This window comes from Erigeron canadensis, chromosome 4 (assembly GCF_010389155.1).
Source record: "Erigeron canadensis isolate Cc75 chromosome 4, C_canadensis_v1, whole genome shotgun sequence".
Lineage (NCBI taxonomy): Eukaryota > Viridiplantae > Streptophyta > Magnoliopsida > Asterales > Asteraceae > Erigeron > Erigeron canadensis.
Genome location: NC_057764.1, coordinates 8253616 through 8325704, shown reverse-complemented (window position 1 = coordinate 8325704; position 72089 = coordinate 8253616). Strand labels below are relative to the sequence as shown.

At 33.7% G+C, this 72089-nt stretch overlaps 4 protein-coding genes across 4 annotated transcripts; 3 read left to right on the top strand and 1 right to left on the bottom strand.

Moving 5' to 3' along the window:
- Positions 1–34720: 34720 nt before the first annotated feature.
- Positions 34721–40381, bottom strand: LOC122596223 (protein SYM1-like). Its single transcript, XM_043768766.1, has 6 exons — positions 39922–40381; positions 39031–39171; positions 38776–38889; positions 37571–37744; positions 35255–35370; positions 34721–35122 (listed from the first exon to the last, which is right to left on the bottom strand). The coding sequence occupies exons 1-6, from the start codon at positions 40300–40302 to the stop codon at positions 35041–35043; spliced, it is 1008 nt and encodes a 335-aa protein (XP_043624701.1). The 5' UTR covers positions 40303–40381; the 3' UTR covers positions 34721–35040.
- A 10817-nt stretch (positions 40382–51198) lies between these two features.
- Positions 51199–52485, top strand: LOC122596934. Its single transcript, XM_043769579.1, has 2 exons — positions 51199–51833; positions 51900–52485. The coding sequence occupies exons 1-2, from the start codon at positions 51199–51201 to the stop codon at positions 52483–52485; spliced, it is 1221 nt and encodes a 406-aa protein (XP_043625514.1).
- Positions 52486–55070: 2585 nt separating this feature from the next.
- Positions 55071–56201, top strand: LOC122596933 (F-box/kelch-repeat protein At1g16250-like). The gene has a single exon (XM_043769578.1). The coding sequence runs from the start codon at positions 55071–55073 to the stop codon at positions 56199–56201; it is 1131 nt and encodes a 376-aa protein (XP_043625513.1).
- Positions 56202–57855: 1654 nt separating this feature from the next.
- LOC122598161 lies at positions 57856–62919 on the top strand. The gene is made up of 2 exons (XM_043770761.1): positions 57856–58409; positions 62633–62919. The coding sequence occupies exons 1-2, from the start codon at positions 58071–58073 to the stop codon at positions 62726–62728; spliced, it is 435 nt and encodes a 144-aa protein (XP_043626696.1). The 5' UTR covers positions 57856–58070; the 3' UTR covers positions 62729–62919.
- The last annotated feature ends 9170 nt before the right edge of the window (positions 62920–72089 follow it).

Genomic DNA, 72089 nt, shown 5'->3' with positions numbered 1-72089 from the left:
AAGGGTATCATTTCTTTTAACCCTTTTCTCACAACATATCACCATAACCTCTCACTTTTCAACTTTACTCCCTCCATCCTATTTGCACAAAACCATCATCACTCAAAATACCCTTATAATCTAAAGAGAGAATTGAATACTCCAGGTTAGAACTTATCGGTGATGATGAAGTTCATGGAGTGAACGAATCGCTCAAGTGCAAACTAAACACCGAACTTCAATTGATGAAAATCATTTGAAAATCATCAAATGTGTGTAAGAAATGATTTGAAAACACATTTGAAGTTTTGAAATTTTTGAAATCACAAACTCCCCTTAATCTATGCAAAGGTATCTTAAAAGTTTTCATAGAAAGGTAGAGCAAAAATTGGTTTTTGTGAAGTCAAAAAGAGTCTAAAAGTGAACAAGATTTTAATGAACACAAATTTTTGCGTCAATAACAATGTTCATAGTAAGACTACTCGGGAGTACACAAAGCGTTCAATCCTTTGCATCTTACATCAACAAGTTGGATGCAAATAAAACATTTAAGCACAAATTTAACTCAATCAATTGTTCAAGATGAGACAACTCGGGAGTACACAAAGGCGTTCAATCCTTTGCTTCTCATATCAACAATTGAGAGTTTTTTGAAACATGAAATTCATTTGAAAAATTTGAAGTTGTTTGCAACAAAATCAAGACTATTGAAGAGAATTGTTTGCAATTTTAAACAAATGAAAAATTGTCATTACACATACATATTCATATAAGACCACTTGGAAGTACACATAGGCGTTCAATTCCGCGTTATCTTATATCAATCTATATGTATAACAACACATTTTATACCAACTTTGAAATATAAATAATTTCAAATAAGAACGGATTATGCACAGAGTATGCAGAAGCCATTTTGAAATAACTAGCTCAATGAAGAACGGGTTGCATACAGAATATATGCAAGCCATTTTGAAATAGAAAAAAATTAAGAAAATCTTTTTGTTATTTTTCAAATTTATATTTTTGTATTTGAGTTTTGTCTTTTCAAATTTTGTATTTTGTTTTTCAAGAATGTATCAAGAACAAAATAAGTTAAGGTTCAAGATTTAACATGCCAAGCTTAGAGATAAGAAAGTTAAACCTTTTCTCATCCAGTGGTTTAGTGAACAAATCTGCAAGCTGATAGTCAGTTCCCAAAGTAGAGCTCGATATCACCTTTCTCAATATGATCTTTGAGAAAATGATATCTCACATCAATATGCTTTGATCGAGAGTGGTTTACTGAGTTGACTGCAATAGCAATGGCACTTTGAGAGTCACAATAGATGGGAATATGATCATATTTCAGACCATAATCAGTAAGTTGAGTCTTCATCCATAACACTTGAGCACAACAACTAGCCGCAGCCACATATTCAGCTTCAGCTGTTGATAGTGACACACAATTTTGTTTCTTGGAAGACCAACTCACAATTTTATCACCCAAAAATTGTAAAGTACCAGAAGTGCTCTTGCGATCAAGCTTACAACCTGCATGATCTGCATCTGAATAGGCAGTTAAATTGAATCCAGTATCCCTTGGATACCAGAGACCTAAATTGGGTATACCCTTTAGATAACGAAATATTTGTTTCACAGCTTGAAAATGTAAATCAGTTGGAGCAGCTTGATACCTAGCACACATACATGTTGCAAACATTATATCTGGGCGAGATGCTGTAAGATACAACAATGAACCAATCATACTTCTATATCTTTTGGTCAAATGGTTTCCCATTTTTATCAGCATTAATACTTGTACGAGCAGCCATTGGAGTTGAAATTGAAGAACAAGTAGTCATATCAAACTTTTTCAACATGTCATGAATATACTTACCTTGTGATATGAAAATACCATTTGGTAGTTGTTTGATTTGAAGACCCAAAAAGTAGTTCATTTCCCCAATCATGCTCATTTCAAAATGATTAACCATTAGAGATGAAAAGTTTTGACAAAATGTTTGACTGGTTGACCCAAAGATAATGTCATCAACATATATTTGGACAAGAAGAACATGCTTACCTTGTTTGCGAATGAATAGGGTAGGGTCAATTGTGCCTTTGGTAAAGCCACCTCTAATCAAGAAAGTAGATAAGGAATCATACCATGCTCGAGGTGCTTGCTTAAGACCGTAGAGAGCCTTGTCTAACCTGTAAACATGGTTTGGTCTTTTGGGATCAACAAAACCTTCTGGTTGTTCAACGTAAACTTCTTCTTTGAGATCACCATTCAAGAAAGCTGTCTTCACATCCATTTGAAACACAGTGAAGTTTCTGAATGCAGCATAAGCTAAGAAGATCCGAATGGCTTCCATTCTTGCAATTGGAGCAAAAGTTTCGTCGAAATCAACACCAGGTTGTTGGCAATAACCCTTTGCGACTAATCTTGCTTTGTTCCTTACTACCACTCCATTCTCATCCTTCTTGTTCTTGAAAATCCACTTTGTACCAATAGGTTCATTTTTCCTTGGTTAGGAACTAATCTCCATACTTTCAGTCTCTCAAACTGAGCGAGTTCGTCTTGCATAGCTTTGACCCATTCTGGAACTCGAAGAGCTTCAAAAACAGTTTTGGGTTCAATGTTGCTAAGAGAAAGTGCAACAAGACACTCATTCATTGAGGTACGAGTAGTTACTCCGGCTTGTGGATCTCCAATAATGTTATCAACAGGATGATCTTTTCGCATACGTGACCATTTGCGATCATGAGGAAGAGGATCTTGTTGATTGACATCAACATCATCATCATTAAAACCAGAGTTTTGCTGAGAGATGGAATCATAGCTTGGTAGAACAGCTTCCTCGTAAGATGGATGATCGAAGTGAAGAGGCACATATACATTTGGAGTGTTTATCGGATTGGTAGTCTGGGTAAATTGGGTAGGTTGTTCTTGAACATTCACTGGAGAAGAATTATCAGGAGAGGATTGAGAAGAAGAATCATTAGAAGAGGATGAAGAACTACTACTTGAAGAAGTAGCAACTTGCTCAGCAGAACTTGATGATGATTCATGAAGGTTGTCAGGAACTGGATCATTGTTTGGAATTTGTTCAATGATGACTTGAGGTTCCTCATCATGAATCGGTTTTGAATTGTAGAATTCTTCAAAAAGAATGTCTAACTCATCACTCGTTGGAGCTGGAAACTTCTTGAATTTGGATGCTAAAGTAGAAGTCCTTGATGAAGTACTTAAATCACTTGGACCATTATTTGTTGATAGCAAACTTTCTTTCTCGAAAATCATGCCCGACATCTCATCAAACCAAACATTCATTGTTTCTTGAATCGTATTTGTTCGACGATTGTAGATTCGATAGGCAATTGATCTCTTGGAATAACCAACAAAGTAACCTTCATCACCTTTCTTCTCGAACTTTCCAAGATTCTCCCGATCATTCAGAGTATAACAAACACACCCAAAGATATGAAAATAGTTGATGTTGGGTTTTCGTTTGTTAACAACCTCATAAGGAGTCTTCTCAAAACGCTGATTAACAATGGACCGATTCTGAGTGTGACAAGCAGTGTCAACAGCTTCAGCCCACATATTGGAAGGTAACTTAGAATAAGCTAGCATGGTTCTTGCAGCTTCCACAAGCGTTCGATTTCTCCTTTCAACGACACCATTTTGTTGTGGGGTACGAACCGCAGAGAATTGGTGAGTAATGCCTTTAGATTTACAAAATTCATCAAACACGGCATTTTTGAACTCAGTTCCGTTATCCGAACGGATGTAACGGACTGGAAGTTGAAGATTTACTTGAGTAGAAGTGATGAAATCGATCAAAGTTTGAATTGTTTCATCTTTGGAGGCAAGAAACTTGACCCAAGTATATCTTGAATAATCATCAACAATAACCAAAATGTATCTCTTCCCATTTCGGCTTTGAACTTTCATTGGTCCAGAAAGATCCATGTGAAGCAAATGAAGAGGTGCTAAAGAATTTGGAGATTTCTTCGGTTTATGAGAAGCTCGTTTTATCTTCCCAACGGCACAAGAAGGACAGACATGCTCACTTTCATACTTATAGTCTGGCAAGCCTTCAACAAGATGCTTATTGACTAAAGTATTGATGGTAGGAAAATTTAAGTGAGAAAGTCTTCTATGCCACAACCAAGAATTCTTTGAAGTAGCCTTTGAAATGAGACAAATATTATCGGTTGGTTGGTTATCATCAAGATTGACGGTAAAGAGGTTATCATCGCGGTCGCCACACAAAATGTCAACTCCATCTAGAGTTTGAACCTTGCAGAGAGATTGTCGAAAAAGAACTTGAAGATTGTTGTCACAGAATTGTCCAACACTGAACAAGTTATGACTTAATCCTTCAACATAGTGAACTTTCTTAATGACAATTCCATTGCGTTCAATGTCGACATAGCCTAAGATAGGAGCGAAATTGTTGTTACCAAACCGAACAGTTCCCATGAATCGTTCGATAAAGTTCTTGAGCAATGCTTTATTGCCAGTCATGTGTTTTGAACACCCGGAGTCGAGTATCCAAACACAGATGGTTATTTCCTGCAATCAAATAGAATTAACTGACTTTAGGTACCCACTTGAAGACGGGTCCTTTGTGGTTAATTAGCACAGGCAGGGTATATAACTTAGGAGATGCATACAAACATGCTTTCGAATCAACATACTTATTAACAAGCACATTATCAACAAGCACATTTGGATCAAACAAATGAATATTAACACACGAATCAAAAGTAACATGTCTACCACCATTCAAACCATACAAATAAAAGCGAGAATTAACATTGTTTACAACATCACAAGGCATTTCCTTGGCATCATTAACATTAGTTTTCAAAGATGACTTAAAAGATAAATTGTTCGAAACATCAGAAACAAACTTCTTCTTACTACCCGTTTTTCTCCTTTGCCTTTTCTTCTTTTTCTCAACTTTAGTGATCTTAGGTACTAATGATTTAGCTACCCATTTAGACTCACTAATCAAGCTCTTTCCACTTGTGGGATTGACACTAAGAAGATTAGAACGAGAATTTTGAAGAACTTTTATCTTTTTAGTCTCTTTTGAGGGTGCGGAAACTTCTTGTTTCTTAGGTTTATCATGAGAAAACCAGCCATATCTATCCCTATATCTAGTTGCACTATTTGTAGCATCCCTAGTTAGCAAAACTGAGCTAGACCTAGACACTTTAGAAATTGAACTAGAATGAGAGCTAAACGAACAAACATTTGAATTGATTTCCAGAAGTTTCACTTTGTTGTATTTGATTTTGGGAATGGTCTCAACTTGTTTGGTTTTAACATGCTTTTCCGGGGTAGGACACTTTGTTTTTAACTTATTGATTCTGGGTTTGGTGACAGTCTTTGGTTCAGTCTTGATGAGTTTGGAAATAACCCGTTTCTTTGAATAGTATGAAGTTGGAGCTTTGGAAAACGATTTTGGAGATTCCTCTTTTGATTCAACTTTGATTTTGCTAGATTCAATCTTTTTCTCAGTTTCAGAATCAAAAACATATTCTCCCTCCATGAATTTATCAAAATCATTTTTGGTGAATGGTGAAACCGAAGAGATTTTTGAAAAATCAGGAATCTTGTTTTCTAACTTCACACTATGGGTAATCTCAGGAATGAAATCAACTTGAACTGACACTTCTTTGGTTTCACAAGAAATTAAAGTAGAAGTATCAACACCTATACTAGCCCTAAGCTTAAGGTGAACAACTAACTCTTCAGGAGACTCACAAGTGAAAAACCTAAAGTAGTACCATATCAAAACTAAACTATGCGCAAGTTCGTCATAAGATAAATCAGATTGCACATAATCATCGGATATAACAGTATCAGCATTTTGACATGAACACTCAAGAGAATCAGTCAAGGTTTGGGTGGAGGAAACAGTAGATGAAACACACGTAGTCAAGGTTTAGGTCAGTTCGAGTAGAAGCATCCATACAAACTTTCTTAGTATCCACAACAACTAATTTATCCTCCGAATTCAAACTTTGAGACTTAAGTTTTTCAATTTCATTTTGTTGAGATTTCACCGTTTGTTGCAAACCTTCTATTTGTTTTTCCAAAATGGTAGATGGAACATACATTTTAGTAGGTTTAGGTGAATTACCAACTGACTCTTGGTTTTAAAAATTTGATGCTATTTCTTCCAATTTGAAAATTGAAGATTCTTTTGAGTTATTTGAAGCATTAATAACATCATAGTTAACCAAAAAATCATTTTGTGGTAATATCTCAACTTCATTAGTCTCAAAATCGTCATCCAGTGGACGAATAAACTGTTGTACCATACCAAGGCGAAGAAATCTTTCATCATACAAGGGTTCGATTTGTTCTTTGGCTTTTTGTAATGGAGAGATATTCTCAAATCCCAACCCATGAAGAAGTTCCGATCTGTCAATCTTGGACTTGTTGAAATAGGCGGTAAAATCCAAAAGAGGGTTTTGTTCGACTTTATATAATCTCTTGATAGAAAAGTATATTCTTTTTAAATTCCTCTTTTTGGTTTTGAAGAGTTTCAATCTCAACGCCTTTCAAAAAACAAGTATGATTTAAATCAGAAATCTTTCGTTCAAGTTCAATATTGTTAGGTTTGGATTCTAAAAGTTTCTTGTTAAGAATATCAACATCCATTTGTCTTGCATTGGCCCGAAGCCACTCATTGGTCTTTTGAATTTCAAGATCTTGATTGGATTTTTCAAGATCATGAATGGTTTTTTCAAGTTTATAACACTTATACAATAACTTAGAATCAGGAGATGCATTTAACTCACACTCTTTAACCAGCATTTGATCTTTGTAGGTTTGAAAATCTTGTTTAATAGTATCATAATCAAAAAGTAATTTCGAATGTTCTTCAAAGAGTTTTGAAAATTTACTTTTAGAAAATGAAATACTATTTATCAACTTCTTATTTTTGTTGGCTAAAGACGTAATATGAGTTGTCAAGTTAGATAAAGCTAAATCAAACGACTCTTTATCTTTAACTAAAGAAAAAGTAGAGTGTAGATTTACCTCATCATCCGGGTATTCATCATCAGTGCTTTCAGCTTCAAATGCTTTGTTCTTGGCCAACCTCGCCATGAAGCACACATTTGCAGAGAGATCTTCATCTTCATCATCTGATAGCAAAAGCCACTTGTCATCTTCAACCAGTAATGCATGACCAGCTTCCACTTGCTTTGCTAAAAGCATCTTCTGCTTGTAGTACTCATAGTTTCTCTTGCGGAGTTGCTTGCAATCAATTGCAAAATGACCAGGAATACCACAGTTGTAGCACTTTTTATCAGAAGCTTTCCCCTTCTCAACAACTTGTTTGTCATAACCTTCAACTTTCTTTTCCACATGTTGGATCCACTTGATTCACCTTGACCATTATTCTTTGAATGATAGTGCTCCTTCTTGGGAAATGCACTTGTGGAAGAAGTGCGGAGATTGTTGTTAGTTGGCCTCGCTTTGTAGTACTTTTTCTTGAAGTGCTTGGTAACTGCGGCAAGAGCTTGATATAATTCGTCAGAAACACCATCTCTTGGAGCCAACATATCATCTCCCTCCTCATCAGACGAAGAAACAACTACCATTTGCCTTTTAAGAGCTTCAGAAACCTTCTTTTCAACAATTAATGCTAAAAGATCAGAAGATACAACTTCTGGCATTTTGTTCGATGAAGCTTTGTTTAGTACTTGATGTTCATTGAGTTTGAAGGATTCATGAAGATTATGGATGGAGAACTTGGCCAGATTTTGATGTTGCTTAATTTGAGTTCCATAATCTTCCCACTTAGGACCAAGAGATTTGATGAATTTGATGTTTAACTCAATCTCCGATTTCTTGACATTGTTCTTCCTAAGTTCATTTATGACATTGCAAAATCTACAGTAGACAGCCTCTAGAGATTCATTTGGCAATTTGCTGAAGTTGTCAAACTCAGTCAACACATTTGTTAATCTAATTGTTGAAGTTAGGTAAGATCCTTCCATTTGTCTTGTCACCTCATCCCATATCTCCTTGGCTTTATCATAAGAATCAACAGAACCATAGATTTCATCTGGCAGTGCTTTGTATAAGCATGATCTAGCTCTGTTATCTGCAGTTGTTCGATCTTTTTGTTCAGCATTCAAAAGATCAAGAGTGAGTATTGCACCAGTGGTGGGATGGCGATGAACTGCAAGTCCATTAAGAATGGAATCTTTAAGAAGGTGACCATTTGGTTGACATTCTACATAATCCATGAATCTTTTCTTCCATAGTCCATAAGAACCACGGTAGAGAACTGGAGGTCTTGTGTCAGAACCTAATGCCAAAGCTTCACGAGAAGCCATTTGAAAGAGATTTGATTTGGAACTTGAATTAGAATGAAAGTTGAAATTTTCAAAAGCTGAAACTATCTTGAGAAGATCGTTTTAGGATATGATCGTCTTGGAAGAGATCGTCCTAGTTGAATGAATTTAAGAACGACTTGAAAAAGATCGTTTTAGGATTAAGAAGAGTAAGACGATTTAGAGAAGATCGTCTTGAATGAACTTTGATGAAATTTGGCTAAGTATGAAATGAAACTGAAATTGAGGAATGATTTTGTGATTTGGAAATGGAAATTGAAAAAGGAATTAAAGGAAATTGAAAAAGAAATTGAAGTATAAAGAACTTTGAAAATGAAACGATCTAAAAAGAGATCGTCTTGGAATTTTGATCAAGGGAATGAAACGGTCTTGATAAGATCGTTTTAGAAGACTTGGAAATTTTTCTAAGTGTTTTTGAGAATTTTTGGACAGATATTTGTTTTGAATTGGAAGGAATTAGATTTGAGCAAAACCAATCAATAATGATCAGTTACCCAGGAAGTGTGTGATTCCTAATCACAACAACTTCAAATGATCAACCTCACCAACACAACAAACAGCAAACACTGAGACGATCTTGGTCAAGATCGTTTTAGTGTCAGGTAACTGAGACGATCTTGGCAAGATTGTCTTAGTTTCTGCCAACTCTTTTTCAAAGTTTAAACACTTTGAATTTTGACCAAACCAATCCAAAATGGATCAGTTAGCCACAAACAACACTTTTCCAACAACCACACTTGCTAGAACGATCTTGTGAGGATCGTCCTACAAGCCACAACACAAAATGTATCAAATATGGAAAAACAACCACTGAGACAATCTTAAGGAGATCGTCCTAGTGAAGATCGTTTTGAGGTCTTCTTCTCCAACAGAACACAAAGTAAAAACTCCATTGATGAATTTTCAAGCTTCAATAACTTTCGATTTACTGAGTGTTAGAATGTGAAATCACTTGCAAAACGTTTGTAATTACATCCGCAACAAATCCTAATACACAATTCAGCTTATAACACAACAAAATCAAAACCCAATTTTTAGCGCCAAAACTAAAAATTTCAATCTAGAGATTTAGATCGAATTGGAACTTGAAACTTGACAGGATTATGTTTAAAACTATCAGGAATCTAATGGTGAACAAAAATTGATGATTTTATGTGATTTTTCTGGTGAAAAATGATGAAACAGTGACGGTATGAAAAATGGTTTTTGAAATGAAATTGAATGAAAATTGAGATCAAAATCAGTTATGGATCGATATCAAAGTGATGTTTTGCTCTGATACCACATGTAATAACACGATTTCTGCAATTGATTCAATCTCAACAATGGCGGTTCAAGTGTGTGTGTTCTTGGTGTGTTTAGTGTGTGTGATTTTCTAGAGAGAGAGAAAGAGACAATCTGTATATGTTGTATGTGTAAAATGGATAAAAAGCTTATGATTTCTAAGGAGTTGAGGGTATTTATAGTCTAAATCTACAATTAAACTAATTGACACTCCTAGTCCCTCAACCTTAGAAATCATTTCACCATGTCTTAACAACAACAACGTCCACTAACTTAAATTACAATTTATCACTATTTTTGGATTTCTAACAGACTGATTGAGTATTTATCCACTTTATTTTAAGACAGGTCATATAATTAACATAGGTTGTGCCCAAAACTGTTCTTGTCAAATAATATTAAAATTATGTCTATGTAATTTAGAATAAATACTCGGTAAAGTTTATTAGGTAAATTAATGCAACTTTTGGAATTCGGGAGGGATGCACTTTTTATTATTGTTTACAACTTCTCTTTTTAATTTTGTCTTGTTTTATTAGTTAAGTCTAGTTAATTAATTTTATCTTTGCTCTAGTTAATTAAAATTACTTTCAGTATTGTCTTTAAAATCCATCAAAAATTGTTAAAACTTGACTATAACCACAGACGCTCCTCGTGGGAACGATACCCACTTACCCTATCTAGTATAAGGTAGTTAGGTTTATTTTTGATTGATACTTCGATGTCGATCAAATTTTGGCGCCGCTGCCGGAGAGCGAGTGCGCTTGTAGTTCAAGTTTTATTTTTCTATATTTATCTTTTCTAGTTAGTTATTTTTCTTTACTCTTAAAATTTGAAAAAAATCAAAAAAATTATAAAACCATAAAAATACAAAAAGATTTTCCTTTTTATTTTAGTTTATTTCCTGCATTTATTATTTCTTCTATTTTACGCGTTTGTTTTTGTTTTTGTTGGTTTCAGTTACTTTTAGTGCATGCATACAAGAAATTCCGGTAGGATTTCACCATTGTTACACGATCCAGAGATTGAGAAAACTGCTAGAGCAAACAGAAAGACGGCAAAAGCATCAAGTAGTGAAACTATTGAAAATTCACTAGATGCAAAGGAGTCACAGTTTGATTTCAAGGATTTAGAAGATTCATCATCTGACGAAGACATGGGAGATCAAGAAGCACGTGGAGTGGATTCATACTATCGTCCAGAAGTATACACGGATGCATTGCCAATTGCTTATCCGGCTGCTACTGCTAACAATGCCAACCGGAGGTTTGAAGCTCGACCTCAATTAATTAGCATTCTACCTACTTTTCGAGGGACTGCGTCGAAGGAACCATATGAGCATCTTACAGAGTTTGTGGAGATTTGTGCTACTAATCAAGTTAATGGCTTCACCGAGGATGAGGTAAGGTTACGTCTTTTTCCTTATTCACTTAAAGATAAAGCAAAAAGATGGTTTTTGTCATTAAGGGTGGGGAGCATTACTACTTGGGCAGAAATGAAAAAACAGTTTCTTGAAGAATCTTATCCAATAAGTAAAACTTCCGATGTTCGAAACTAGATAAAATCTTTTAGACAATTGCCTAATGAACTTTTTCATGAAGTTTTTGAACGTTTTAATGAATTGCTAAGGTCATGTCCTCATCATGAAGTGCCAACATTGGAGCTTGTCAAAAAATTTTATGATGGTCTTGATTCAGCAAATAGACAACTCCTACTCGCTGCCAGTGGTGGCGTATTTTTAACTCGCACTAGTGAAGAGGAATGGACATTTTTTTAGAAACTAAGTAAGGGTTCCAAAACCCAAGCTTCAGTTGATCGACGATCATCTAGTAGTGCCCCTGTACATGCTGTCTCTAATACAGGAAATTTTGATAATAGTATTCTCAATGCACTTAATAAGAAACTTGATCTTGTACTCCGAAATTTCGGGAGTGGTAGTGCTAATGTTGTGCAGGTACAAGATGTGTGTGCATCATGTGGAGACCCGGATCATTTTGCTAATTCATGTCCCATATCGATGCCACCCATTATGGAAGAGCAGGTGAATGAAGTGCAGGGTAGGAGATATGATCCATATTCCAACACTTATAATCCAGGTTGGAGGGATCATCCAAATTTCAGATGGAATGTTGATAATGCAATGAACTCTCAAAATCCCAACCAGACAAATCAACAGTTCAACCACCCACAAAGAACCTTTCAACAAAGGCCTCAACAAAATTTTCAAAATCAGGCTAACTTTCAGAGGCAACCTCAGCAATATGGTCAACAAAAATACCCGAATCAACCACATCCATATCAGAACCAAGGTCAAGGGTCATTCCAAGGGCAAAATCAGAACCAAAACACCAATCAATCATCTAGCTCAGACTCAAGATTGGACATGCTCTTGGAAGCGATGAAAGAGATGAAAGATTCAAACCTAAGTAGTAAACAACAAATTGAGGCAAATTCCAAATCCATTGCTGCTTTAGAAAGACAAATGGGTCAACTTGCTGAGCAATTGGGAAGGAGAGAAGATGAGAGGCTTCCAAGCTACACAGATTTAAATCCAGCACACAAGCCTCAAGGTCAGGGACATGTAAACATGATTAGCTCACTTCGGAATGGTAAGGTGTATGACAACAAGGTTCAAATCCCAGACATGCCTACAAACAGGTATGATCAAGGTAAGTTTTCTTTTACTAGTAATGATGATGATGTTGTGGTAAATGATGACGGGTTTCCATTTAAACATGGGGAGGGTAATGAAAATAATGAAACTTTTGTGAAACCTCCCACTCAGCCTAATGTTGGGGAGGATGATGCGAATGTTAACACCACACCATTCCCAACAGCTTTAAAGACACTGGTCTTCTCTCCCTATGGGAAGAAGGGATCAAAATCTGATGATATGTGGAAATTTTCAAACAAGTTAGAATTAATCTTCCATTAATTGACGCAATTAAGCAAATTCCAGCTTATGCAAAATTTTTGAAAGACTTGTGCACCCAAAAACGGAAACTTAAGTCATCATTGCCCAAAAAGGTGGAATTAACCGAACAAGTTAGTGCTGTTATATCTGGCTCACTTCCACCTAAGTTGAAAGATCCAAGAACGCCTTTTATTTCTGTAACTGTTGGTAACGTTTTTATCAAAAAGGCGTTGACGGATTTTGGTGCAAGCATAAACATACTTCCATCTAGTCTAGTTGATCGGTATGAGTTAGGTACTTTAAAACAAACTGATATTATTATTCAACTCGCCGATCGGTCAACAAGGATTCCAAGAGGTATTTTAGAGGATGTGATTGTGAAAGTAGAGGATTTTTATTATCCTATTGATTTTATCGTGATGGATACTGAGGCATCGTATAGGGATACCCCACCGACGATCATTTTGGGTCGTCCATTCTTGGCTACAATTGATGCACGCATTAATTGTAGAATAAGGGCCATGGATATTTCTTTTGGTAACAAGAAGCTAAGAATCAATATTTTTAATTCATTATCGGCTTCTATTACTAATGATTGTCATACCTCTATACAGAGTTGGATTCACTGGTTTTCCATTAGGATCAGAATCTATTGTTAAAGGTGCAGAAATTGGAGTTGATTTTGAAGGTGAGGAATTCATATCGAATTTTCTTAAAATATCTCTAACATATTTTTCTTGATTAATAAAAATACCATCACTGGTTTGTTTAATCCAAGAAAAAATGTTAATTCACCCATCAAACTCATTTCAAATTTTGAAGACATTATTTTCGAAAAATTCTTGCACAAAGACTTATCAGTAGAACCAAAAATAATATCATCAACATAAACTTGTACCAACAGAATATTACCTCTTTCAAGAAGAATACATAAGGTATTGTCAATTGCACCTCTTTTGAAACCGTTATCAGTTAAGTGTTTAGTCAGAGTGTCATACCAGGCTCTTGGGGCTTGTCTGGGACCATATAACGCCTTGTCCAGACGATATACCCAGTGGGGATGCTTTTCATCAATGAAGCCTGGTGGTTGTTTGACATACACTTCTTTTTCTAATTCTCCATTTAAAAATGCACTCTTTACATCCATCTAGTAGACCTTGAATCTATGATGAGCAGCAAAGGCCAAAAACATTCTGATGGCTTCTAGCCTTGCTACTGGTGCGAAAGATTCTTCAAAGTCAAGGGCTGTCTGGACGTACCCGTGTGCCACTAATCTGGCCTTATTTCTGATTACATGGCCATCTTCATCAACCTTATTCCTGAAGACCCATTTGGTTCCAATTGGTTCTTTCTTACCACCTGGAAAAGGAACCAGATTCCAAACTTTATTTCGTTCGAACTGTTGAAGCTCTTCTTGCATAGCAATCACCCAGCTTGGATCTTCCATTGCCTCGTCAATCTTCTTCGGTTCAATCAGTGATAAGAAGCTGACATATAAACATTGTTCACTGGAGGCACTTCTGGTCTGAACCCCTCTACTGGAGTCACCGATAATCTGGTTGATTGGGTGAGCTTTCGTCCATTTAGAGTATTGACCAGGATTGTTTCTAACAACAATATCAGTGCAAGAATTCAATTGATTTTCTGGAATGGGATCTTGCCAGACAACTTCGACGTCTTCATCAGAATCTGTAAGATCACGATTTGCATCATGAAATTCTTCATTTAAAGGCATTTCTTGAATTACTGGCTCAAAATCAATTGGATCTGATACTGGTGGTGTAGTACGAACATCTGATCCAATAACAAGTTCAAAGGGTAGTTTGAAACTTATTGAAGGATAAAATGAAGTATTACTAGGAGGTTTTTCGATTTGCACTGGTTCCAAGTCAGGATGACTGGAAACATCTTCAGATGAATCTTTATTGTAGTTGATAGGATCAGATTCACCAAAGATAATTGGATGTTCTGGGGGAGAATTAAGGGTTGGCTTTTTATTGATTGCTTCATTTGACTCATCAAATGTGACATGAATTGACTCCTGGACCTTTTCCGGTCTCTTGTTGTAGACTCTGAAGGCTTTGCGAATGGCTGAATATCCTAAGAAATATCCTTCATCAGCTTTGGCATCAAATTTTCCTAACTGACTGGAGTCGTTCAGGATGTATATTGGAAACCCAAAAACGCGAAAATAACCGATATTTGGTTTTCTATTTCTCAATATTTCATAAGATGTCTTCTTGTGACGCTTCACATATACTGAGCGATTCTGAGTATGACAAGCAGTTGCAATTGCTTCAGCCCAGTACATTTTTGGAAGACCAGATTCAGCAAGCATACTCCTGGCAGCTTCAATCAGTGTTCTGTTCTTTCTTTTGACAACTCCATTTGGTTCTGGAGTGCGAGTTGATGAGAAATTCTGGGAGATGCCTGTGTCAGTACAGAATTGTTCCAGAGTTGCATTCTGGAATTCTGTTCCATTGTCACTTCTCAACTGACACACCTTTCGCTTATATTTAAGCTCAATTTGCTTGATAAGAGCGATGACTTCAGCAGCAATTTCATTCTTTGATCTGAGAAATATAACCCAACAATATCTGGAGTATTCATCAACAATAACCAGGGTATATTTCTTACCAGCACGAGTCTGAACATTCACTGGACCAAAGAGATCCATATGAAGCATATGAAGAGGTTCAGATATGCTAAAATTCTGCTTTGTCTTGAAGCTGGTGCGTTTCTGCTTACCCATCTCACATCCTGGACATGGTCTTTCCTTTTTGAAGGAAACAGAAGGAATCCCATCTGCAAGTTATTTTCTGGACAACTTGTTAATATTTTTGAAATTTAAATGGGATAAACTTTTATGCCATAACCAGTTTGTGTCTTCATCAACCTTGGTATAGAAACACAGCTCTGAAGGAGATATTTCCATATCCATTACGTACACATTCCCTTTTCTAGGAGCAATCAGTACTACCTTCTAATCCTTATTAAATATGATACCCTGGGCGATGTTAAACAACACTTGGTAGTCATCATCACACAACTGGCTCACATTTATGAGGTTATATTTCAAACCATTAACATAAGCCACCCGTCTGAATTTGACTTGACCATTGTTCAGGATACCATATCCCTCAGTCTTTCCAGAACCATCATTTCCAAAAGTAATGGAGGGTCCGTCTGAAACCACGAACTCCTCCAGCAGGGTCTTACATCCGGTCATTGTCCTGCCAGCAGCACTGTTAAGATACCAAATATATTTCTTTCGATCTCCCTGCACATCCACCAGATTATTAGTTCATAGGTTTGCGAACCCATCGACTGATGGGTTCTCTGGATCCACAAGGATGGATCCTAGCCGGTATCTGGTTGATTTCACTTTCAAAAATAGTGGGTTTCTCAGTAAACACCACTGGAACTGACAGTTTTGAAACCTTTTTCTTTTTCTTGTCAACAAATGTGCTTGATTTTTTTTTCTTGGAAAAAGGTTTTGTATTTTGTTTAGGGCCAGATGAAGTACCCTCAAAATTGTTAATTCTTGCATTTCAACTTTGAACTTGACGAGCCAGTAGTTGAAACTGACTCTCCAGCCTTAACAAAAGAGTTTCTTCAGATGACACCTGAGCCTTTCCAGATTTTTGTACTTTTGGCTTAAGTGGGGGAATAACATTCTTCTTTTTCTGAACCTGGGGTTCTTTAGAAGATGATTGAGGCAAAGGTTTATTCTGCTTAACCTTCTTTACTGGAGCATTCATCTGGGGAGCTCCAGTCTTAACCTCAGACAATTGAACAGGAGGAATGATACAAGTTTTGGGTGTTGTTGGTTCATCATAAATAGTGCTAGGTTTTAACACTTCAGGCAATCGGTCAACAACAGGTATTAATGCAGCAGCATTTACATCACCACCCAGACATTCACGTTTTTAGGAGGGGTACTGGTTACGTGCAGCATCATAGGGTTCTCTGGTCTCAAGCTATGACTGGATAACATGTTTTTCTTTTGTTAAAATATTTTCCAGTTATTCTTTTTCCTGGACCAGTTGTTCAGTAACCAAAACTTGTGCTTTAAAAGCAAGTTCAATATCTTGAAGATCTTTTAACATTGATTGTATATTTGCCATTTCAGAAAAATCTGTTTGAAAATTATTTGACATTTCTGAACGAACAGTTTCCACAAACATTAAATCAGAGTTTCAAGCTTCAGCAATGTCCAATTTTAATTCAGGACCAGTTTCTTTGTCATAATCTATTACCTTCTTAATGACAATGTCCACCCATCTTCCAGATGTGACATCTTCTTTCACCAGATGCTCTTCATCAGCCAGAGCCATATAACAACAATCTTTTTCCTCTTCATCATCAACTGATGAGTCATCAGAGGGAACCCATTTTTCTTCAGCAACCATGCACTTATTATTATCATTCTCTGTAGACATGAGAGCAATTTGAGCCTTAAGCTTTTTGTATTTGTTTCTGTAGCTATCATCGGGCTTGTTATAAGAAGTTGATGGACCAGATTGAGAGACAAACTGATTTGACTTGCACTCTTTCATGAAATGACCTTTTTTGCGACACTTAAAGCATGTCAGATTGGTCTTGTCAGTGGAAGAACTGGGTGCATTGTGTCCAGTGGGTCTGTTAGCTCTGGCTTTGAAACGGTTAAATGTTTTAGCCATCATAGGCATCAGATCATCACTATCTATTTCATCACAATCTGGAGAGATATTATTCATGGCTCCAGAATCCATTAATTCAGACATCATCTTCTTCATCGAAAATACATTCTCGGAAGACATTAATGTTGCACATGGTGGTTCAGTATGACTAACCACAGGGGAACTACTGGAAGCATGATTAATAGCATCTTTTTATGCCTCAATTCTTTGGGCTTGATTCTTTTCAGTGAATCTGAAGGCTCCATACAATGTTGACAGAGTATGGGAATGCAAGGTTTTACCTTGTCTCAAGACCATGATCATATGAGACCATTTTGAAGGAAGAATATCACAAAATTTTTCAAGAAGTATGTCCTTGTCTTTATTTACACCTAACCCTCTCAACTGGTTTATCATAGACATAAATCTTGTGTAGGTACCAGTTAATGATTCATTGGGTGGGGCAAAAAATGACTCGTACTTCTTATTTAAAGCCACTTTCCTGGTAACAATAGTATCATCACCACCTTCATATTGGTTTACTAGTTCATCCCACATGCTTTTAGCACTGGAATAAAGCACTAGTGTGGGAACAAGAGCTTCAGGAACGGCCCCGAGGATCATGACTTTTCAGATAGTGTCAATATTGACCAGTCTCCTTTCCTCTTCAGACCAGTGTTCTTCCCTCTTTTCCCTGCCAGATCTTGCTCCAGTTGGATCAAGAAGTGGATTAAGAGGACTTCTAGGAATATAGGGTCCTTCATTTAAAATTTTAAGCATATTCCTCTTAATACCAGTAACATGTAATAACATCCTAGCCTTCCACGTTCCAAATTCATCACCATTCCCACTGAATTTGGGAGTGGGAGTGTTTGAATAGTGCACATGCACGTGTGGAGAAACAGGATTAGGAGGTGGTGGTGGGGGATTATTGTTAACAGGGCCAGGAACTTGTTCATTTTCAATAATGGGGGGAGGTCCTGTATGATAGTGACAAGAATAAAGTCGCATTAATTCCTTAAATGCATTGATTAAAGTACAAGAATAAAGTCGCATGATAGTGACTTGTCTTCTAATTAACCAACCACCTTTACATGCGTGTAAGGCTTTTAACAAAGGACAAATGGATTGTCCGGGTAAAGGCATGTAAAGGCATAAAGTCAATTCCTCGTAATCAGTGTTCAGACTTGTAAGGTCTAGAACACTGACAAGGACTCCAGTCAGGAGGAGGTAAGTCTTCCAGTGAGCTCCACTATTTTGTCAGACTTCTTTCTTCAGACTTCAGCCTTCAACTTCAGTGAGAATGTTCTTCAGTGAGATGATCTTTGACTGAAGAGAAGTCCAGTGAACAAATTTGGTGGAATCCAGATTTCTGTACAAGTAAGTTGTTCACTGGTCTTCACATAATTTCTGGACAAATCTTCAGAGGGCTCCAAACTCTTTATCAGGACAAAGTCCAGTAAACATATCTTCGTCTGGAGCGAGTCCAGAATATCTGGACCTAACAAGTTCTCCCCCTCAACGATAAATCTCTCCGAATTAAGCATACTTCGAGTCCCTGCTCGCCTTGCATAACTGGTATGTGATAGAGGAGTTGAATTTCCAACAATCAATCCTGTAATAGTTGACTTCCATGAAAACCAGAAACTTTGAAATTTGAAGCTCAAACTTCAGGAACATGGAACCTATTTCTAAAGCAATTCTTTGTCTCTAAGTCTCAATGTCTTGAAGATACAGAGACATGTAAAAATCATTATGCTTCCTTGTGCTAATATCTGCACATACAAGCTTAAAAACATACATAATAATGTTATTCTTCATTATTTCATTGCTATCTTAGCAATGAGTTCATCTAGAACTACATTTTTCATTTTCTTCTCCTAATTTCGTTCTTCTTTATTATTATAAGTCATATTCATTTATGGCCTTTGTAACAACCGTACTTTTAATATTATATATGTGCTAGTTAGGTTGTTTACGTTCCCGCAAGCCCTAGTTATACTTGAAGCTAGTAGGTAATGCCCCAAATTAGTAATCTAAAGCTAATGATATGTAAAAGAATTTCCTAATGAAAGTACCTCGGAACAAAAATTTTTAGAGGTGATCAATCGATACGATAATAATAACTTAAGGCTCGCAAATTGAGATACCAACCAAAATTCTTATGGATTGCCCAACAAATCAAAAATAAAACCAAATCAAGAGGATATGATCATGATAAATAAAATTTTCAACTAAAAATATAATTGGACGTATTATGTACGTAAAAGCGTCGAAAACTTAATAAGTAAGCATATAAGCTTAAAAATTAATACAAATTTACAACCAATGACCTATGTAACCAACTAAAAATACAAAAATATATCCACACACATAAATATACATGACTTATACACACATATACATATTCCTAACTAAAACAACCAATTACTTATATTTTACTAACAAAACACTTACAAATTAAATCCACACTTAACATATACCTACACTTATACTTATACAACAAATTTTATATAAAAAAAAAAAGTAAAACCCCTCCAAATCCCCCCCCCCATGAGGCCGGCCCCCCCTTCACACACATACATCCCTCCATTTCAAATTTTGCATGCCTTAAGTCTTGGAACTCACCACTCCAACACACACTACACTCCCATTTCACACACACTAATCAATTCTCTCTCAAAAACACTCTTCTTCTCTCCCTTTTCTCTCTCTTTTTCGGCAGCCAAGAAACAAGAAGAAAACCAACAACAATCAACCTTAATACTTGATAATAATAAGGGTTTAAGTTAGGCTAAGCAAGGGTTGGATTAAGCTAGAGATTAAGGGTTAATTCAAGGCTAGATTGAGGGTATTTTGAAGGGTATAGGCCACGAAATTTCTGCCATTTTCATCATCTAAAAGTGTTCTTCAAGGGTATATATCTTCATCTCTTTATTAGATTAATCTTGTTCTTGTTTATATTAAAAAGGTTTTAACAAAAGATTGTGTTTCCTTCATGTTTTCTTTTGAATATACACTTGATGAGGGCAAAGTTGATAGGATCTTTCTTTCCATGCTCATGCATGTTGAATCCATGAAGAAAGATCCAAGGATTAAACTAGTTTAAGACCCAAAAGTGTGGATATAAATTTAATAGTCTTTGATGTGATTTTTCCTTTGAAAGATGGCTATATTCATACATATTATGAAAGTAATATTTCTAGAAATATTTATAAAAATATAGATTTTATTGATAAGTGTTGGATCTATAAAAGCTAGCATCAAAAAGGTGGATATGTGTTGATAGATTGTAAAGTAACTTTTTATATAAAAAGATGAACATGATGTATAAATATTTGTATATATATTTCTGGAATATTTCATGAAAAATATATTTTTATGATGATGGATTTTTGATAGTTAAAGCTTTATGTTAAAAGGTATTGATTTAAGTGCTTATATGCTAGATTTAAGAAGGTTGGATTATTGTTTGGATTATGAGATGAAGCTAGGCTTGTCATAAGTGAAAAATGTGTTGAAATCAAAGTTAATATTCTGGAAAAATTATGGTAATAACAAAAATATGATTATGGAACCAAACAAGGCAAAATAGGCTTGAAATCGAAAACCGAAAACTTGTTAAAATGCATTTTGAGCACACACATGCACCATAACTATATGACCATGAAAATGTGATGAACATACTGGAAATATGACATATTAAAAGTATAAAACTCAAGTCATTTGATGCATGGCAAGAATAAGCTCAAAAATAGTCTTTTCGGGTCAAATAATCACCAACCGAAAGCACAAAATTGCACATAGCACACCACCACCACAATCACGACTTAGGTCATCAAAATATGATGGAAATTCTGGACAAAATGAAATAAGAACAAAAATCCCTTTTGAAGCATTTAAATTGGTTAAGAAATGAGGCAAAAATCACTATTTCGGTAAACGATTTTATGTTTAAAAGTCCTCAAATTATAAGAACACAAGAGAGATTGAATGGTTACAAATTTTTATTGATAAAATTTGCCTAAAAAGGGCCTGGGATTTTAGACAAAAGCTCTTGTGATGATTTCTAAGTGTTTTTATAATTTAGTGAATTTAAAAGGGATTTTAAGGAATAAATAAATCAATAATAAATTATATAAATCATGAACTTGGACAAAATCACATAAATAGGATTAAAATAACTTAAACCTACTGGAGAAAAGTAATTTCAAGGAAAGAACCAAGTTTTACATAATTTAAGATAACTAACTAAGTTAAAAATCACTAATTAATCACTATTATTAAATAAATAAGTAATAAAGCTTAAATAAATAAATAAATAATATTACAAGTTTAAAAGCATAATACTCAGTAGATAATCAAAATATAATTATCTATAAATTTTAAAGGTAATTTAAAAACCTAAGAATAATTATAAGGAATTATTTAATTGATTAATGAATAAATGGAATAAATAATTAATTAAAATAATAATAAATCAAGGAAATTAATATAGATCAGAAAATATATTTTAAAATCCAAAATACTACTGTACCAATATCAAATAATAGTACAAAGCAAAGTGTGCAAAAGAAATCTCGCGAATCAAAGCCGAATTACCAAAATTCCAACAAACGCGCAAAAACGCTTAACGCAAAAACTACTCTTACCATCAATTCCAATTTAACCAAACATCTTGAACATCATAATACACTTTGATTCCATAATTAAGTAACAACCAAAGATAGGCAAGCCTACTAGCATAAATCTCATGATCTAGTTCACTAGTTCATGTAACACGCACTTACGTTGTGTATATTTGAATACCATGGTTTAGGCTTGCTTGGGGAACGACATCACTAGGCACACATCTCGTATTTGATCAGCCCCCATTACTCTCAAATCAAGTGAGTCATAGCCCCCTTTCAAACTCTTTTATGTGTTTTACTTTCGGGGTGAAAAGCATGATAAATGAAACTACTTTCTATATATGCAATGTTTCTTGAAAGAGAGTTTGTTATATGAAATGAGTCTTGATATATGAGTATGAAATGATAATAAAGGATTTATGTGATGAGCTTGAGTTCTGTCAAACCGCGGCGTTCGGTACACTACTATTTACTCCGAAAGTGGACGCCTGTAGTTAGTTAGTTGCGCAACTAGGTTTCGTCCGCCCACCCAAAGCGTACGGTTGGAAGGTTGGTTGCCTTCGTGACAACCTCCACTTCTAGTCTGGCCCCCGGGTGTTCTAACTACCTTAAGATAATCGGGCGTCTCCATGGCACGACCCATTATTATCATTGTTATTAATATTACGGCACTTGATTGACAGCTTGTGCTATGAATTGAATTATTGGATTGTAATCGGACTTGAATAAAATGGTAGTAGTAGTGGCTCAAGTATATACTCATCTAAGATAATGGAATTAGACCCTTGTGGTCATATGACAAGGATTTATTTACATGGGTTAAAATTGAGTTGAACGAACGATTATCAAAGGATGAATTGGAAATGTACATGGAAATTGGTGATTCCTAATTTATTTTGTGATGATGTGTATATATGCTTATTGTATTAGTTAAAAACCTATGAACTCACTCAACTCTCGTAGTTGACACTTTTTTCTCCATGCTTTTCAGGTTTAGAGCAGTAGGTTTGCTTATGGACCGCTTTTGGACTTTGTGTTTGCATGGTGAACGAAGACTTGTAATGCAAACAAGTTTATCTTTTATTCGGATTTGGACTTATGTTATGATTTTTAACACTTTACTTTGAACTATGTAATCGTTTAATTTGGAATGGTTTTAAGACTTTAATTAAGATGTTTTCCATTTAATCTTTTGTACCATGTCGTTCTGTGGCATCTCGTGTTTCCGCCGTAGTCAGGGTGTTACAGCCTTATCTTAGTTTAGAACTACAAATTATCAAATACACCTTGAGAACACTGTCTCATTGTGTACAAATCATGACCTATAAACTCCTTGTTTATCTATCAACTTTACACAAACTAGAATCTTAAGATCCATGTCTTATCATTCTAAGGATACTTATGGATAACCTTCCCTGAGGTCTTCCACATAGATTATTGATAAGTATCAAGGATTTAGAATCTTAATAACCCTGTCTTATTATTCTATGGTGATAATGGATAACCTACCCTGAGGTCTTCCATTTGACATCAATTTCATTATGCAAATCTATATAAATTCCGTTTTCCAAAATATCACATGGCTTTAACACTGTAAAGACATCTGACTGAAACCTAATTACTTATACTTTTGCATGAAGAAATCATAATTTTTGTCTAGGGTCTTAAAATGGGATAAAACATCCATGATCTTAGACATGCAAAAATCACAAACCATACGTAATACTCTTATGATTACCTTATCATACCAGCATACATCTTGGTTGAACAAAGTAACAATTATAAATACCTCTATGATTGTCTCATCATACTAGTATTTATCTTTGTTATGCATAAAATGACCTATACATCCGTGTGTATTCATCTTTCTCGCCTCCATGTTGAGATCTTGCTTGATAACCTACAAAATTAAACATCTGTTTGCTATCATGCACATCTCATCAAACAAGCATCACATCTTCTCAAGGTAATAACATACAATCTGAAGAAATGAATTTTCAAGATAAATTGAATATACTTACCAGTCTATTATTTTACCTAAGTCACATTGAGGTCGAATAATTCACTGCTTAGCACTTTCATTCTTAGCACATACACAATCAAAATTATTTGACATCTCTGTATCAAATCTTTTTAATTCAACAAAAAGTTTTTTTTTAAAGATTGATCTCAAACTATGAATCATCTCTGTGTTCATTCTTTGAAAACCTTCTTTCTAAAGATCAAAACAGTTCCTTTAAAGATTAAATTCAAGACTATAAACAACTCAATGTCAATTCTTAAGAAAATATTCTTTCTAAGATTAAAACAAAATAATTAACTTAATATCTGTTTATTGAAATCAACAACTCTGTGTTCTTTTCCTTAAACTCGTATTCTGTTAATATGACAAACTTTCTTTTACCTTTTGATCATTTCACTATCGCATAACTACCCTATTTGTTTATTCAGTGTTCCTTACAGAACATAGTTGAGTCCTCTTGGAAACTAGATTCTATTCTGACTTTGTCTCTCATGCAATAGGAACTTTTATTTTTACAACAACAACAATAAAAATACACATTTTCACGAAAAACATTACACACACACACATTGAACATAAACAAATAACATAGATACAAGAGCTAAAGTAATTGCCGATTAGATCAGATTAGCATGTTACATAAGCCTACAAGCGAGAAATAATTCTCTTATTATTAGTTATGAACATTGATCCAAAAACGAATACCAATATTTTGTCCTCTTAAACACTTGGTACTTCCAGTTTCCTTTTTGGTTTGTGACACTTTCGACATACCCTAGCCAAGGACAGTCACCATGTAACCCGAGTAGCCTAATATGCCACTTAATCAAGTTTGCGAAGTTAAGTGACCCATATTCAGATATAATCTCAAAATCAACACAAGCACTAAGATTAAGACATTTGGTAACTATAGGGAGACGATCTTTAAGAATCAAGCCAGCGGTGATAGGTCGGTGATTCCTCACACGCAAAGCGACATAACTTGACTCACGTACGGAAATATACCCAACATTGCATAATGCTAAGTACTTGCATATTTGTGACATCATTTAAAGCGCTGATGAAAACCCGTGACTTTCGATGAGACCCATGTAGCGAACTTTCTGACAACATATCCCAAGTTGTAAGCTTTAGGTAGGCTAGGTATACAAAGACACCCCAAGGACTTACTTGTCCGAATCTCAAAGGCTACATTAGCTCCATAATTTTCAAAAGATTTTAAGATATTTACATATCTTGTCACAAATATACATCCGAATAGCAATACACACATGTATGTACCCGAGAACTTCTATATAACAACCAAATATACATAATTACAATGCTAGATCTTTCGTAAGATTTAAGGACCAGATCTAATCATTTGAAAAACAGGCATTCTCAGCAATATATCTGAATATGTTTCCCATAAGAACATCGTATACATTAAAGTTCAGATGATAAGGAAACTTTGGTACTTTGTGCCTATCGATACATCATATAATGGTATCACTGAACAAAGTAATTTTAGAGTACAATTAAGTAGGCTTAAAAGCTAAAGTATCGTCACGTCTAATTTTCTTGATGCAATGACCTTACTCCTTTTTATTATTTTCTTTTTCTTTTATGATTTTTCTCATTTTTATTTTAAAAGCTAAACTATAGATTTCTCATTTCAATCAATTGGACTAGCAACTCGAAACAAGTTCGCTCGAGAGCCTTAGTGAACAGATCAGCTAAATTAAAGTTACTCGACACTTTTTCTAGGACTATTAATTTCTTTTCAGCACAATCACGTATAAAATGAAATCTTATGTCTACGTGCTTAGTCCTAATGTGCTTAACAGGATTATTGGTAATGGATATGGTGAATTTAGTGTCCTTTACAAGAGTATAAAGGAATGTCTAACCGTAATCATCTGAGCCTATGAATAAGCATTCACTAGCTGTAGTGTATTCTCATATCTCCTCGAAGACTGAGATTCACAGATGCCTCTTTCCTTAAGAACACCAATCTCTTCATCCCTGTGATTAGATTAGTGCACTTCTGGAACAAACATAAAACATATCCCATTACATAAAACAAAAGCATAAACGATAAAAACATGTACTATAGATCATCATTTAGACATGATCTTCTAGAGTACTGAGTTCATTACAAAAAAAACTAATTTGAACAAGTCCTCTTGGAACAATGATCATGAGTTTCATGGATCTTCCTTTTTCGTCCATCTAACACATATTCAAAGTCCTTGACTACTTGTTCATGAGATCTGCATATATCTTCTTGTTCAGGAGTCAACACAAGAGGCACAACCTTTGGATTGGCACGATTGCAATCCTCTTTGTTAACTTCAACACTCCATACTTTGTCAATCAAAACCCGAGGAAAGCAAAATCTTGAAATTTCCCTCTTGGTAAAAACTCGATCACTACCCTTTAAAGTATAATGAATAAGATCGACTTTTTCCTTTTTTAAGTCCTTTTTAGACACTCATACGCCTGGTAATGGGTTCTGATCCTGTTTTTCAACAAAGTTAACACTATCAATTAAAATATTTCCTTTAACAACTCTTCCAACACCGAACATTTTTCCGCCTTTGGAATCAAGAAAACAGACATACGATCCTCTAACTGGAGTAAACTCCGTTAGTAGACCCTTGTCTTCCATAATGTGCCTGGAGCTTCCATTATTAACAAACCATAAACCTGCAGTTTTCCTTAGTAGCTACTGCATATTCACAAACAGATTAGTTTTTCGAAGGACCCTTAGCCTTATAGACTTTGGGTCTTTCATTTTCCTTATCAGAAACCATATCTACCCAATAACCACCAGTAGGAACCCATGCTTTAGTTGGTTTAGCAGTTGAGCTGTCGCCGGGTCCTTTTCTAGGTAAAGTCCGTGAACTTCTTCCTACACTAGGATGACGACTCAGGGAACCACTAGGCCTCCTGTCAGTAGGCAGCCTCTGGTTGTTACCCCTCAAATCCTTTTGAGTTCTAGACATCCTCTCATGAGACGATGAGGATAACCTCCTAGGACTATGTCGCTGAAAACGATCAACTAGGTTAGACTGCACATTAGAGATAATCATGTCATAATAAGCATCATTCGCCTTCATCCTGTGTGGAGAATTTGATCTCCAATTACTTGATTGACCTGAATTACTAGAACCTTCTTTAAAGAAGACACTTTTAGACTTATCATTATTTGTCATGCTGTTTTTCTCTAATTCTCTAAATCTCACATAATTTCTAGCAGCTAAACTATCAGGATTTCTCTTATCATATTCCTCATAATATTTATTCTTGTAATCTTTCATGGATATGCTATGCAAAGACCCACTGTTTTCACTAGAATCCATACTACCTCTAGATTTTTCAGGTGACATCCTAGATTTGTTCTTCTTATAAGGACAACAACTTGACACGTGACCTACCTCACGACATTTAAAACATGACCTTTTAGAAGCCTTCTTTGATACATCACCATGAACTATCTTAGGCACCGGAACCCCATGACCCCTTAACTCATCTATGTATTCAAGTGTAGAATAAGCCTCTTCCCAGGTAGTTGGGGCCTTAATGGGGGAAGCATACCCTTTCACTGTTTGAACCTTTGGACCACGATCAATGGATAACATTTCTTTAATTTTTCTTTCAGCAAATTGTTCAGGTGTTTCAGATTGTACACTCAAACCTTCTACATCAATTGTGGAAGTTTGAACAAAAACCTTTTTGAAATTTTTATCTTTAAGATCCTTACAAGGTTTTGGCAAAGTTTCAGATTTTACGGGTTCATCAAGACTCCAAATTTGATCATTATTTTTAGGATATTTTCCATTTAAATCTGACTCTTTTTCTGAAAACACTTTCTCACTACCTTTTAAAGTGAAGTAAACAATTGTTTCCATCTTAACATCCTTTTCAACACCCTTTAATTTGTTATCCACTTATTGGTTGGCTTCACTTAGGTCTGAGTGAGCCTTAGGTTCACTAGTCTTGTTCTCAGATTCCCCTGACTTAGATGTCTCAGGAACATTACTAGATTTAGTCTCAGCAAGAGTAGTCTTAGGCACATTTTCGGAAACAGTTTTGTTTGACTCTTCTAAGGTCAACTTCCGAAAACTATCATAATTGTGACTAAAAGGTGGTGGCACAGCATTATATTTCTGGACAAAACTAGGTTGTTCACCTTTAGATTTAGCATCTCTAAAGTGTCCTATCATAGTTTCTATGTCTCTCTTTGTTCAATTTGCCACATAGTTCAACAATTTGTACCTTAGAATCTGCTAATTCCTTATCTTTATTAGCACTTTCTTTAACCACCCTTTCAAAATTTTCATCAAGCACTTGTTTTATGCCCAGTAACTGTGCATATTCTACCCTAAGGGACTCAAATCTATCTTCTTCAGATTTTATCCGATTAAGATATTCTTTAGCATCATTTAGGCGGGTCTTAGCTAATTCAATTTCCCTTTTAAAATCAGTTATTTCCCTAGATAAACCTATGCTATGGTTACACACAGAAACAAAAGCATGTAAAGAAAGACTTACCTGTTGTTCCGGTGCTTCAAGATCAGCAACAAACTTAACAAGCTCTTCTGTGCTCAAATTATTAGGTATCTCAATCTTTACATCTTTGTCTTTCTTCTGTGAGTCTGAAATAGTTTCAGCTTTAGTGGAAGCTTCTTTAACCTCAGCTCTTACTGGATCTGACGGTTCAGGTTCCTCTTCTACCTTTTGATGAAAACTATCATGATCATCCGTGCTGGCATACAATGTATAGTCGAATGAATTATCAACAAGATCGTTCATCCCTCCATCAAAGTCTTGAATTTCTGCCATGAATGCATGATTCTGATCATCGGCACTAGTAGAACCCTAATTATATGTAACATCATTTTGAACAACCAAAGCTCTCGAGTTATCCGTTTTTCCTGAGCTTCTGTTTCCAGTATTAGCATATTGACGCCCTGAATTCTGACCAGCAATAGAACCACCTTGATTGAAGTTCTGACGACCTGTAGCTGAATTGTTATCCCGTTTTGGTCTCTGACACTCACGAGCAAAATGTCCAAAGCCATCACAGTTAAACACTTCACCTTAGTCTTGTCAAACCCTACTTTGCCGTCAACAACCTTCCTTCCAGTTCTATCAGTGAAACGCTGAACTCTCAAAGTTAACATAGCTAATTGGGTCCAATTCTTCCAGATCATCTAGATCAACTTGCTTGTAATCCTCCCTAACCAGTTCAGGATCAGTCAGTTTCCCTCCAATCAACTTTTCATGAGTCGACACAAAAGAAGCGAGCATGCCCAGATGTCCCTCAGCAGATCTTATGCTCATCGGCATACCTGTTAAACCCGAACTTGGAGAACTACTATTCTGATTACCATTATGAACAACAATCGCTAATTCCGGAGAACTTACATACAACAAGTTGTTGTCAGAATCCATCGTCATCTTTTTTCTCTCATCATCTCCACTGTAGAAGGCAGTAACCCCTCCACTTGAAGATCTTACAGAAGGAACGCTTTATTTGCTATGATAAAGTTCAGGGCGCTGAACAAAATCACTGCTACCTGCTTCCTTCGATTTTCGTTTCATATCTTGACTTCTCAGCTTTCGAATAATCTGTTCCAGAGTCCATTTACTGAATTCGGGATTTTGTTGGATAGATGTGATAAATCCTTCCCATTTAATTGGTAGTGCCTCCAACAACTTCTCGATGACATCTTCTGGATCAGGAATATACCCAAAGTAAGCAAGCTTAACCAGCAAATGACTGTAACGAACCAGCGTCTCATCAAGAGATTCATCCTTAAAGATAGTAAAAACATAATACTTCTTCTTTAGCAAGTCTTTCCTACTCTTCTTGAGATCTTCGTCACCTTCACAATGCTCTTTGAGTGCATCCCATAAGCCTTTTGTTGTTTCATATTTTTCAAACAGATGCAGAAATTCCTCTTGAAGAGCCATTCGAAGTGATCCTAAAGCCTTACTTTCAGCCTCGTAGTCTTTCTTTTTATCGACGTCCATTTGTTCATACAAAGCCAGCTTTCCACCACTTGAACCAGCAATTTCTTTGTCACCTGGCACTGTTGGATGAACATAACCATTGGTAATACAAATCCACATTCGAACATCCATCAATCTACAGTATGACTCGAATCTGCCCTTCCAATTGAAATATCTGTCTAGGCTTATCAACTTGGGCGGTGAGTTGGCCTTTCCGGTTTCATGATCCATTAGAATCAATTGATTCAGCAAAAATTGATAGTTTGCATGTAATTGAGACGTCATTTTCTCCGAGCTAGCAAAATTCACGAACTGTTCAAAAATAAATAAGGTCGTAAAAGTTCACGAGGTCGTAAAAAAATACGAGGTCTCAATTAGTCACTCGAGGTCGTAATTGAACTGGCGAGGTCGTAATTGAGCTCACAAGATCGCAAACAAAATACGAGGTCGCAATTGAACTGGCGAGGTCGTAATTAGCTACCCAGGTCGAAAATACGAGCTGGATGAGTTAATACGAGACCGTGAGGACGCAAACGATGATGATCCCTTTAATTCTCTTGAAATCGAACCCTAAAAGCCAAAATTAACACCTTCGGCTGCTGCAAACACCAAAATATGTCACGAACAAGATTTTCGGGCGTAAACTCGTGAAAGAATCACATCTAAACGACCCTAAATCGAAGTTGTCTATCACCAACAAGCTATAACCTTCTGGTATTAAACCAAGAGGCTCTGATACCACTTGTAGGACCCCTGGAACGGATCGTCAATAGCTTGCTTCAGTTATTTAGAGGTGCGGAATCCCTCTCTATAACCTGGTGATCAACAACGAAGCCCCTAGATTATCTGTTGCCTCGCAGGTCTTCTTCAGACTAGCGGAAATCCTTTGATGACCAACCCTGCAATATCTGCTTGATAATTCGAAAAATGTTCAACCCTAAACTCTGTTAGGGTTCGGTATTTATAGGAAAACACCTAAAAAGGCTTCAGCACGTCGGGGTCGTAATTCAGAGCCTAGCTCGACTCAACTACGACCTCATAATTGTACTCTAGCCTCGTATTTGTCCCAGCAAATACGGGTTCGTATTCCTGTGATGAAATGCGAGGTCGCATTTCATCCTTAGTAGATTATTACACATTCAATACTTAAACTTAATCTAGTATTCTATGCATAATACAAAGTTCATTAATGACAATCACATTACAAAGACATAGTACATTATAAGCCCAAACAATCTAGACTGCTATTGACATAGATGTGCACTTACAATAAATAATGACATTAACTGTATTGGTTGAAGATGACAGGTCATGCAAGAATGTGAGTTGTTGGTAAGTAAAATGTATAATTTATTTTTCAAAAAATGATCTCAGAGATTGTTTAATATTTACTCACCATATTGCAAATATTATCTTTAGTTAATGTGTCTATACAGTGTAATTGATGTGTTTAGTTAGCGTATGTGCTTTTTGTGGGTGTTTGGGTGTAAATGAGATAGTTGGGTTCGTGATGAAAAGTAATGACATTAACTGTGTTGGTTGGGGATAATAGGTCATGGAAGTAATTGCGAGTAATTGGTAGGTAAAAGATATACTTTCTTTTACAAAAAATGATCTTGGTGGTTGTGTAATGCTTACTCTACCCATTGCTAATGTTATCTTTAATTATTGTGTATATATAGTGTAATTGATATCTTTAGTTAATGTGTCTTTTTAGGCGAAAATGAGATGGTTGGAGTTGGTATGATAAGTAATGACATTAACTGTGTTGGAGATTATAGGTTATAAAAGTAATTGCGAGTAGTTCGTTGGTAAAAGCAAATTTCTTTTTCAGAGAATGATCTTAGAGGTTGTGTGATGCATATTCTCTCCATTGCAAAGATTATCTTTAGTTAATGTGTAAAAAATGTTGTTTTGAGTTTATTGAAGATACTTGCAGGGGACTAGAAACTTAGCAAACCGAAAACCACAAAATAGATGCTATTCCATAGTGTTAACCATACTATTTGGTCAAACGCAACTTTGAGGAACTACCCACCAATCTTTGAAAGGAATAGGAGCTATCTATATGAGATGTATAGTATATGTGTGTATATATAACATAATTAATGTATTTAGTTAATGTGTGTGTGTTTTTTTTTATTTTTGGGTGTAAATGAGATGGTAGGGTTGGAGATTGTAAGTAATGACCAGTGTTGTAAATCTCGGTTATCTCGGCGGATATGTCGGCGAGATATCGGATCTCGGCTTACTACCAAGACGATATATCCCCGATATATTGCTTTTCGGTGGTCGACCGAGACGATACCGAAAAGCGAATTTACAACCTTGGTAATGACATTAACTATGTTGGTTGTGGATGATAAGTCATGTAAGTAATTGCGATTATTTGGTAGGTAAAAGCTATAATTTATTATTCAAAAAATGATCTTGGAGGTTGTGTAATATTTACTCTCCCAATTGCTAATATTATCTTTAGTTAATGTGTATATACACTATAATTAATCTGTTTACTTAATGTGTTTTTTTTTATTGTGTTTAGGTATAAATGAGATGGTTGGGTTGGTGATGATATATAATGACATTAACAGGGTTGGTTGGGGCTAATAGGTTATGAAAGTAATTGCGAGTCGTTGATAGGTAAAAGTTATAATTTATTTTTTAAAAATTGATATTGGAAGTTGTGTAATGCTTATTTTCCCATTGATAATAATATCCGTAGTTAATGTGAATATACAATGTAATATATATGTTTAGTTAATGGTTTTTTTTTGTTTCTTTTTAAGTATAAAATAGCATATTACCTGCGCAATGCGGCGGTTTTTGTGTCAGTGACGGTGTGGTGGTGGGGGACGACTATTGGTGGTAGCGGCGGCGTCAATGATGTTAGATAATTAATGTAAAAGTAATTGATTTAAAGGGTTAATGTGGATATTTTAAAAGAAAAAGGACTGGTAGTATTATATACTCAATAAGGGTATTTTAGTCATTTTCCCTCATGTATCTTTCAACATGGGGGATATTTTCTTTATTATATAGTATATAAGTATAGATATAGATGAGATGGTTGGGTTGCTGATGATAAATAATGGTGTTAACTATGTTAGTTAGGAATGATAGGTCATGGAAGTAATTGTAAGTAGTTGATTAGTAAAAGCTAAATTTTCTTTTTCAAAAAAATGATATTGGAGGTTGTGTAATGCTTATTCTCCCCATTGCTAATATTATCTTTAACTAATGTGTAAAGAATGTTGTTTTGAGTTTATTGAATATATATTTGCAGGGGACTCAAAACGTAGCAAACCTTAAACCACAATATAGATGCTATTCCACACTGCTAACCATATTGTTTGGTCAAACGCAATTTTTTCAAGAACTACCCACCAATCTTTGAAAGAAATAGGAAAAGTCTTAGAAAGAGAGAGAATATGAGGTGTATAGTGTATGTATGTATATACAATGTAATTTATGTATTTAGTTTTTTTTTGTGTGTGTGTGTTTGGGTTTAAATGAGATGTTTGGGTTTGTTATGATAACTTGATAAGTAATGTTATTAACTATGTTGGTTGAGGATGATAGGTCATGGAAGTAATTGCGAGTATTTGATAGGTAAAAGCTATAGTTTATTTTTCAAAAAATGATCTTGAAGGTCGTGTACTGTTTACTATCACAATTGCTAATATTATCTTTAGTTATTGTGTACATATAGTGTAATTGATGTGTTTAGTTAATGTGTGTTTTTTTTGTTGTGTTTAGGTGTAACTTAGATAGTTGAGTTGATGATGATAAATAATGACATTAACTATGTTGGTTTTGGTCCTTTGGATGATAGGTCATGCAAGTAATTCTGAGTAGTTGGTAGGTAAAAAACTATAACTTCTTTTTGAAGGTTGTGTAATGTTTACTTTCCTTATTCCTAATATAATCTTTAGTTAACTTATATATACAAAATAATTGATGTGATTAGTTAATGTGTGTTTTTATTTATTGTGTTTTGGGTGTAAATGAGATGATTGACTTGGTGATTAATGAGATTAATTGGTTGTGGATGATAAGTAGTGACATTAACTGTGTTGATTGGGGAAGATATGCCATAAAAGTAATTACGAGTAGTTGGGAATTAAAAGCTATAATTTCATTTTTTTTTAAAAAGGGTAATTACACTTTTCGTCCCTGAAGTTGGCAGATTTTGCACTTTTCATCCCTAACGTTTTTTATTACAACTTTAACCTTAAAATTGGCAGAATTTTTCAATTGACATCCTTTGGGCAAACGGTGTTAAGTTTCAGCCGTTAAGTCCTACACGTGCAAAACACATGATGGACTGAAAGTGCAAAACGTGAATAGTTCAGGAACGAAAATTGAAATTTACTTTATCAATTGTCATCATCTTCATATTCTCCGGCTGAGTGGCCAGAAAATTCGCCGAAAAACTTAAAATGCCGATGAACACACATTAACTAAGATATAATCATTATCAAACGAGCTAGCTTGATAGTGAGATATAAAGAGAATGTAAGAAAGAATACAAGAATATGACGAGGAAAACATAATGAAAAATGACGAAAAATTGAGTTTGCAAATCATTCTTCCTAAATCTCTTTGGATGTTGACTCTTCGTCTTGAGTTCATGGTTAGATGGGGAGTTCCCATTGAATTGAAATGATCATCAGTATCTAATGGGGTTCGTCTAGATGACTATATTAAACAATTAAGTTCTGATGAACTTTCATTAACCATGCCCATTTCTAATAGGTTGTTTCTAAAGAAAAACGTTAATATGATTAAAAATCACATAAGACAGATTTGAGATCGAGCTTGGCAGTGTGTTCACTTGACTATGCAGCTAGTTAGGTTAGACAAACGCTTTTGAATCATCTTTATAATCACAAATTGGGAACCCATACACAATTCAAGTCTCTAATTTCTCCAAATTAATGGTTGGAGACTATGTAACATACAACTTTTTATGCATATATACTGGTATCTGACATGATGATACCCGATATAATATGCCCCCGTGTGTGACAAATACAACATATTTACGCTACATTACATATCAACATTTTATTTTTTTTTAATCTTTAACAGACCAGTTGTGTAAGGACTTCATGCAAAGTTTATACATGTCTCCATAAAAGATGCAAGTAGATGTCAAACCGATCAAGAATATAATTATTGTTTGTCTGATGAAGAACTTGGGTCTACGTCTGATACTGCATCTGAAATCCGTGCTTCTGATTTCTCGTTAGAATACCTGATGAAAAAAACCCATTCAAATCACGCTCTCCTATCAGAATTGGTCTAGTGTCTAGATGTACCTTACCAACTGAACTACTCGTAAAAAATAAGAAAGAACATTGAAAACTGGTTGAGAGGAGATACTTACGTCGACAGTATTGTCACCCATACCAGTTCCACACAATCCACCCAAAGAAGTCTTTGCTCAAGAGGAATCACCCCATAGGTTATTAGGTGTGCAAATGGCCATAGCTTCCATCCAGCCTATCAAATAAGGTATCAATCAACAAAACTTTCTTTCAACAGTTGAATAGCATTAAAAATTTAGCCGGTGTTTTTCAAATTTCAAATGTTTGAATTTAAGTATAGAACATATGTGCAACATCGGGCCTGCTCAAACAAGAGCAGAGGCAGAGCAAGGGGAGATATAATCCAAGGGGGCATTGCATTATCACTCTCCTAACTATGCTACCCTAAACTTAGTTGACTGACAATGACAAATGCTTGCGAAACTAAGCAAGTAAGCAGGGCCTTTGAAATTGAATCCTAAGGACTCTATCACCAGTTGTGTTCTATTTCTCGAAATATATTACATAACTAGAAAAAGCTTGATGGTGACAAGTGCCCATATTGCCCCCACCCTGCCTCTGCACAGATACAACAGGCTACTTTGGTAGTCAACATGTTGTCGGGCAGCTTTTACAGTAGCTTCCCTAGCTTTTCCTGATAAATAGGAAAGGTGTGTGCAGCATGTCTGTACAAAAAAGAAATCATGTTTCTTATTATAAGGGTTCTATCTGCTTCGAGTTAGTATGTTGGTCAACCCGGGTCCATTGGTTTATGCGGTCATATGATCCCACATCGGCCAAGTATGTGATTGGTTGGTGGTTTATAAGCCTAGGTGTCCCTCCTCCTTTGAGCTAGCTTTTGGGAGTGAGTTCTTCACTTAGCTTATGGCATGATGCGAGCCTATTATGGGATGGATTTGTATCAATTGGTGTAGAACTCACTCCCAAAAGCTAGCTCAAAGGAGGAGGGACACCTAGGCTTATAAACCACCGACCAATCACATACTTGGCCGATGTGGGATCATATCATGCGGCCAAAGGTCGAACACCATAGTACAAAACTTAAATAAAAAGGTTCACTAGAGTCGAATTCGCGATGACATGAGACTTCTTCAATTTGTCTGGAGGTAGCAAAATTAGCGGGTCAGGCAATAGAATAAAGTGGGTTTGAGTGAAAACGTGTAAATATTTAAGCAGTGGCGAACTGAGAAAATAATTGGTCGGTGCCATAAAGAACGAAAGTGATATGAGCCAGTTGTTAGACAAGTCAAATAAGATCGGGTCAAAAAAGTTCAGTTCAAAGTGAGTTTAAAGAAAAGAATGTTATCACACATTATTCTAATTTCTATTTTTCTAAAAGCAAATTGTAAATGGGGAGGGGGTAATTAAATATAACACAAAGCCACAAAGGTTTAATCTTAATTCTTAAATCAAATTTGTTATAGTTTAGATCAATATTTGATTATTTTATTTGTTTTGTCTGTGTAATCGGAAAATAAAACAAGTGTGTTGTTTGAAACTTCTTCAAATCCCAAACCAAATAACGAAAAATATGTAAGCTAGATAAGAGATTAATAGATTATAAAAGAAGCCCCAACATAAGAGTATGTTTGCTTATCCTTGGTTCAACATTTTCAACGAGGCTAGGACATGGTCAGTTTTGGGCAGAGGGCATATATAGATTTTGGTTGAACATACTGTTAGAAACTAAGCTTTTGCCCTAAACATTACAAAGTTACAGGGAACAATTCCCCTGGTTTTTTATCATGTAGTTCAGCCCCTGTCTTTACGTGGGGTTAAGTGGGTTAGATTGGTTAGAGACAACCCCTCGACAATTCTTGGTCCATTATCTTAATTTTATGTGAACAATCAATGTATTCTGAATAAATTAACTGGAATCAAGGAAGAACCCACTTTATTAGAAATTTTCAGTGGTGAAGGTTGGATGGAGGTGGTCAGGTGGATCAATTGGTTGGGCGACCATCCGAGCCACTAGGTGAGTATGATTGTAATTTCACATAATGGCCTTGTGTGGACTGGCTGCAGTTTCCGGAATTCAACCTTTTGAAAATATTACATGATATAATTTTTTACAAAGAAACGGGTTTAGAACATCAGTATTTATATTCTTTTTTCCCTTAACCATTTATAATTAGCAATATTTTTAAAAGTCACCAGTTTGACCCTTTGCCAATAAAATAAAACCAGATAGACATGATAGACGGGTTGGAGTCGCTACCTCTAAATTTATGGGTTGCATATTTATTTATTCACACATTATTCAAATGGAGAAACAACAACAGGCTAAAACGGATATACTACTAGCTAGATTATGTCATTATGCCATCTACCACACCAATCAACTCTTAACAGAGGATAGTAAAAGAGTTTCTTACCGTCAACAATGGTAAGAATGTTGTTTTGAGTTCATTGAATATATTTGCAGGGGACTCGAACCGCAGCAAACCCAAAACCACAAAATAGATGCTATTCCACACTGCTGACCATACTGTTTGGTCAAATGCTATTTTTGCAGGAACTACCCACCAATCTTTGGAAGGAATAAGGGCCTAGAGAAAACATATACTATGATTCAGTAAAACAATATCAATTGAAACAATTATAAAGAATCTTTATCAAGCACAGCCCAATATGACACCTTGAGAGGCTTAATTACCACAACACAGATGTACAGAAAACCTGAATTTATTTTAAAATAAATGCATCTAAGGTCTCCAGTTATCCAATAACAAACTAGAAATCTGATAGTCTCGCTAATTATACATTGGCAGATCCAACATGAGTAGGAGTGGCAAAATGTTCAAGTTGGACAAACTGGGAAGTGGGTCAAACAGGTATCTGTGGCAGGTCGAATTCGGTTGACCTGCAATACATTTGTCGAAAATCTTATCTTAGTTTTTATTTATTATTATAAAAGTTATCTTATTTCAGGAATAAGATATATTGTAAAAATGATTTAAGCAGTTACACACTAAAATTTTTCCTTAATTCAGCCTATTTCACTCGTTTCTTCTGAGCTATTTTTTCTTTTACCTGTGTGGCTCATCAGAGATATACTGTACCCTAAATTGACCCATTTATAAGAAAATAAGTCAGAATGACCACACCTAATCATGAAAGATAAGCGTCTCATACGATAGTATTGTTTTAGTTTATCTTAAACAAACATAGGTAAAGTTGTTGAAGGATAGGGAACAAAAAGGGTGAGCGGCACCCTGACCGCTCCAACAAACCAGTTACAAAGATAACATCAGAAAAGTATGTTGCAATTGTCCCAAGAGCAAGGAAGGTGAGGTCCGGAATTCGAGACCTCGCAATAGTAATGACAAAGTTCACGGCTGAAGTCTTCCCCCCAGGTGGTGAGTCTTTTGACTCGGATGTACAGGGCCTAACCGGGTATTTCCGTGTCCAGGCTGAACCTTTTCCTTGGGCACCCCCGAAATGGTACCTAGTGGGATTTGAACCTGAGACCTCTTGAGAGGACAACGGGTCTCACCATACCACTATACCACCTTAATGGTGGTTACTACATTAATGACAGAAAATAGAAAGAAAAAAAAAAAAAAAAAAGCTATATTACCTCACATAATTGGTAATAGTAATGAGAAAGAGAACCATGAAGAGTGAATCCAACAAGGCCTGATCGAAACAAGCGTGTCCTGTCAAACTCAAATAGTGGCTTCCCTTCATAACACTGCCAAATTCATTAAAAAGAATAAAATGAACAATTGGACTTTTGGAACACAAAAACCATTAGTAAAAATGACATTAATGAATGATGGGAACGCATGCAGAAAAACAAAGTATGGAACAAGGTTGGAAGTAAAGAACTTGCCTGTGCAATCCAATCACCCAAAGAATAAACAATCCCGCTTATAACCATCTTCGCCAATACAGGATTTTGTTTAAGAGCTTCTTCATATGCTATCCAATTGTGCTCGGGAGCATATCTAAGTATCTCATAAAGGGTCCATCCCTATATGACAAAAGTAAAAGAAACTGAATTAGTATTCCAGGTTAAATGTGAACAATCAAAATCCTTGAATTTCTTTTCAAGCATCAATAGGCAGATAACAAAAATTCCAACAGTTTCACATAGAAGTGAAAGCCTCATTTATGAATTGGGTCTGCTAAAGTTTGCCAATTCTATACTATTCCAGCTTTGTAAATTTTGTTTTGATTGATTGTAAACTCTTTTATGAAACACCTGTACTGCAGAGCTATTTACAGAATTTTAAATAGAATATTGTTCGTAATGTGACTGGTAATATAGATGCAAAAGTGACAATCTATCTGGATGCAACTAAATTTGCAACCAATATATTGGCTTTCTGCTGCTAAAATATATAAAAGAAGACTAGATTCTTAAATATGAAATATCAACAACCATGGTTCTAACTCTGTTATCCAAAGTATGCAAATGTCCATTTTTGATGTATTCTAGCTGGTACAATGGTGATAATACTAGAAAAGGCCATGATCTTAGACAAATGTTAATTAACTCCAATTTTGGTGCTTTCCACAATTTAATAATAAATCTCTAAGAGCATTTTCGCAATAAAAGCCACGTCGATGGTTCAAAATGTATTTAGTCCATCCAACATGAGTTCATTTATCATGTTGAAATTCCATTTCCCTAACCCTTACATAAAAAAAAAAAATTTTTTTTTTAAGAAAACAAAAGATTATACATAATATAATATATAAAGAAAAGATAAGAACTCACATGCCAAAATTCATGATCAATAGTGAGCAACCTAGTAACAGCAATAGTACCAAAACCAAGAACTATTGAAGCATTTATTGCTTTTCCCACAAACCCATCATCTTTATCCTCCTCCTTCTCCCCTAATGATAATAATAATTCACTTTTATTTTCTTCTTCATCATCATCTTGTTTTAAACTGGTAATCTTTTCTGTAACTACCTCTCTGTCTTTTGCAACCGATTTAGTAAGTGGGTGTACTTTATCATAATTATTGTGACTGTTTCTTGATTTATTAAAGAATTTAGATGAAGTAAGAAACAAGGGGGATGGAGATGAAATGGATGGTTTGGTTGGTTGAGATAATTTGTGGGTAAACACATAATTGTTCATGGTAGCCATTGCTGAAGTGTTTTGTTGTATGTATGATCAAATTAATCAAAGTGTGTTTGGGTTTAATTGTAAATGATTTACAAAACGAGAAATGGTTCTGTTTTGTTTTATATTGCAGAGACTTGTAGCTTAAGTAGATTTTAATTTTAATCTTGAGAGATCATCCGGGCGTTGCCCTGAGAGACATGACGTTTGTTGATGTCTTTCTTTTCAAGAAAATTTTCTAAATTTATTAAAAAAATGGTATTAGGAGAAATGACGAAATATTATACATAAACGACCCTCTTATAAGAATGACAAAATATGTTGCGATCATAATACAAATAATACTAGAAAAAAGATGACTTTGATATATTAATTTCTTTCTACCATCTTCTAACCAAAATATTACATGTTCCCTTAAAAAGTTTGTGTGAAAATAAAAAAGGTTTAATGGGTGTCTACAATTTAAAATGAAATCCTTAGTACAAAATGTAAGAGATCAAAGTTTTTGGTGTAAATGTATTTTAAAGAAATAAAATTAAAAAAATTTACAAAGATAATAAATGTATAATGAGGAAAAAAAAGTTAAACATGTAAAAAATGTAAGTTAAAAGTAATAATTAGAAAATAATGGACATGTGAGATCTACAAAAAAAATAAAAGAAAAAGTTACTATTCTTTGCACAAATCCCAATACTCCCGGGCGTTGGCCCGGGAGACATTACGTATGTGGGTGCTTTTAAAAAAAATTACTTAAATTTATTAAAATAATTGTATTAGGAGAAATAACGAAATATGTCTATAAATAAATATATTAATATCGAGACGACGCTCTTAAAAGAATGGCAAAATGTGTTACATACATAATACAAACAATAATAGACAAATATGACATTTTTACATATAAATCCAAAGTTTTGAATTAACCTGACATACTAAAATGGCAGGTTTGAATATTAGTAGTCCATAATTAAATATAAATAAGTAGTCCATAAGTTTGAATATGGAATAGCAAAGCCCATTAACGATAACTATATTAACGATAACGATGTTCTTAGAAGATTGGTATAATATTAAAAACGATAATAGAAAAAAATGACAATAAAAATATATTTAATATTATACGATGAGTTTATGTTTTACAAATAATTATGGGTTCATGAGCCGGGAGTTAAAAGACACAAATTTTTTAAAGGAAACATGTAGTATTCATCTGGTGGTTAAAAAAATCAAATGGTAAAAATAAATGAAGGTGGCATGCCCATGTGAAAAAAGGAATATTAAAACTTTTGTGTGAAAGTGAAACCTGTACTGTTTAAAATGAAATCCTTACTATAAAATTGTAAGAGATTAAATCTTTTTGTATAAAATGATTTTATAAGAAAATAAAAATAAAAAAAGTTAAATAAATTTACAGTGAAAAAAACTTAACCATTTTTTTAAAAAGGGTAAAAGTTACTTTTGTGTGATAGTGAAACTCAAACAGTTTAAATGAAATCCTTAGTGTAAAATTGTGAGAGATCAAAGCTTTTGGCGTAAAATAATTTTAAAATAAATAAAATAAAATAAAAAGGTTTGAAAAAGTTACATAAATTTGCGGTGATAAAAATTTAACCGTTTTAATAGAAAAATGTAAAAAATAATAGTATAAAAAATAATGAATAAAGTTACATAAATTTGTGGTGATAAAAATTTAACCGTTTTAATTGAAAAAGGTAATATATATATATATAATCTATGTACCACCGGATACGGATACGGCTAAGGGGTACGAAAATGATAAGGGAACGAGAAACGACAAAACTAAAAAATCCAAGATACGGGTACGGAAATAAAAAAAAATATACAGATATAAATTATATCGATTTTTTTATAGAGACTTGACACTTAAAAGCTTATATATAATTGTATATGTATAAATGTATGATCACTCATTGAATGTTTATTGTTTAATAATTAGATTTGAAATATAAAAAGTTTAATGTTGATCAAATTGTATATAAGATAACTTATTTAGATTTGGGAAATTGAAAAATTCCATTAAAACCTTGATACTAATTAGAAACAACGTGTAAACTTCAAAAAAACGTTTTGGTAATCATAAAAAATTTAAGGAGACATTTCATACGTGTTTCTACGCGGAAACATTTCTATAGAGTTTTAGAAACGGGTACGCCTATCTATTTGGAGTTTTAGTACATCATAGCTTATAATACATATCTTTACTTTTACATTATATAGGGGGATAGAAATATATACCTAAGCTTACGTGGAACACTCACATTGTTTTTTTAATCTATAAATTCGTGAGGCTCAAATATTTATTCATTAATTAAAATATATTAAAAAATTTATATATGAAAAATTTTACACCTAAACTTAAGTAACAGACAACCTTCTATTCACTTTTCCTATATATAGGATGATGATTACAATTTTTTAGTTTACAAAATTAAAATTGATAATGTTATTAATAATTTAATTATAAATTAAATTTTTGATAACTATTGTTTAAATATATTATTATATTTACATTTATATTCATATTTGTTGAAAAATTGTTTTTCATTTACACTTTTCATTTTCTATCAATAATTATATTTTCAAGCTGTTGGAGTATTTAGAAAGCGAGAAATGAGATTAAGTTTGCAAAGATTAATTATAACGCTACTGGAATATTTCAAGACATTAAGTCTTTCGGGTATTTGTGGTTTAGGAATCGACAAAGAATAAGTATATAGCTTGGAAAGATTGGTGTAATTTTAAATTTGTATAACCTGCTGTATATTTACCGTCGGTGATTTGTCGGGGTTTTGTGAATAAAAGTTTACTTTTCAAAAAACAAAATTATATTTTCAAAAGTATTTAATTCATATTTATTACATTTAATAATCATCCACATGCGAAACTTTTCAAATTTTTTATCATTTAATTAATAAAAGATAATCAACATATTATTTATATATATTTTTTTGCTTTTATAAAATATTGATACTATATATTAACTTTTATTTTCAATGAATATATAAGTCAGAAATATTAAATATTTAGAACATTATTTTTAAATATTTTAATATAATTATTTTTACTTATCAAAGAAAAAGTTTAATAAAATAAATAATGATGTAATAACTAGAAGTTTTAAATATATAATAGTTTTATATGTAATCACCTAATTTATATACTAAAACTCATTTAACTCATATGAATTTTATTATTACAGACATATGAATTTATATACTAAAACTCATTTAACTCAAATGAATTTTACTTACAATATTACTTTATATGTTGAAAGGCATTTATGATCTTTTATAAATATTATTGTGAGTGTAAAGTTAGTTTTGTTTTAAGAGAAATGATTAATTATTCTTACTAAATAGTATAATAATATTTTTAATGATGAGATGGTGACAAATAAGAGACAAAATTAAAAAAAAAAAAAAAGAATTAATGAATATCACATTTTATATTTTCATAGTTTTTAAAATATTTTTAAACCAAAGATTTATTATTTCTATTGTAAATTATGGGGATTTAGTATAACCACGTGGCTCCATTGACACGCAACTAAAACCAGGTTGACTTTGTTATCTTTATTCAACACAAATTTAAATTTTTATTGGTTGTCGACAATTCGACATAAACATTTTAGGTGATAGCGGGAAGCCGGGGACTGTAATGGCCTAAAAAACTTGTAATATATGCCGGTAATTCAATAAACTTTGTAGAGTTGGCCCAAATAGTTAAGTGGGCTAGGCTACAACTTAGAGTCCACAAATTAACAAAAGCCTCAAGTTTTAATATTGATTATTGAGTTTGTTTTATGACCTTCAATTCACGGCTTCACAGAAAATGGCAGTCGCTCAAAATTAAACAAGGGGAATGCTACAAGCCCGCTTTAATGTGTCAGTACTTCATAATTATCATCTACAAAAAATTAAAAAATGTAAGGAACTATGCGTTTATGTTGTTTATTCAAATCAAGTAAGAAACTTATATTTTGGTACAAAGCATGTAACGGATGTCCGGTCTTTAAAGTTAGGCGGTTACTAATCTCGTTTTTGTTTAAATGAGTTGGGATAACTGCAGAAGATATAAAATACATTTGGACCAATTCATGAAAATAACAATCATCTTTCACCCTATGTGAAAAATACTCACCATATTAACCAAGAGCGTATGTACCTGAGAAATGCCTCCGAGGCTAATTTCTACCCGCGAATAATCTGTGGGCAATTTTACACAACATTTTTTGTAGGTGATTGTTTTAAATTTGTGGGTAGGTGTTGTTCGACATTTCCCAAAAGGTTACAAAATTTCCCACTAAGTTGTGGCTAAATCTCGACACATATAATGCTGTGTAAAAGACTAAAAGTTAATGGGTAAAGTTTTATTAGTTCATCCCTTGATATTTGTGGTTTAATTTCCCACTTGCATAATGTTTATTAAATTCTCGGGTAATGTTCGTGGCTAAATTTTCGTATGTAAAGTTCGTGTGTAAAATCCGTCTGTAAATTTTCCCACTAATATAAAGGTTTTTAGTTCGTGGTTAAATTACACATGAAGATAAACCATGTGTAAATCCGAGGGTATACATTTTCAACTATGCATTATAACTTGTGGGTAAGAAGAAAAATGTAACATCCCAAAACTTTTTTACGTTAACCGTTAACTTGTCGTTAATAACCATTAGTTAATGTGTGCTTTATATGTGTATATGTGATTAAGCGATTAACGTGGGCAATGTGTTAAATTGATTAAAAATAGTAAAATTAAAGTTGATAATGATTAATAAAGTCAATTAGTGTTCCCGATAAGATATAAGAGTCGATAAGTGTTCCCGTAGGCTTTGAACGAGCAGTTAAGTGACGAAAGGAGTTCTAATGAAGTACGAGTGCCTAGATGTAAAGTTATGAAAGTTGTTCCAGCATGTTTAAGGCATAAGGCACGACCATAAGGCTGAGAAATAAGATCTAAACCCTAGAAAACACTTACACACAAAACCCTAGGTCAATTCTTCAAGTTCTAGTCAATTTCGGGGGTTTTCGGAAGGGATAATTCTTACTTTTAGATCCGTTAGTCTTACCTACAGGTTAACATCATCCCTTGATTGTTAATTATATTTTCAATTAGGTTTTGTCCTTGGAGATTCAACCATGAGGGTTGGGGTTGTTTAAAGTTGATGCTTTCGGTTAAAAACGTCGTTTTCGTGAGTAAAATCATTAATTGAGTTAGTTAACTACAAGATGATAAATTTAATGTTGAATTATGTTGTTTATATATATAAATAAGTGAATCCTAGGTGTTTAATTAGATCCATAAGTGTTCAACTGTGTATTTGTACAAAACGTTGCGGTTTCGAGTCGTTTTAATGATTAAAAGGGATTCATATTTGCAATCGATTCAAGGATCGATTGATGTTTTCAAAGTCTTTAATTGTGACCTAATTAATGTTAATTTAGTAGGTATAAGTCGTGGTGGAGGCTTGGGATCCGTTTGGAAGGAGATTAAGGAGAAACGAAGTGAAGAGTGTTGGTTCGTCCAGTAGGTGCGACGCACCTCTAAAAAGGGTGCGGCGCACCTAGTATTTTTAGGGTAAGTGTGTTAATGTTTCATCAGTGAGTGCGACGCACGATAGGGTAGGTGCGGCGCACATTGTGTTGGCGAAAAGGGGTGTGATGGAGGGTGCGTTGTGGAGTGCGACACACCTTAGCTTTCCTCCTATTGTTTTTTCATCTAGTGCGGCGCACCTAGCCTATTTATGTTCAAAATCATTGTTTAATGCTTAGCTCATTCATCATTCGTTCTAGGTTTCCAGGAGTATGTACCAAGCACCTTAAGCTTACTTTAAGTTGTTGTGAGCCCGTATAAGGTAAGATACATTTCTTTTCTCACGTTGGAGGCACCACAAATGTAGTTTTCTATAATTAACCTTTTAATCAGATTAGCTTATGTGTGTTGGGTTTTCCGGGTTATGCAGGAGGTTATGTGAGAATGAATGTATATTGAAATGACCTATGTTGTTATGTAAACGTTTAAACTAAAAGTAGTTATGTGCATAGGTAGTATGATGACTTTAACGATGTTGCTATGACATGATTACAAGATGTGTTGTTGATAATGTCGTTAATATGTTGTAATTTTGATATGTGGTGGTTTATATGTGGCACTTAAGTATGAAATGTCTAGTTCACTAGATACACGTAAGAAATGTTATGAGTTGTGCACTTCATTGAGATCAAATGTGTAACACCCGTCGTTTAAAAATATGGATTTCCAAAAACTTTCGCCTAACGGCGTCAAAGAAAGCGGAATTAAACTTTAAAAGTCCAAACCAGTAAAATCTGTTTGGTTTATTCATTAAATGGTGTTACTAGCCATATCGTTAAAACAAATCTAAATGGAAATCCATCGGTTGCCCAACATTAAACAACCAAAATTATAGTAAATACAAATCATAAATATCTAAACATAAATCAACGTCTTATGCGAGTAGCCACTATGGGTAAACTACAGCCAGCTTCAAGATCATCTACCCATGCCTCACATCTTCTCACATCTATCTGCTCACTATTGTTGGACCTGAGGGCACAACACATTTTAAAAGAGCAAGTGTTAGCTAACGAATTAATTAAGTAAGATAACACATAGTTTATAAAACATTTGTCCATTTAAAACATTATAGAAAAGTCATATTTCATGTTAAAGGCACATATCATCACAAGTCATCACATATATCATATCACATCTCGCATTACACATCTTTCATATAGAATGAGTCATCCTAAAATTATTCCGGTATTACCAACTAATGAGTCATCAGAGGGAACCCATTTTTCTTCAGCAACCATGCATTGATTATTATTATTTTCTGCATACATGAGAGCAATTTGAGCCTTAAGCTTTTTGTATTTTAACTTGTAGCTATCATCAGGCTTGTTATATGAAGTAGATGGACCAGACTGGGATACAAACTGATTTGACTTGTACTCCTTCATGAAATGACCTTTTCCGCCACACATAAAGCATGTCAGATTGGCCTTGTCAGTAGAGGAACTGGGTGCATGTTGTCCAGTAGGTCTATTGGCTCTTGCTTTAAAACGGTTGAACGTTTTTGCAATCATTGCCACCAGATCATCACTATCAGTTTCATCACAGTCATGAGAGATATTATTAGTGACTCCAGATTCCATTAATTCAGACATCATCTTATTCATAGAAAATACATTCTCGGAAGACATTAGTGCCGCACAGGGTGGTTTAGTATGACTAACCACAGGGGAACTACTGGAAGCATGATTTAGAGCATCTTTTTCAGCCTCATTCTCTGGGTTTAATTTTCTTCAGTGAATCTGAAGGCTCCATACAATGTTGACAAAGTATGGGAATGCAAAGTTTTGCCTTGCCTCAAGACCACAATCATATGAGACCATTTTGAAGGAAGAATATCACAAAATATTTCCAAAAGTATATCCTTATCTTTTTCTACTCCCAGTCCTTTTAACTGGTTTATGATGCTCATAAATCTGGTGTAAGTACCAGTTAGAGATTCATTCGGTAGAGCAAAAAATGACTCATATCTTGGTAACAATAGTGTCATCACCACCTTCATACTGGTTCACTAGCTCATCCCACATGCTTTTAGCACTGGGATATAGAACTAATGTGGGAATAAGAGATTCAGGAACAGCACCGAGGATCATATTTTTCAAAATAGTATCAATATTAACAAGTCTTTTATCCTCTTCATACCAGTGTTCCTCTCTCTTTTCCCTTCCAGATCATGCTCCAGTTGGATCAAGAAGTGGGTTGAGAGGACTTCTAGGAATATAGGGTCCTTCATTTAAAATTTTATCATATTCCTCTCAATTCCAGTAACATGTAAAATCATCCTAGCTTTCCACGTCCCAAATTCGTCACCATTCCCACTGAATTTGGGAACGGAAGTGTTTGAGTAATGCACATGCACGTGTGGAGAAGCAGGAATAGGAGGTGGTGGTGGGGGATTATTGTTAATAGGTGGTTCATTAGTTTTATTAAAAATAGGAGGAGGTTCAACATTTAAAGGGTTTCCTTGTGTATTTTCTGGGTTGACCATCAAGAAAAAGCAGATCTAGGCAAGTATATTAGCCTTCTGCTCTGATACCAATTGTAAAATCCCTCACTTGATGGTTTAACCCACAAGTGTAGAATAACAAGGTCAAGTACGCACTAGATTGGACTAGTATTGCTTATAATATAAATGCAAGTATATAAATAAAGCAATAACGACTTAAGCAATAAATAAGTAAATAAGTATGTAAATGGTGGAACACAAATGTAATTTTCAAGTGTATTTTATTTATTGATGTTAAATAAAATACAAGGTTATTGCATAACTAAGATATTACAAAGTAAGTATCTAAACAACCTTATGAACTACAAGTGATCTATATTTGCTAAATAAACTTCTTGATCGAAATACTTAAAGTTGTGAAGTATAACTGTTAAGATCGAGAGTATTTAGGCAAACACACCAAATTGCAAAAGTGATTTGGACGAGGGATATTTATAGGCAAAAAGAATTACTCTCTCCGTCCCACAAAATGTGTCCACTTTTGAGTTTTCAAAGTCAATTTTTTGCAACTTTGACCTTTAATATCTTTGTTTGTGTTATATAATAGTCGATGAAAGTTATACCGATATAAACATATATCAAACTCAATTAATTCATATAACTTTCATCAAGTATTATACAACACAAAAAAAGATATTCAAGGTCAAAGTCGTAAAAGATTGACTTTGAAAATTTAAAAGTGGACACATTTAGTGGGACGGAGGGAGTAATATTTAATTCTTTTTGTCGTACAAATAAAGTTTCATACATTTAAGGATATAATATTTATACCTTAAATGTATTGATTAAAGTATAAAGATAAAGTCACATTGATGTGACCTTTCATACTTTAACCAACCATCTTTACACGCGTATAAGACTTTTTACAAGGGACAAATATATTATCCGGATAAAAGTGTTTAAAGGTAAGCAAGTCAATTTCTTATAATCCGTGTTCAGACTTGTAAGGTCTAGAATACTGACAAGGACTCCAGTCAGGAGATCTGGTAAAACTACAAGTGGGCTCCGCCATTTGTCAGTCTTCTTTCTTCAGACTTCAGTCTTCGACTTCAGTGAGAATGTTCTTCAGTGGAGAGATCTTGACTGGAGTGAAGTCCAGTGAACCAATCTGGTGGAATCCAGATTCCTGTACAAGTAAAAGGTTCATTGCCTTCTCATAATTTCTGGACAAATCTTTAGAGGGCTACAGTAGTCTCGTCTGGAGCGAGTCCAGTAAATCTGGACCTAACATAATTTCAAAAGGAAAGGTGTGAAACCAGTAATATAGGTGTGAAACCAGTAATATGGCGCAAACGTTAAGTATCATTTCAGTAATTAACACTTAAACTTTTGACACCACATAGGCTATCTTTGGCACAAACTTTTCGAGAGCTTTTCAGGAGCTTTAGCTTTTTATTTTAAACTAAAAGCTCCTAAAATATTAAAAGCTTTGTTTGGATGCAACTAGCTTTAGCTTTTATTTGAAAGAAAAAGCTCCAAAATGAAACGCTACTTGAAGTAGCGTTTCAGGAGCTTTAGTTTTTCAAATGAGCTTTTAATCTTTAAAACTACACAAATACCTCTTGAAGTTACAGGTATAACTATCATACCAAACACTTTTAAAAAATAAAAGTTACAGCTATCAGCTACAGCTACAGCTACTTTTGCCAAACATACCCATTGTAATATAAGTTAAAGAGGTTGTTGGTAACATAATTTTTAAAATATTTATATAAATAATAACCAACACTTCTAAGTTTTTAAAACTAAGAAGCTAAATTTAATGTTAAAATGAACGTATTACCTCTTTTGTTCTATACGAGTACAAAGCTATTTTTTTTTTCATATTAAAATATTTTACGTTGATCTAGTTAGGAAATATATGTATGGGTTCGTGATAAGTTGAAAGAGTGGCGTGAAGAAGTTGTCAAATCAGAAGGGGAGGAATCTGAGATGTGTAAAAAAGAACTACAAGAAATTGATCAAAGAATGGAAGAAGCAGACCTTTCTGAAGAAGAGACATGGACTAGAATGGAATGCAAACGTAAGATTTTGGAATTGGAGCGCACACGAGCCTTAGACATCAAACAGAAGTCAAGGTGCAAATGGGCGCTCAAAGGGGACGAAAACACTAAATTCTTCCAAGGCCTCGTTAATAACAGAAAAAGAAGTAATGGAATTCCAGGTTTGATGGTTGACGATACATGGGTCTCTAAACCGAGCCTAGTTAAAAAAGCTGTGTTTCAATTTTTTAGTAACAAATTTAAGGAGGAGTGGGCTTCAAGGCCTATTCCTGAATTTAATGTGAGCTCGAAATTGTCATCTGTTGATGCTGAAGCAATTGTGGCTCGATTTACTGAAGCTGAGATTAAAGAGGCAGTCTTTTTATGCGGAGATGATAAGGCACCCGGACCCGATGGCTTCACTTTCAAATTCTTCAAAAGATTCTGGGATAAAATTGCAGGTGATTTTGTGGCTATTTTTGATTCTTTTTATCATACAGGATCGTTTGGTAGTGGTTGTAATTCAGCTTTTATTACACTCATACCCAAAGTAGTCGACCCCAATAGCCACAATGATTATCGGCCGATAACGTTGGTGGGTTTAGTAAGGTTGTCTCCAAAGTTCTAAGTGTGCGATTGAAAAAGGTACTGGGGTCATTGATATCTAACTCGCAATTTGCCTTTTTAAATGACCGTTTGATCTTAGATGGTCCGTTGATCTTAAACGAAATTATCTCCTGGATTAACAAAAGGAAACGCCAAGCATTTTTACTTAAGGATGATTTCAATAAAGCTTACGACAATGTAAACTGGAACTTCCTAATGGCAATTATGCATCAAATGGGATTTCCGCCAAAATGGTGCACTTGGATATATGGACTTTTGTCCTCAGCTAGAGCGGCTGTGCTTGTTAATGGCACACCAACATTTGAATTCCAATGTGGGAAAGGGATGCGTCAAGGTGATCCGATATCCCCTTTCCTATTTTTGATTGTTATGGAAGGTTTTTCGTGTATGATTAACAAGGCAACAGCATCGGGATTTCTTGCGGGATTAAAACTACCAAAAGGTGGACCGGTTATCTCACATCTCTTATACGCAGACGATTGTACGTTTATAGGAGATTGGTCAATGTGTAACCTTTACAAGGTTGCTAGAGCTCTTAGAGTTTTCTACCTTTGTTCAGGTCTAAGGATTAATCTCGGGAAATCAAATTTGTTTGGAGTCGGAGTTGATAATACGGAGGTTAAAAGGGCTGCTGAAGTTTTTAAATGCAAGGAAGGCTCACTACCATTTAAATATCTCGGGCTTCGTATCGGTGGTAACATGAACCGTATATCTAGTTGGGATTTCTTGTTCGATATTTTTGAGTCTCGCCTAGCTAATTGGAAGGCCAAATCACTCTCAATTGGTGGAAGGGTTACACCCATCAAGGCGGTATTGGAAAGCTTACCGTCGTATTATTTTTCTCTTTTTGTGGTTCCTAAGATAGTCATCGAAGGCTTGGAAGCCATTATTTGAAGATTTCTTTGGGGAGGTTCTCATGACGAGAAAAAGATCCATTGGGTAGCATGGGATAGAGTTGCTTCGCCCATCAAGCATGGAGGGTTGGGTCTTTGTAGATTGGCAGATTCAAACATCGCTTTGCTATCAAAGTGGATTTGGCGGTATCGAAATGAAGATAACGCACTCTGGAAGAAGGTGATAGACTCGTTGCATGGGAATTGTGAAGGATGGAGATCAGTCCCTGTAAACAAGTCTCTTGCTAGTGGTTGGAAGAATATTGTTCAAAAAGCTGAGAAAGTGAAAGTGGCAGGGAAAGATCTAATTGGGTTGTTCAAAGGAATTTGTGGAAAAGGAGATAGAATTCGGTTTTGGATTGATCCCTGGGTTGACAACACTTGTCTAAAAGAGTTATTTCCTTTATTATTTGGGCTGGAAAATGACAAAAAATGTTTAGTTGCCGATCGGTTTTGTACGGAAACGAAAAGGTTTGTGGGCAACTCAATTTGGTACTCGATGCCGATATCACAGGAGGTTCTAGAGGAATGGCTGAAGTTCACAACATTACTTGAAGGCATACGACTGACCGATGTAAGGGATAAATGAGAGTGGTTGGGTACGTTGAAAAAGAGCTTCTCGGTGAAAAGTGTAAAGAAATTTCTTCAATGCGGGAGAGACTATAGTGGCAGATTTGTTTTTAACATCATATTTCTCCTTGCTAAACATTATAATAACATATTTACCCACTTAAGTTCCTTAATATCATATATACCCAATCTAAACCTTAAAACTCTTATATTTACCCACTTAAACAACTTAACATCATATATACCCATTCTAAACCTTAAAACTATCATATTTTCAAAATAAATTAATTATTATAACTTTGTAATTTTTTCCCCCTAGAAACTATAACTTATTTAACTTAAAAACTATTATATCCATTTTGTTCGACAAAGAAATGGATTCCTTTTTTTCCCATTAATCTATCGATTGAATTATAATTATTTGATTGTAAAAGAGTTGTGAACACCAAATTTACAGAATCAAAATAGTTATTTTTTTTTTTATGTTATAAATGAGGCACTCTTTAAATTAGTTATTTCTTATGATCTTTTTTTGGTTAATATATATATCCATCATCTTTTTCATCTTTAAAAACAACATCATTAGATTATTACACATTATTCACACTTGATCCAACATTATATCATTATCTTTAATTAGTTGTATTTGGTCTTAAAAAAATGAAACAATTCTTAGTAGCAATGACAAAAAATTGGCGGCTATAGTGTGATGATTCCTAATTATATTCATTACTTTATTACCTAAATTGCTAATTATAGTTTTAAGGTTTAGAATGGGTATATATATGACATTATGATGTTAAGTTGTTTAAGTGGGTAAATATGATAATTTTAAGGTTTAGATTGGGTATACATGATATTAAGGAACTTAAGTGGGTAAATATGTTATTATGATGTTTAGCAAGGAGAAATATGATGTTTTCCCTTGTTTTTATGTGGGCGAAAGGAGTGACTAAGAAATGCAATATTTTCGTTTGGAGGGCTGCCATGGATCGGGTTCCAACTTATAAAGCGCTTCAAACTCGGAATTTCTATTTTGGTACTACTTTATGTAGGTTATGTGAATCAGTGGATGAAACTATATAACATGTTTTGTGTTCCTGTGATTGCTCTATGGAGGTTTGGAAGAAAATAGCATTTTGGTGCAAGGTAGATAATCTCACATTTTCATCCGTCCAAGAAGCCATCGAATTAAAGAAGCCATCGAATTACACAAGTTGATGAGAATGGGAAAGAAGGCAAAGAAGATGTTCAAGGGAATTATTTTCGTCACGCTTTGGTGTCTTTGGAAGGCAAGGAACGAGAAGATTTTTGAAAATATCTACTTTTGTAGCGATAAGGTTTTTCATGACATTAAATCTATAGGTTTCTTATGGTACAAAAATAGGATGAAGAATGGGTCTATTACGTGGGAGAATTGGAATGATTTTATTGTAATCTAACTCCCTTGGAACTCAATTGTATTGTATTACTACTCTGTAATTGCGGAGTAGTGTTGTTGTGAATGATATATACTTTTTAAAAAAAAAATATGTAATATGTTTTATTGTATTGATTTAATTCATACGAGTCATATGTCCATGCAATGCGGTGGTTATCTGGTAGTGGCGCAGGGTGGTGGTGACGGCAACGGGTGGTAGGGGCGACAATGTTGGTGAATATAAAAGTAATAGATTTTAAAGGAGGTAGCGTAGTTATTCAAAAGATCGAGGAATTTATATTGTAAATTATTTCATTAAAGATATTATAGGTATATTTGATAGATGTTTAAACTAATGAATAAATGAAAGAGGTATTTTAAGTATTTCAGTTACTTAATTGAGATTTTAAAAAAAAATTGTTGCTTTATTATGTACGTATTATCAATATTTACTAATTTATATAGTTATTTAAAATATTTTCACTTTGAAAATGGAAAATTCATATATTTTTCAAACTTGCAACTAAAAACATTATCTAATTCTCTAAACGGCAAAATCATAATTTTAGAAAACAAATAACATATGGATTTTATTAATGATAAACCTAATAAAGGATTTGATGACTAATTAATATTTGTCAAATACACCAAAAAAAATATTTTTTTTTTCGAAACACGGTGAAAAAGGATTGTATATGAATTTCGTTAGTAAAGTAACAAGATGGTCAAACCTCCAAAACAATGTTTTGAGTTTTGACCATTCCACGTTGTCCTTGGATTTCACTACAGTACCTACCAAACAGAATATAGTCCTGGTTTCTATCCTAAGACATAGCATAGAATCAAACACCAATAAACAAGAAAGTTACATAGATGGTAACTACGTAATCTGACCAAATATATAATTTTGTCCATTAATGTAAATTTTAATATATACATGATTGAGATAATCATACATTAATGTCCAAAATGAGCTTAAATAATGACAACATATATAAGCTTGGTTAACAAACGTTTATTTTATACAAGATAAGAATTGAAGCATAGATTTATCCGCTCAAACTACTTGCCTTGCGCTTATATAAGTCAATCTAAGCAACATTATTCAATTCTCCCATTTTGTATAGTTTTTCTAGTAAATAAATAAAACTATATTATCCCCCCATTCACTTCAAGTTAATTCCATGGGCTCCTTACCTTCATCTTCTCGGCTATCACGTCGACAAGATGAAGATTCACCCCAATATCGTGTTTATGCCTCGTTTTCAGCCAAGAGGGCATCCCCCGGTGTCAACATCTCTAACTGGATCGAGTGCTATAACCCGTTAACCAATGAATGGCGTCGAGTTACCTCGATACCAGGATTGGTCGAGAACCATATCATGAAAGGCTTTGCAATGGTCATTGTGGAAGATTTCATATACGTCATTGGTGGTCTTCTTTGCTATAAGGATATACTGATCGAAGGTGGTCATGACAACTCTTCTGACGGTCCAAGTGAAATCGACCAAGAAGTCACTCAGTCTGTACTACGTTATAGTATTAGAGACGAAACTTGGTTAAAATGCTCATCACTTAATGTTCCACGGTTTGACTTTGCTTGTTCGGTTCATGGAAGCAAGATTTACGTCTCGGGAGGAAAAAGTAAACCAAATAGTGTGAGAGGTGTGTCTTCAAGTGAAATCTATGATCCGGCTCTAGACGAATGGAAGTTATTACCAAACATGAGCACATCAAGATATAAATGTGTCGGTGTTACGTGGCAAGACAGGATTTACGTTGTTGGAGGTTTTGCTGAATATGAATGTGAAACTAATGACAATAATCACGGACCATTTAGTATGGCAAGAAGCTCGGCTGAAGTTTTCGATACAGTTAATAACAAATGGGACTTTCTCCCACGTATGTGGGATCTTGACATCCCGCCTAATCAAATTGTGGATGTTGGAGGAAAACTTTTTAGTTCGGGAGATTGTTACAAGAAATGGAAAGGATTTATTGAAAAATTCGATCGAGAGCTTAATATGTGGAATGTGGTCGATGGATCATCTTTATCGTCTCCAACATCTATGTTGGATGTAACATCTCCCAAGAGGCCGTTAATGGAACAATTGTATCTTACGATAGCGCCTATTGGGACATCATTGTACTTTTTGGCTGGCTATCGAATGAATGGCGAAGAAACATCAAATTTCAGATCAGAAGTGCATGTTTTTAAGACATATGAAGGTGTGTGGACAAGTTTCGAACCAATGCTGGAAGATGTCGAGAAAGAGCTATCTTGTCATTGCGCAGTCTACAAAGGGCGTATCTGATGAGGCATGTATCATATATCATTTGATATTGATCGAAGGTCATTCTGTAAGCAGTATCTCTACTCTATGGTAGAATTAAACTGTTTACATCTCACCTTTCACGAGCGCCCTCGTTTATGTTGGGTGATTGTTTGATAATACTGTTATCTTATTTTGTGAAAGTACCTATGTATCTATGTGTCAATAATAAAGTCAAATGTTATTATTATAAGAATAAAGAAGAATAAAAAGCATAATCACAAATTGACGACGATGGTAATGAATAAATAACTTTTGAGTATATGACTTGTGTCTACTCTTGCTTATTTCCGTTCTTCGTTTTAATGTTATACTTTAGCTTGCCAAAATGTACGTATGAGATCAATTAGACTTTGAGTTTTGAACTTCACTTCCCATCGATTTTTGACTATCTCCAATGTTAAGGACGCTTAAGGACGTCCTTGAGCTGCATCATATCCTTACAAATCTTTAAAATAATTGCAAGTTGCACATTCTTAAAATACTTTAGTTTTTTACCTTTTGAACAAGCTTCAATGACAAATGATATCCATGAACAACTAAGGGTACCACACTCTCATCGAAAATAGTCTTAGGATGGATAGGGGGAAAATTTCTAGAAAAATGAGCACAAAATAGTAACCATTATATAGGCAACATATATCAATCAAAACTTAAGTCTCGCCTGAAAAACTAGGAGAGATATATAATGTCGAGTCTCTTCAACCCAAAAAGTATAACGTACGTAATTAAAGTGATCAATCATGTTATATGATGAATCTGTTTCAATCCAGTTTCATTAATAATAAGTTGAATTGAAGGAAGATCGACAGGATGATAAATACGTTGTCATATATTCTCAAACTATCACGTACTTTGTGTACGTCTCAAACTAACACTTACGGGAATGAACGATGACACTATACAGTATACCCCCACGATCCAATACATATGTGAAGCTTGTATAAATTCCATTATAATGTTATGTGACAGATAGATAAATGGAAATCGCCCTTGTTGAAGTGGATAGCTAGCTAGTGCATTGGTTTTATAGTCACAAGTCAGATTCGATTCCCCTTACCACATTTTTACAATTTTACCTCTGATTATCTTTGTTTATTCTCTTTGGATGTCCAAACGCCAAAAGCAACTCAACTTTTGTCTAGATTATATTTGGACCAAACAACTATTTCTTTTTTTTTTTTTTTTTTGATGTCCATTGTCTCTGAAAACCATTTTAGTTTTGTTTATTTTGGACCAAAGTAATAATAAAAGAGAAAAGCCTATTATAGTTCTTTTGTGTTTTTATTAGTTTCCTTCTCCATTTGATTTTTAAAATTTTGTTTTCTAAGACAATATAAATATATGGAGTTAATGCCCAAAATGATATATTTGAAAAAAATAATTATCAAAATGATGTTTTTTTGAAAATTATATACCAGAATGGTGTTTGTTAAAATATACTCAGTATTTGTATTGTCTTACCAAAATAGTGTTTTTCTAAACATATGTATTTTATTAAAAGTGAAGTGATATTTGTATTACGGAATTTAATTAATCTATCATTGTTAAGAATTACTTTGTTATGATATATGTACAAATGTGATAGAGGTATCTATCACTTCCTTGGTTCCTAGTTTTAGCTTTAAAAGTTGTTTTGTGAATCTCTAACGACTGAGAAAAACAAAAAGGCCTACCAACATATTTGACCCTTTTTTTTCTCTTCATCACAATAGTCACCTTCAAACTCCCCTCATTTTCACCATCAAAAGAAAAACACTACATTCATTGATCAAACTGATTAAACAAATCTATAATCTGGGTCTTGTTTGTCTTACCAATCTCTCATCTGTTAATTGAGAGACAAAAACAATGAGAATGAGAACACAAATAGCACCAAGTGTAGCTCCAATAAGCAGTTGTTGTTGTAGTACAAGCAGCAGCAGCAGCAGCAGTACTAGTAATGGTGGTAATAATCATCTTTTAGGTGGTAGTGATCCGCAAGATGATGATCAACATTGGAGAAACTTTGACAACTCAGTCAGTGCTGTTTCTTTTGGTCTTGTTGCTACTGCCATTCTCATTTCTATGTTTCTTGTTATGGCTCTTTTTGAAAGGTTTTTCCGACCACCGTCCTCCGCCGCCGTACCACCATCCAACGGCCGTCCTCATGAGTCACATCATGGAAAACTTGAATACCCATCTCCAAAAGTATGTTACTTTTATCCTACATTTCCCCCTTTTATAATTTTATATAAAAAAAAATTGTTATTAGTAAAATTTACTTCTATTTGTTCTTGCAAAATTCAAGTATTATCAGTTCGTTATGTGATATTATCTTCCTTTAGTCGTAGTGTTACAAGATTAATTACCTGTCCTGTCTTGCGAGCGGGGCAACCAATTTATAGTAAAACTTTGAGCTAATTTAGTGTGAAAATTCATACTAGTATAATGTATTACTCTACACAAGCTTCTTAATTAATGAAGTATTTTTTTTATTTTGGTTGAGAACAAAGTGATTATTTAGGCTAACACATTACTAAAAAAAATCAAGTTCAGATTCAGAATGCCCCGGCTCTTGAAGTCCAGCTATTCAGGGTTCAATCGCTGGCATAGGTTTCTAGGTGTTTACTCGCGGTAGTTTAGAAGTAGAGTAACACTAGAATTAATGGGTGTTAGTAACAAAGTTTTGGGAATGTACTAGTTTGTATAGATGTTTTACAAGTTACACTATCATTTAACATCATAAACATGATGTTATTTTGATGCCCATTATTAGTTAAAAATGTATATATGCGCAAACCTTCAACTTTATTAATTGTGGTTGTGTTTAAGTCAATAATCTCTTTTTTTCTATATATGTTCCGCTAATTGTATTTGCTTAGTGAGTGAATAATTGCTCTTAGTGGATTTTGAAAAGTAGATTTTGGGAATTTTTTCCGTATGATTTTATCCAATGAGAAATATGAAAGATTAGAAAAAGAGTGATTATGTTTTAAGTTGTCATTTTGATTCTAAACAACCCTTGTATTTGTGAAAGGTTAAAGGAAAACACTCAATAAATTAGGTGTATAATTTAAAACAATGACCTTGTATAGATTTGGTGTTTTGTCATTTGTCCTTGTATAACTTTATATAACAAACATATATTTGGCAATAACTAATTATTGTCGTTTTAAAACTTAGTTGTATGTTAATCATAATTACTGTTACTCATCAAATATTACATTCACCAAATGCAGTAATACCATTTTACCCATTAAATTCATAGTCAAGGTAAGACCAGTAAGGAATGTAGTACACATGGTACACGTACAAGTGTACAACGATAACAAGTTTGTTACAAAACTAATAAGAAGTTTGTTACACAATTAATGATATATGTGAGTAATTTTGTAGGTTAAAACACAATCCTAAAAAACTGGTGCTAGCATATGGACATATGATTTTCACTCATTCTTCTCTCGTTATCTTAGTTGAACTGGCATTAGCATCATATTTTTAGATATATATTTAGGCTTACTAACTTAGTTACTGTTATAATGTTCTTGTTATATATAAATGACAAGGTGGTTCACTCGCATGTCTTCTTTTATGTCTGTAAAAAGTAGATGATTGTTTACCACAAATTATTGTTTGTGTAACTTTATTTCTCATCAAGTTTCAATCTTGGACCATCATATGCAAAAAGGTCCACCACCATCACATCCCTGATATGATGCTTAATTAGTTAATTACTCAAATTAAAGAAACATGAAAACATAACTGGAAAATAGATGAGAATATGTGACATAATAATTGTACTTGATGAATCTCTTTCTGTACAAAGTGGGTATGATGCATGATATTAATTGAATTTATGTGAATATAGAAAATAGGATGAAGAAATTTTGTGAAGTTCGACTAATTTTGGGAACTTCAACTGATTCAAAGGCAAAATAAACTTAGGCAAGTAGTCAACAAGTTCATATTGTCACATAGTAATTGTGCTTGATGCATCTTTTTCGTACAAAGTGGATACATTAATGATTTTAATCGAATTTGTGTCATTGTAGAAATAGCACTGAGAAAATTTCCGAATTTACTATTTTTTCTGGAACGAGAACTATATGCTATTTAGACCTTTGCACTGCTCAATTGGTCGTTCTATTTGACATTTTAAGATGTCTGGTCGAGTTTTGTTTATAATCACATACATTCATATCGAGTCACAATTCACTATGAGTTCAGCTGTCTTAGCTTAAGATAGGTCAACTCTTTGTTTAACACTCTTTCATCAGTGCATAATTACCAGTATTTTATTTGTACTATATGTGTGTATTTTAATGGGACCTGTTATAGGTACCCCATACACTGAAGAAACCCCCTATAAACAACTCTGTTAATCAGTCAATCTTTTAGTCTTAAAGTTTTTCAATTTACTTAAATAAACTTTTCATATTTACATTTAATAGATCAGATTATATCTATTAAAACAAGCATTAAATATATCATATTTAAATACATATATCTTATATATAAAGATCAATCAACTTACAAATCTCATAAGCAAATCATTATCATAACTTAAGTATAAAGTAAAGGTAAATTGTAAAAATGTCACAGTTAACCCAAATTAATCACCACTAACAGCCAACATAAACCTTCGTCCACCACCGCTGTACACAATCGCCGGCCACCACCGCCGTACACACCGCCATATAAAAATAAAACATGCGGTCATGTCAAGATACAAGAAGAATAGGTTCATTGTATCCAGCTATTACACTGTTATTTATCTTACTATGATTCTGAATGTCAAACTTAATTTTGATAAAGGAAAGATGATATATGCACCAAGAATTTATTTATACACCACTAATTAACATTTTATACCATCATATGTACAACACCATAGATCATGAATAAGGGTATATGGATAATTTTAACGGTGCACATATCATATCCGTTCAGAAAATTACGAGGCAATGGTTAGAAAAACCCTTATGTTATTTTATTTGTCATTATATTTGAGTTTAGATTACATGCCATATTTGGTAGTTACTAATCTTTTACCCAAGAGATAATAAAGTAAAGAGCAGTTTGCTTGATCTTAATCTGATCAAAGTAAAAGATTTAACAAATATAAAAACATTAAATAGGTTACTAAAGAGCTAGAATAGAATATTGATTCACTGCTTTACATGTATCTTTTGGATCTTTATTAGATTGTTAGACACAAGCAAAGTGAGACATTAGTATAATGTTGTGTTTGCTTTTGATGATTTGTTAGGACCAAGAGGTCACCTATTTTGCCTACAAACATGTGGTGATGTCCAAGTTTCAATTAGTAAACCAAACAAAACTTTGTCTGCTTTTAATATCCTTGAATCTTGGTACCCTAAAATCATTATTATTTGTTACCAACCCCATGTGGCTTTTAGGTTGCCTTTAAAAAACAAATGGGCCTTTTAGGTAGAAATCGAAAGTAAGCTACCTGATCATGTTTGATTTCTTAGTATCAAATGAGCTAATTTTATAATCTTCAAAACACATGCTGCTTTATTTATCCTCTGTATATAAAGCTACAAGTAATTGCATTCCATATAGAAAGTAGTTGCCCTCTTCTATAAAAATCGCTACGTATGACATAATATGTAGTTATAATGTATTGCGACATAAGCAATGGGGCTAGGTAGGAATCCAAAAACAACCCCGAGAATATTTGCTGGGTAGCATTTTTCAGAACCAAATGCTCAACTTTCCCTGGGTAGCCTCAAAATAGATCCATTTCCAATTTACTATTGCTATGTAATAACATCATTGCCTATGTGGCTATGTTAAAGCCACAAGATACCATTTGGTTGATGATCATGTGTATATAAACTTAATTTACTAAATAAAATCATCCCCATGATTTAAGGAAAAAAGAAGTCAAACTTTTTAAGTTTTTTGTCTTTATCTTTTCTTGATTATCATGTTCTAATTTCATTTCAGATGCTTTAGGTAAATAATTTGGCCTAATGCATTCATCTGGTAATATAAAGTCAAAAGCAAAAAGTACCGCCTGATGATCTTGTTCAACAGGAGTCCTAACTAACCCATTGGTTTCATACATGATGAACAGAAATGTCAATAATAATCATGTCCATTAACCGCGGGTTTATAATTAAATAAAAAATTTGGATTTGATATCGGCGTTATTGCTGGAAGTCAACTCTAATTTCATACTTTTTTGTATGTTATGTTGTAAATAGTTGATTGTTTCTATATTGAAAGTTATCTCTAGGTTCTCTCTTAATAGGATAGATTGATGAGCAGCAAAGTAAAAATTTTGGACGACTAAAGTACAGTATTATTCTAGTTATATGTTAAATGGTTTGCCATTAGAAGAATAGAACTAGGAAACGTACGAGTATTGTTGGTCTGATCATAAGCTTCTGTTATCACTGCAGGTTAATATATATGCAAGAGAAGTTTCTGTACTAATGCCTGGAGAAGAAAATCCAACTTATATCGCAAATCCTGTTCCTTCGGTCTGTCCTCCGTAGCTGATTTCGTACAAGCCGGACTCTAAGAGACCCAATTATAAGTGTAAAAAAATTGCCGGATATTTTATGTAATACTTTATACTGGTTGATAAAAAAAAAAAAAAATTGTGTTTTTTTCTGTTTTTCTTGTTTATGAAATGAGGTATTTACATATGACATACGACTCAATATGAGAATCTTTTATTCATTAATTTAATTATTTCTATATGATATACTTATAATATCCTTAATGAAAGTATTAACAATATATATTTTTTCAACTATTAAAATAAAACACTACCCTATCATCAATTACTTTTACTTTAATAATCACATTGTCACAGTCGCTGCCATTGTTGGCGCCAAAACCCCGCTACCGCCACCAGTACCACCCGTCTCCACCACCATCGCCGCTATTACACTGCCGCATCGCACATGCTAGTTTCTAACTATTTAGATAATGCTTTTATTGGTAAGAACTTGTGCCTTTAAGTGTAGTGATCACAACTTTTAACTTTGACATAAGTCATCTATTGGCCATCTAAGGCTCACAAGTTATGAATTTGGACTTGCAAAACAAATCGTATTGAGATTATTCTTCCCCAAAGTAAGTGACATTACCAAGCTGCTCGTGAGAGAAAAAGAAAAGTAGCATTCCAAACAATGCGACTTAAAAAATCTAATGTCTAAAGAATTTTATGAGTGGTCAAGGAGAAAATTTAGAATGTCTCAAATTCTATTTATTGCAAACATGGATGTAATATATATAACTTACATAAGACTAATAAATAGTTTATTTGGGATCCATCAAAACTTCTGTTTAACGTAAGTTCCAGATTCCAATGACTCATATATGTGCTAGCTATTATATCACGTATGATGCAAGTATTGATGAGTGCCAATCGGAAATTGGGAACCGTTTTTTTAAACTTACATTGATTGATGCATGGTTGCTTCTTTAAACCGATTGAGATAATTGTTAAAGCCTTGACCAGATTCTTTCTTATTAATATACCAAATACATCTATGTCCTATCACGACGTACATGATGCTATATGCACTCATAGCTACGTACACGGTATACTATGAATAAGGATTGATCGATCCTAAAAAGCACTATTAATATAGCTATCCAGCCTATCCTAGGCTCAAGCTCAGGGGTTAATACAATAACAGTATGATCGCTCTCAACAATACAATTTGAAATGAAATGATCAATAAATTAAGTACATATGTATTAAGTACTCGGTGGCTCGGTGCTCGATATATAGATACTTCAGTTCCTATAGTTTATGCTAACTGGGTACTAACAATATATACATGTTAGGGGTAAGGATGTACCGCCGATTTACCAAAATTTTGGCAACATTGCAACCAATCAAAATCTAACACATGGCTTTTGTAAAATATAGTCAAAAGAAGCCAAAATCTACCAACTATAAAGTTGTAGTTAGGAAAAGTAATTGATCGGCTCATTCAACTATCTCTTTCAACCCACACCCACCACCCATTTCTCTTCTTCTTCTTCACTGTTAACACCCATTTATTCATACACACAAATGTTAGAATGTAAGCATATAAACATATAACAATTCACGAGTAAGCGCAACGAAAGAATCGAATATGTAATCATTTTAATTAACAAAGAGAGAATTGAAACGTGTACCTTATGCAAAGTTTTCAATATAATTAATAATAACAGGGTTTAAAGTAAAACCCTTCTACGATCGCACACTAGACACCCCTATACTGTATGCTAGTACCCTTATCACGATCAACAAACCCCTTTGTTTATTCCTTAATTCGAACCCTAAGCAAAAACCCGAAAACCCTTTTTCCTTGCAAAACCGGTCGAACAAAAAAGGAGAGAAAAGAGAAAATTAGTTAGCGTTTTACAACATAGAACCTATGAAAACCCCTAGTGATAAACACCTAAAATGTATGATTATAATAGATAAAAATGGCACTTGTTGTTATTGTTAATAGAAGATTAGGGCGTGTTTATGTTTGATTAAGTGTTTCAAGTCATAAGTTACAATTTGGAGCTAAAAGGATCAAACATGGGTCAAGAAGAAGTCGAACAAGTCGAATGAAGTCCAAGGAAGAAAATCTGGAAATTACAACTGTCGTAACTTACGCCCAGGAGGGTAGTAGGTTACGCCAGTTGAAGTCACAAGGGGCGTAACTTACGCCTAGGAGGGTACTAGGTTACGCAGTTGTTGTGCGAAAATCCGAATTTTTGGGTTTTAATTATTTTCAGTTTATATCTAATTCAAACACGACTTGTGGAAGTTACAACACATTTTCTCATCCCTGGAGCAGTTCCTAACATTCCCAACATCCCAATTTCATCATCAAATCACAATTCCATGGAGATTAAAGCCCTAATTGAAGAATCAATGATGAAGATTTTAGGCTAATTCTCTTTTGATCATTCTCATGTGAACAATTATGTAAGACAATTGTATTCAACTTTTCTTATGTTCATGTTGGATTAGATGTTTAATTTCTCATTAGTCTTTTAACATCTAATGTTGTTTGGATTGTTTGAATGATTACTAGCTTATAATTTGAATGAATTCCATTAGGGGTGAGCAAAAACCGAACCGGAAAACCAAAAACCGAAAAAAACCGACAAAACCGAACCGAAAAAACCGAAAACCGAAAGAAATCCATTGGTTTGGTTTTTTGTTTTCTAAAAACCGAACGGATCGGTTCAGGTTTCGGTTTCATATGCCAAAAACCGATCAAAAACCGAACAGAACCGAATCAATTATATATTAATTATTTAATATTTATATCATATTACATTTATATTTATTACTTATAATTTGTAAATATGTTAATATATTTAAATTTTTTGTCTTTTTAGTATACAAATCTATATAAATTGTATGTTTTAGATGAAAACGTACAAGAAAATCAATTCGTTTTATAAAAGTTATATCAATTTTAACACCTAAAAAATATAATTAGTCGATAAAAAACATCATTATATTTTAATTTCTATATCATATTTTTTTTAACAACTGAAAATTAAATTTATAACATAATAAACAAAAAAGTTAAAAAAAATTATAATAAAAACCGAACAAAAACCGAAACCGAACAAAAAAACCGACAAACCGAACCGAACAAAAACCGAATCCAATGGATTGGGTTTTCTAAAAACCGAATGGATCGGTTATGGTTTCGGTTTTATCCAAAAACCAAACCAAACCGATCCATACTCACCCCTAAATTCTATCTATCTTTTGATTTCAAATTATTGTTAATCAATTATTATTGGAAGAATCTCTAATGAACTTGTAATCTTGTTAATGAATAGATAATTTCGTTGTGTCAATTCCCCGGTTTTCATTATCGTGAATCATCACAACCTAATTGATTAGTTCTTAGCATTCATTCAATCCAAGCTTATAACGAATCATGTCTATGTGATTTCCAACGAACATAAGTTAGGTTATACTTTTGAAAACATAATTTGAAGCATGAGAATGATCTCCTTTATTATCATTGTTTAAATTGTTAAGTTCATAATCAGTTTGAGTTTTTAATCAAATCAAATCAACAATCAATTGGTTTTAAGTTTATGTCTAGATTAATTAGTTCGTGTAACTTGTTTAACACTTTCCCATGATTCCCTGTGGAAATGATACTCTACTTGCCCGTACTAGTTATAGGTAATTAGTTTTATTTTTGATCAGTTCAACGACATCAATCACCTAGCTTTAATCCTCTATTTATAGGCTTAGGTTTAGGGTTACTTAACTTGATGGACAAGTTTGGTTTAAGGCCTAAAAACCTTTAAAATTTTCGGCCCCATAAGCCCTTCTCCTTTTAATTAATAAACATATTTAACTTATAATTTAGTTTATTAATCATTTCGTAATCAAATTAATTAATATATTACTTTAATATACTAATTAATAATATAGAGTTACCGTGTCATTTCGTACGACCTCGTATGCTTAAATTATTTTCATACATGCGTTTATTATAACGTGATCACATACCAACAACAAATACATATATGGGAAAAGTGAATATAAGGCTGTCCGGCACCTAAGCTTAGGTGTGGGACCCCTCACATATTACTTTAATGTTTGTTGAATTTTAATTAAATCACATAGCCCCTATTATTTTTTTGGATTAAAAAAACAATATGTGAACGTTTCACACCTAAGCTTAAGTACCTAACAGCTTTATATTCTCATCCCTTACATATATATATATATATATATATATATATATATATATATATATATATATATATATAAGGTAACACTCCGGTGAGAACACTCTCAAAATAAGAACGATGAGAACACCTTAAAAACATCATTTTGATGCATTAAAAGTCCATAAAACTAACATAGTGCATAACTAATTATGTTTATTTAAGTGTTTAACAACAAATTCATCCGTCAAAATCGAAATAATCATGTTTTTTGTTTTGTGCATCCATCTTGGATGCATATTCATCAAAATGATGCATCCAACAAAAAAACGTGATTTTTTGGATTTTGATGAATCAATGTGTTGTTAAACACTTAAATAATGAAAATTAGTTATGTACTATGTCAGTTTTATAGACTTTTAATGCATCAAATGATGTTTTTAAGGTTTTCACACCGTTCTTATTTTAAAATTGTTCTTATTTGATTGTTCCCCTATATATATATATATATATAGTAAAAAGATAAAATGAGAACTAATAAAATGTCAAGAACCGCAGGAACTAATCTTGACCATCAAATGAGTTAAGCAAGGGTCATAATTAATCATTAATCAAGGTATTTAATTAATTAAAAGGAATTTAATATAATATCTTATAATTAAAAAGGGTAGTTTAGGAATATAGTATATTAGTTTTAACCATTTCCTTTTTCCGCTGTCCGTTATTCTAGTGTAAACAAAACTTTTCTTGTGATATATATATGAACCTTTTTGGTGACTTTCCATCATTTTCGAACCATTAACCGTACTTCAAGTATTTCTTATATTTCTATTAATTTTTGTACGCACATAAAAAATTGCATCCACAATTCACATGTAATTATGCAAAGTTAACTAATACTATCAAAAGTGAAAAACAAAAATATTAACTCACATATGTAATCCCAAATTTAATGAATATATATTAATTTTTTATATATATATACGTTTGTATATAGACTCTACACTTATGCGCATCTTAAAACAATTAGAATAAAAAAAAACATACAATCTATGAACATGTATGATGATTTTATATTAATAATATTTAGTCGTTAAAAATAATAATAACCTAATTTTACATATGACAATATTTGTTCACATGTGTATGCAACAAATGTTATGTTTATATTTGTTTACATGTGTTTGCAATTAATGTTTACTTATAGGTGTCTAAAATTTAAGATATTTATATAGACTTACATAAAAATATAACTTTAAAAATATATGAGTTGTTCAAATGTTAGAAACTCCAATACATATTAAAATTCTATGTTTTTACGTGTACAAATTTTGTCAATATTCATACATTTCTTATTTTTATAAATTTTTATCATTCTAAATGTACAATATAAATTGAAATTTTATCATATTCATATGTGTACATTTAATTACTACATATAAACTTATTATTTAGTTTAAATTTTTTCTTAGTTGTACACATGTGAATATTTTTTCATCATGCTTATATGTGTACATCTAATTTACACATGTAAACTTATCATTTGTTTAAAATTAGATGTACACATGTGTTTTTTCATCTAGTCATTCATGATTTTGAATAAATAATTATCAATCCTGATCACATATAAACTGGTGTGATTTTATGATGTTCACATGTGTCAACTTAAATATATTTTCGAGATATACATATGTGGACTTCTAATTTACACACGTAAACATATCAAGTTTTTTTTAAAAAATTATCTTCATTATATGAGTCGTGGACATGTAAATAATTATTTTTCACATGGTTCTGAAAAAAAAAAACAACATGAAAACTAAAATGGGACGAGAGAGTATTAATTTATAACATGACATAGAGTTAATTATTAACGCTTAAACAACTATAGAAAGTATACAAAAATAAAGTGAATGTCAAACTGATTTGATAAAATAATAACAAAAACAATTCTCGAGAGCATTAGCAACAGAATTCAAAGTGTGATAGTAATTAGGAGCATTTACGTATTTATAAATTCTAAACGGTTATACCAATCAAGAGATTTATGGAATCTAATCATTTTAAATTTAACAAAAAGTGGATTTATCAAAAATACAAAACTATCCTTATAGATTACTGGTTTTCATAGTTCTCGACAATTATTTGGTTCTCACAATAACTCAATCATCTCTCCATTCAGATTTGAACACCGTGGGTGTACAGTTGGAAACCCAGATCAATTGCCGGAAAAACTCACCGGAAAAGATGGTGATTACGGCGGTGGGTCTCATTATCTATTTATCTTTCTCTCCCGGAAAAGATACTCTAACCCCCTTCCTCAATTATTCCGGCAATGTTCATGATGATGGAGTTCCAAAGGCTTGTTTTATATTTTTATGGAATTTATTATATATATATATATTATATATATATATATATATATATATATATAGGAAAAAAGGGTCACAAGCACATGGTCCCATACACCCTAATGTTCACGTGCATCAACTATTTTTGGCCGATTGGAGTTGCCGATTGAAGTTGCCGTTTTTTGCTGAAGTAGAAGGTATAGGGAGCCGACTAGCGGATTCTTGCCAATGGAACTTGCCGATGAAAATTGCCGACTACACACTTGCCCTTATACATTATAATCTACTTAGGATACACTTTTGATCTTATTGATGTTTTCACGTCAATTTTCGACTTTCGTATTGGTGTTTTATTATTTGGCCAAAGTACTTTTTTCGTCCCTGTGGTTTTTCGAATAAGCATTTTTTATCCTCGCCGTTAACTTTTGGCTAAAATCGTCCCTGTAGTTTACATTTCGTCCCTGCCGTATAACTTTGTCGTTAACCCCCTCACATGCAAGTCACGTGAGGGGCATTTTCGTCTTTTCATAGAGTTAAGTGCAAAAAACGTCCTTGTGGTTTATCGTTTTTGAATTTTTCGTCCTCGCCGTTAACAATTCCAGGAAAAAATTTAAAAAAAAAAAAAACAAAACAAACAAAAATTACCGTACCAATTTAATTCAAACAAAACAAAAACCTATATACCTACATTTGAGGATATGCTCAATCACTTTTAAATGCAAACATGTACATACAATATTTTAAATACCGGTAGTATTCCGTAATACCGGTATCGGAAGGTACCCCGCTACAACTATTTCTGATATTTTCGTTATTACCGTTCCGGTACTTCCGGTATTCTCATTTTTTATTTTTTGAATTTTTTTAAATATTATTTTTACAATACTTTAATGTTATTTTTTGTAATTTGTGAAATTTCTTGTAATTTGTTATAAAGTACCTATTTGTTTTTTTTTAAGTGAATTCTAATTATATATTGACTATTTTCGTATATTGTAGTAAGTTTTATAACATTTTTTTTAAAAATAAAATAAAATATACCGGCCGGTATTAAATTAGATTCTCATATGTAGGTGTATATATAGGTTTTTGATTTGAGTTTGTTTTGATTTTTGATTAAATTTTTGTTTGGAAGTTTGTTAAATTCAAGGATGAAAAATGCAAAAATGACAAACCATAAGGACGAATTTTGCACTTAACCATAGGAACAAATGGGTAAAAAGACATATATGCCCCTCACGTGCAAGGCACGTGAGGGGGTTAACGGATCAAAGGACGAAATGCAAACCACAAGGATGATTTTAGCCAAAAATTAACGGCGAGGATGTAAAGTGCTTATTCGAAAAACCACAAGGACGAAAAAAGTACTTTGGCCTTCTGAACATTTTGAGACTAATGTGGATTAAAAAAAAACTATCTATCTCAATCCTTCAGTGCTAACTCTAAAACCTTTTATGGGATCGGGGAATGGAGCAAGGTCCCCTCAATTTTTGCTCTCTCTATAAATGACTTATTCGAACTAAATAGCATTTTTCAGGTGGGGTTGACAACCAAAGATACGTTACATTCGGTGTTTATGTTCACTTGTTGAACGATATGAAAAGCATTGAAACAAAAATTCCAAAAGGCTCCCTAAGGCTGCGAGGAGTAGTGAAAGGGGGAACGCCCCTCTTCCAACAAATACATGCGACGTGGCCTGCAAAAATAGTACAAGGGACAAGCCTTCTAAAATCGAACAGGCAAGGGGCAAAATTACATTTGGAACACCCCGGAACGCTCTTAGGGGCTGATGAGAGGCGTTCCTGATGGGCGTTCCCGAGGGCGTTCCCAATCATTTTTTGGCAGGGGAATGCCCCTTAATGGGCTACTCCTCCCAGTCTAAAAAGTGGTGCAATACGCCAATATATCCGAAGTCTAGGCTTTTTATGGGTAAACATAGAGTTTTGAAGTTGAATTTGTCATTGGAGAGTGGAAAAAACTTTTGTTTTTCTAGATACATTTCTTTACTTTTATCTATATATTTATTAAAACAGTAGAAATCCGAACGATTCTAAGCCATACTCAAAATTAAAACCATGTTAAAACATTGACACGTAGGATTTTATCCTATGTGGCATCTTTATACTTTTTTACAATATTTTATCATATATTCATATAAAATAAAAAGAAATATAAATAAAATATGAATTATAGTAAAGGAAAAAGCGAATAAATTGTCGGCCATTATATTATTATTTTTTAATATATCTTGAAATTGTGCACCAAATCTGTTAATTTGATAACACCCGTAATTACATAATGAAAATATGTACCAAATCTTATAAATAAATAATATCCTTTTCTATATTTGAAACATAAACGTAATCAAGATTAAGAAAAGTCACACAAATGTTTTATTTTAGTTTATTTTATGCTTTATTAGACTCAATTTATAATGAAAAGAGAACATCAAATATGAATCATAAACACAATTTCCGTCAGCTTTTTGTTTAGTACGAGTATTTTTTAATTTTCTACTTTGATGTTATCATTCTTTACACAATAAGATGCACATAATGTGATACAGAGAATTTTACGTGTTTTCTTTACTTTCTCGAAATTATAGATTTGATTACATTATCTTGTGTTGAAATTCCCTAACAACGAATTTGAACTACATATTTTTTTTACAGGATGGTGATGACGACGATCAATCCAAGTCTCTTTTAGTTTACGTTATCAATATTGAAAAATATGAAGATATTATCTTGAAAATATATACCAAATAGTTCACATGTATTCGTTTACTATATTTTTTTTAGCGACAGTTATACCCGAAATCAGTTTTTTGACTTTTTTTAGCTCTTTTTTTAAT

What these genes read in the sequence shown, in the direction of transcription:
- LOC122596223 (XM_043768766.1), bottom strand. Translation starts at nt 40,302, where the DNA reads ATGGCTACCATGAACAATTATGTGTTTACCCACAAATTATCTCAACCA. An exon ending in TGGGTGATTGGATTGCACAG is followed by an intron (nt 38,890 to 39,030) that starts GCAAGTTCTTTA and finishes TGAATTTGGCAG; the next exon opens with TGTTATGAAGGGAAGCCACT. An exon ending in CATTCTTACCATTGTTGACG is followed by an intron (nt 35,371 to 37,570) that starts GTAAGAAACTCT and finishes CTTATTTGATAG; the next exon opens with GCTGGATGGAAGCTATGGCC.
- LOC122596934 (XM_043769579.1), top strand. Translation starts at nt 51,199, where the DNA reads ATGGCAATTATGCATCAAATGGGATTTCCGCCAAAATGGTGCACTTGG. An exon ending in GTATTGGAAAGCTTACCGTC is followed by an intron (nt 51,834 to 51,899) that starts GTATTATTTTTC and finishes CATTATTTGAAG; the next exon opens with ATTTCTTTGGGGAGGTTCTC.
- LOC122596933 (XM_043769578.1), top strand. Translation starts at nt 55,071, where the DNA reads ATGGGCTCCTTACCTTCATCTTCTCGGCTATCACGTCGACAAGATGAA.
- LOC122598161 (XM_043770761.1), top strand. Translation starts at nt 58,071, where the DNA reads ATGAGAATGAGAACACAAATAGCACCAAGTGTAGCTCCAATAAGCAGT. An exon ending in TTGAATACCCATCTCCAAAA is followed by an intron (nt 58,410 to 62,632) that starts GTATGTTACTTT and finishes TTATCACTGCAG; the next exon opens with GTTAATATATATGCAAGAGA.